General features: G+C 50.3%; 2 protein-coding genes across 2 annotated transcripts in view; one reads left to right on the forward strand and one right to left on the reverse strand.

Annotated features, from left to right (window-relative positions):
* Window positions 1-10,385, forward strand: part of LOC120375130 (insulin-like growth factor-binding protein 2) — an 18,270-nt gene extending 7,885 nt beyond the window's left edge. The window contains exon 4 of the mRNA XM_039495836.1: window positions 7,297-10,385. Within this exon, the coding sequence (XP_039351770.1) occupies window positions 7,297-7,464 (168 nt within the window). The 3' untranslated portion in view covers window positions 7,465-10,385. The remainder of the gene's footprint in view (window positions 1-7,296) is intronic.
* Window positions 10,386-17,510: 7,125 nt separating this feature from the next.
* Window positions 17,511-47,223, reverse strand: IGFBP5 (insulin like growth factor binding protein 5). The gene is made up of 4 exons (XM_039495421.1): window positions 46,291-47,223; window positions 22,878-23,101; window positions 22,471-22,590; window positions 17,511-21,448 (listed from the first exon to the last, which is right to left on the reverse strand). Exons 1-4 carry the CDS (start codon window positions 46,619-46,621, stop codon window positions 21,317-21,319), a joined length of 807 nt encoding a protein of 268 aa, XP_039351355.1. The 5' UTR covers window positions 46,622-47,223; the 3' UTR covers window positions 17,511-21,316.
* Between the last annotated feature and the right edge of the window lie 23,853 nt (window positions 47,224-71,076).

Here is a 71,076-nt window from a genome sequence, read left to right on the forward strand (position 1 = left end):
ATGCTTCCGCATAATCCTAGAGTCATAGAATATTAGGGTTGGAAGAGACCTCAGGAGGTCATCTAGTCCAACCCCCTGCTCAAAGCAGGACCAACACCAACTAAATTATCCAAGCCAGGGCTTTGTCAAGCCGGGCCTTAAATCTCTAAGGATGGAGATTCCACCACCTCCCGAGTCCCTAGGTAACCCATTCCAGTGCTTCACCATCCTCCTAGTGAAATAGTGTTTCCTAATATCCAACCTAGACCTCCTCCACTGCAACTTGAGACCCTTGCTCCTTGTTCTGTCATCTGCGGCCACTGAGAGCAATCTAGATCCATCCTCTTTGGAACCCCCCTTCAGGTAGTTGAAGGCTGCTATCAAATCCCTGCATATGCTTCTCTTCTGCAGACTAAATAACCCCAGTTCCCTCAGCCTCTCTTTGTAAATCATGTGCCCCAGCCCCCTGATCATTTTCGTTGCCCTCCGCTGGACTCTCTCCAATTTGTCCACATCCCTTCTGTAGTGGGGGGACCAAAACTGGATCATAGAAGCCAGGCCATAGGTCTAGATAGGAGCTAGGGACATTGACTATCATTTTACATAGCATCTATATGAGCCAGAAGAGCCCTAGCTGGTCACAGCTAATCTTTCCCCAGGGGCCAGTGCGGGATTATTCCCTAGTGCTCTGTGCAGGCTACTCTTAAAAGTCCAGAGCAATTGGGCTTCCAGCCCTTCCTTTAGGAGACTATCCCACAGCCTTCCAGATCTCACTGCCTGAAAGTTTCTCCAGATATTGAGCCTTAACTTTCTCTTTCTTCTCATCCCAGTCCTTTTGGTTTATAACCTCGGGTGTCCAATCATTACTTTCTCTTACAAGCCCTTCCCATGTTTGTGTAAAGGTTATCAGACACCACCCATTAACTCCTTGTGCTCTCCCTCATAAACCAATTCCTCCAGCTCCTTAATCGTAGCAGCATTGTTTGATAATTACTTAGATGCATGTTTATGCTGCTCTTTTACTGCAGAGTTCCACACTTACATACTTGTGACTTGGCACAGGAAAGAGGAACGGTTTTAGTCTCCCATTCTCCCCAAAACAGGGGAGAAAAATTAAATGTTCAGACCTTTGGTCTGATTGGGCCCCACTAAACTGTGAAAAAAGAGGGCAGCTCTGTGGTATGTTGTACAACCCTACAGATGCCATAGCCTGTGGAAACCCTGAAGGGATGACAGACATACCTATGCCATAGAACTGGAAAGGACCTTGAAAGGTCATTGAGTCCAGTCCCCTGCCTTCACTAGCAGGACCAAGTACTATCCTTGACAGTTCCTCTGATCCCTAAATGGCCCCCTCAAGGATTGAACTCAGAACTCTGGGTGTAGCAGGCCAAGGCTCAAACCATTGAGCTATCCCTCCCCCTCATACTGAAGGAATGACAGTAAATTTTGGGTATAAAGATTTATGCCAAACTTCAGTAGTTTTCTACCGCAAGAGTAATGCCAATTCAAAGTTACCAGGATTCTGTGAAGGATGTTGAATTGGAGTCCTGGGGTACATCCTTCCACAGAAGCTCAGGGCTGAGATCTGTCACGCTTCTGAAGAAACCTACTGGGCCCAGAGTCCACTAAGTCAGTAGATGGCTTTGACCCCTTGGCTAGTGAGTTGTAGTAAGAAAGGTGGTTGGGCCACAAAGGAAAAGGATGACTTTGGCTGGATATGCCCTCTGCTTTTAGCATTTATATAGCACCTTTCATCCCAAAGCCCTTCATAACCTACCTACATACAGCACCATTGTTGGGGGTCCCAGCACCCAGCGTTATCACACTGCTGCACAGGGAAAGGAAACGTTGGCCAAGGACACCAGGGAAAACCTCGACTTTTACCAGAAGTGCTCTGGGATCTTTAATGTGCATGCAGAACAGACAGCCCATTCTTGCACCCAGCACCAGACTCGGTGAATAAGCCTCAGAAAGAGGAAGGACTGAGCTTAGGGTGACCAGGTGTCTCGATAAAATCGGGACTGTCCTGATTTTGAGGAGTTTGTCCCGCGTCCTGACCAGAGTATGGTCGAGACGCCTTTTGTCCCGATATTTTGTTTCCTGGTCTTCGGCAGCAATTGGGCGGAGAGTCCTTCAGTCGCGGATGGTCTTCGGCAGTATTTCAGCGGCAGGTGCTTCTGTCTTTGGCAGCAAGGTTTATTACCCACCGCTGAAATACCGCCAAAGACCGTCCGTGACTGAAGGGCTCTCCGCTGAATTGCCGCCGAACTCCCAGACGGGTGAGTGTTTAAAAAAAACCAAACAACGCCCCCCCGGGCAGCGGTCCCGATATTTTCCCCTTAACATACGGTCACCCTAACTGAGCTGGCCCTTCCATGTCTTGAACCTGTGGCTTAATGGTGTCTGGGTGTTTTAGATACAGCGCTTTAACCACAAATGCAGCCTCTTTGGCAATAATAATAGAAGGCTCCTTTACAAGACTTCTAGGCAGGAGTAACATTGTGATATGCAGCAGTTAGCAAAGGTAGTGGCAGACACCGTGCAGTACTTTTCAACACCTGAAGGGGGAGTAGGACTTTGGACAAAATGGGTATCCGTTCCCTTTGGCATTGTGACTGTAGATCAGAGTCCAGCTGTGCAGTGTATGACTCACTCTGCATGCCCTCCCTCCATAGGGGAATGGCATGCCCATTCCCTCCCTCCATAGGGGAACGGCAGCAACTGTGAGGCCCATTATCGTTTTGCTCCTGGTTGCATGTACTGCATTGTGAATAAACACGCACTGGGGCCCCAGCTGAAGAGGTGGGGCCTAAACATGTGTTGTAATTCCATCAATGCCAGGACAGTGGGATACACAGAATCATTGCGCGTGTTTTGCAGCACAGTCTGCTTGGTGGTGCTTAAAAACAAAAGCTTAAGAAATTATGCTATCTGAGTTATGACGATTTCTATGAATCTTGACTTCTGCCGTCATTACATGGTTAAAACATAATTAGTATTGCAGGGGATTTTTAAATTCCTGCTAGTGCAAAAATGAGATTTCTGTGATCTTGTAAGATAGCCATAAGCTAGCAGGGTCAGGTGAAAGGCCTACACAGGAAAGAACAGGCGCTGCAGCCCACACGGTGTTAGGGGATTATGGCTAGCGTGATAGGCAGCAGTAGAAAACCCTAAGATAGGGAAAAGCAGTGTTGGTGACTCAGTAGTTGGTATTCTTGCTCTGAAGCAGGTTTGCAATTGGGAGTGGAACCAGCATGCAATCTAGTTTTAAAATTCCCAAAGAGGCTTCCATCACTTTCCTTAGACCTCTGTCATAGGAAACATATCCTGTCATTCAGTTTAAATTTTTCCTTTCATTATTTTGTTCCATTATGCATGTGTATCACCCCAAATAATTCCTCCTCTTCAGTGTCTCACCCTTCACAGGTAGTTGGGCAGAGATTCTTTTAATCTCTCTATAATACCCTAGCTCTTTTATAACACCTTTTATCAACCGTTCTCAAAGCACTTTACAAATGAGGGCAATATCGTTATCCCCATTTTACAGGCAGGGAAACTGAGGTACAGAGCAGTGAAGTGAGTTGCCAGAGGTCACTCAGCAGGCCAATGGCATAGCTAGGAATAGAACCCTAGTCTCTTAAATGCCAGTCTACTCTTCTAGCCACTAGGGAACACTGCCACTCATCAATCAATCCCTCCACCTCCTCATCATATCTGTTGTTTTCCTCTCTACTTCCTCCTATCTGTGCAGTATCTTCTTTGTAGCTAGAATAACATGATAATCTTCCCTCCAGTTCCTGCCAAAAACTGAAGTGAACAAATGAGCTTTACACCCTAGCCTGTAGGGTCAATAAACTGTCAGCACTGTCATGCCAACAGGCAAAGCAAATTCCATAGCCAGGCACCCTCTGTAGAGAATGCCTTGTCCCCAGAAGGTCAAATCTAGCCACTGTTTGGGAGAGCATCCAACATGCCAAACCCGCCATAAAAATGCTGAAATTGGGCTTGTTTTTGGCTTAATTGGCTTGTGAGTTGCTTGTTTGTTTGGCTTGTTGCTTCTCTTTTTTTTGATCGGCCCTCGGCAAGCAGGGGCAAGCCGGGGAGAGAGTCAGGGGTGCACAGCAGGCCCACCACAGTCCCAGACTGCACAGCGGGGGGATCTAGTCACAGAGAGTGTTGGGGTTCTTAGGGACTGGCTTGTTTTGAAATGGGACTAGCTTGATTTATGGCTTATTGTGAAAGTCGGGGGGCTTATTTACCGTGTGAAAGTTGGCAACTGTGAGAGCATCCCATCTAATCTCAACTGCTATGATGGCACAGTGGGAGAGAGGTGTGTCTCATGCAGCCGGGATCCAGATCATGTAGGACTGATCTGTAGGAGCACTTTGGATTGCACCTGGCCATTCCCTCGGTGGCCTCTGTATTATCAATACCTAGGAGACGCCTTAAGAAGACATGTCCCCGTGCTCGATCATTCACTTTCCCTTAGCCACTCCCTTGCTGAGCTGAGATCTGGACTGGCCACTGCGGATGTGAGATGACAGAAGGGTGTGGTGGCTCTGAGGTAATCTCAACTCCTTGCCCTTGGGGCTATGAAGTGGCACATGGCCCAGCTGGATTTCCAGGGCTGTAATTATCTTGGAATGACCACACCTCAGCGAGCTGGCTAATTCCCCTGAAACGGATGATCTGTCCTGTCTAAAGGAATCTAGGCTGTTGAATAAGCCCCATGCAGTACAGGTTTCACTTGCATTGCGAAGAAAAAGCCTCTCTAAAGTGGATTTCTGAGAGGAGGCCGTGCCCGAGAAATGGGTGGGGCTTTGCTAGATACTGGAAATAGCAGCCAATCCTTCCCCAGAACGCGCTAGTGAAGAGAGAACTGTGAGACAGGGCAGCTGCTCCATTCTGGCCTCCCCTGTGCTTGGCACTGCCAGGGGACCAGCCCATTGGGGACAGTTTCACTTCTGGTCCAATCTGGGCTGATCCTGCTGCCATTGATTTTAATGGGAGTTGAGAGCACTCAGCCCTTGCAGGAGACTCTCAGCTCCTTGCAGGACAGAGCCCTAATTCGGTCTGATCCTGCCTCAGTAAAGTCAGTGGGGGCTTTGCTGTTGGTTTCAGTGGGTGCAGGGGCAGCCTGTAGAAAGGTCCTGCAGCTGAACGGTGGGCCTCCGAGCCTGCTCCTGGAGGCAAAAGGGGATGATGCTCCAGGCTTATGGCCCCCCGGCCCTGCTTGGAACTTTCCCATAATGTGAACAAAATACCGGCCCAAGTAACCTGTTGTTCATATTTCCTGAGTGAGTGCATCTCCCATTAACAGCTGTGTGCACACACCCGAGGACTGGCTGGAGATGGGCAGGGTGGGGCAGTGTGAGAGCTGTACCTCCCCTAAAGGCAGGGCAGAATACAGACCTAGATAGAGGAGGCTAGTTAACGAAGCTGCTGTGTGTGCTCATCAGCCCAGTGCTGTCCATTAACGGGGGCATTTTAACAAGGCCTAAGGGTGTGATTTTTCATCTGCACTCAGCATTGGCCTAACATGGCTCCTAGCGCAGTTCCACTGACGTCAATGAAAGCAGAGTTAGGAGAACATGGAGTATGTTTGAAAATCGCACTCCAGCCAAACACCTGCCTGGGCAGCCCTTACTCATCTGAACGGTGCAGCCCTGTGGACCCTGTCGTGAGAGTAAGGGCTGCTGGATGGGGATGTTCATTGTAAATGCCCACAAGCCCTCTTGCTGCTGTGGGGTGAGGAGGGCATGCTCAATGCCACCCAAAGCATAGGCACAAAACCACAGCCCATGCCCTTTCAGTGGGGAAGGGTTAGTCTGGTAGTTAATGCATAGGCCTGGCCTCAGGTTCTATGCCTGGATCTGCCACAGACAAGTTGTAGGCCCTGGGTAAGTCCCTACTGCTCTCTGGGCCTCAGTTTCCCCATCAGACCTGATGAAAAGCTCACTTGTTTAAGTGATCTGGGATCTTTGGTGGGGAAGGGCGCCATGTTGTTATCGCTGTTTCAGAGCTTGTCCAGGAGACACTAGCTCTTTCTGGGAGCTTTCCATCCCCGAGCCTGGAGCGCTGCTCATGGCTGCCCTTGGGTCCCGTCTGGCCCAGCAGTCCAAAGTCACCTTGAAGCCCACTTTCCTTCCATCTGCGTTTCCAGAGCCAAGTGCCCTGGGGTCAGCTCCTTTCTGTTTGCTGCCCCGAGTTTGGAAGCCTCATTTCCAGTCCCTCCTGTGTCACAGCACTCAGGACTGGGGTGCCTGGAAGGGCCTTGCATGAGGGATGGCCTGTGTTTTGTCCCTCAGTCCCACTGAAGAAAGTGGCTCAGATTCAACTTTTAAGATGTACACAACCTCCAAGTCTTTCAGAATGAACCTCTGCCGTACGTATTGACAGCGCAGGTCACCATGGGCACCTGGTGCTGCCACACAGGGCAGGGCGTGGGCCTGCTGCCCAGGGCCCTCTCCAGGCAGGAGCAGGGAGCCAGAGAGTTGCAGGAGCAGAGAAATATTCCTTTCTCCTCTGCACAAAGACGCTAGGGCAATATGCTCCCCCTGAGGCCTTAGTGCAGCTGCTAAGGACATCGGGCCCCCTAGGGTGCTACTCCCTCCTGCAGCAGAATTGGCACTAAGCTGCTGCAGGCAGGAGAGGGAGTATTCCTTTGCAGGGTGTCACCCTACTTCTTGGCCCTGCAGAAGCCTCAGGGGGATGTGGGTGGCAGTGGCTCACTTTGAGAAAGGATCCGGACAGGGATGTTTTGCCCTATCTGCTTTGTGTAGACGCTAAAGGTCCCACGCTCCTTTTTGTAAGAGCAGGGTTTGCTTGGTGCCCTTGGCCAGTGCTTATTCACCAGTGTGCTGGCTGCCATTCTCCACCCCAGAGGTGGCTGCGTTGCAGTACGTATGTGTGTGTACAGGCCCAAAGCATCTTGGGCTCTCTCGGGAGGAAAGATATATTATAGTAAAGCCAGCAGATGTTCATTAGAGATGGGCCTGAACAAAACACTCCCGTCGCCAAGCATGCCTCTGGCCCGTAGTAGCTCTGTCAGGGGTCAATGTGACAGACTGGTTCCAAGATTCTCCTCACTTGGAGGAGTCAGGATCCGTCTGTGGGGATGGATCCAGGCTGCAAACGCCAGTGTTGTTTATTATTAGCGTAAGAAGCGAAGGAATCTGTATCCGTTTCTTACCAGGTTCTGATTTCATTCTTCAGTTGGAGGCCAGTTCTCCGACATGTGGGCTCTGAAGCAATTTGCTGTTCAGTGTCTTTTCCACCCAATAACCATTTCCATCCCGCCCTCTTTCCCCACAGTGCAAGATGTCTGTGAATGGTCAGCGAGGAGAGTGCTGGTGTGTGAACCCCATCACTGGGAAAGTGATCCAGGGAGCACCCACCATCCGCGGAGACCCCGAGTGCCACCTCTTCTACACGGCACATGAACAGGAGGAGCGGGGAGCACATGCCCTGCGCATGCAGTAGATGGACGCGTTCCTGCTCACTGGAGACAGCTCAGCCTGGCCAGAGTGCTGGATTTTACATGGGTTTCAGCATGTCTATTTATATTCTGAAAAAGACTGGCTTTGTGCATTGCCTGTGGCCCTCTTCTCTTGCCTTCAGCCTGCTGGGGAAGGACCGGGGTGCAGGGTGGGTTGCAAGGGGGGAAGGGGCAGAAATTGCTTTTCTTTGGTCTTTCGTGTAAAGTCAATGAAAGACAAAACTTTGTCTTCTGTCAGCTGTGCCCCCACTGCAGCGTACTAGGTATTCGCGTGCTTCCAGAGTCACCTGCGGCCCACTAGCCCCACCACCGCAAAGTGATAGCATAGTGCAAGGGAAACAGGGCATAGGCGGGAGGCCCAGGTGAAAACCACGCAGCCCTGTCGAATGTAAAGTCCTGAGCTCCCCGGATGTCTCCAAAGAGCCTAGGTGATAATGCTCAAAACAAGATGGATGAAAATCTTTGCCCCCCAAGACCAAAGAATGTAAATAATGCACATCACCTCCTGCTCGAGTCCTGTCAACGTGTCCCTATTGCAGAGCTGCTGTTTCTGTTTGTCATGAAGTGGGCTGTGGTGGTGGGGTAGGAAAGGAGGGGAATTCCTGAATTTCCCAGATGGATCACGCCAGTACACAGCTCCAATCACCCTCCTCTAGGAAGGCAATGGAGAGAGAAAGGAATTGAGATGGTACAGCCAGCCCCATGCATTGTGCCTGGGACCACATCCCCAGAGATGCGGAGCACTTTCAGCTCTCATAGACTTCACTGAGAGTGGATAGTTCCTAGTATCTCTCAGGACCGGGCCCTGAATTATAATCTAAATCTTAAAGATCCAGTCCTGGGATCTGCTGGGCAATCTCACTTCTTGGGGATAGGAGCCTTACTGGTAAGGTGGGAATTAAGGCCTGATCCTGAGAGATGCTGACCACCTGCAATTTAATTTAATTGCAAGTGCTCAGTATTTCACAGGATCAGGCCCTACATTTTTTAATTGAAGGAGCAAGAATTAAATTGCAGAGAGAGGAAGGCTCTTGCAGATTTAGGGTAACAATCCAGGGAGTCTCTCTCTCTCTCTCTCTTTTTCTAAATAGCAAAAACCCATCTAAAACCCGCACTTCCAAGCGGCTGCCAACGTCCCTCATATGTTGCAGGGAGCATCAGCCATTCAGCACACACCTTTTGTAAGTAAAGTGCAGTATATATATAGTGCTTTGAAAGCGCCCCTGTGCGCATGCGCGCGCGCACACACACACACAGACACACCCCCCCCCCCCGTAGATTTAATAAACACAATTCCAGGAACTGTCGGTGATGTTGCACTGGAAGATCAGTCCCCAAGAACCGATGATGTGTCTCTGTCATTACTTTACATGTTGATTTGTTTCTGTATGAAACACACACAAGCTGAGAATAAGCCATGAGACTTTCTTTTCATACCTATGACATTTGCAGGACAATTACTAGGTCCTTATGCTTAGAGTAATCCTTGGATTTTTTAAAAAATATATTCAACGAGGAAGATAAGGCATCTCCACCGCTCGCATGTGGAAGTTGGTTCATTTCTAAGGTGATGATTAGTTGAAAGGAAAGGAGTGGGATTTAAGACAGGGCAAAGCACGTGGACTGCCCATGGGGAGTTTGACTAGACTGTTGGAGCCCACAGTGGCTCTGCCAGACAGGCACGCTGAAGATGAACAAGTGCTTTGGAAGAGCTTTCAGGGGACAGAATGTCTGCTCATGGGGAAATGTGCAGCAGCTCAGTGACTCGCTGGGGAAGCAACCTAAGCAGTAAAACAGCCACCATCCACTGAAGCATCTGAGTCATTTTGAGGCGCTGCGGTGTTATGTCATATGCATCATGTGCTGCCCATAGAACTGGGAGAGGGGTTAAATCTGCACAAAATCGTTTCCAGCTGAAAGGAAAGGAGGGCGTGTGTGACCTGAACTTCACTCTGCCTAACAATGGGCTTAGACTTTCCGTTCACTTCCTTGCTGTATAGTAGTTGAACTGAAACCGTGGTTGGCAAATCCGAGAACACCACTTGGGGTAGGAAGTGAGACCAGGCTGAACAGTTCTTTTGCTCTGTGAATATTTGCTGCCCAACTTAATGTACTTTCTTGTGCTCTAGTTTGCAGTTAGTTACCGGTGCCTTCAATTGGTAAATGTCACCTGCACTTGAACACACACAAAGATGATCTTAGTTACCAATAACAACTGCAGACTCTTCTTAAATGCAGATGCAGCGCTGTAATGGACAAAAGCATCAAGGGGGCAGGGAGGTGGGGAATCACACCCAGGTTTAGCGTTGTTAATATGAACAGAAAAAAAAATTCTGGAAGGGATCAAAATTTCACATGGAAACTGCAAATGACACAAAAAGAACCTCCAGCATAGGAGCTGCTCTCTGAAATTAAACCCCCTACTCTTCCTGCCGTGAGATGAAATACAAAGGAGATTTTAAAAAGGAGGGAAAGGAGTCATCTCTTTTGTGTATTGTGTATGTGTGTGTGTGTGCACGCGCACAAAACCTAGTCGTATAAATTGGTGCTACCTGTTTTCTGTTAACATCAAAGGGGGTTTGTTCTGCTTTTCACATAAACCTAGTGAGCATCTGACCTTGTCTGCAGTTTGTACCTTTTGTTTTGTTTAGAAATCATGATGCTTTTTTCTTTCTCTTTTGGAAAAGCTGAACTGCATAAAGTTGGAATAAATTAAACGGGATGCCAAAAAAGTGTCATCTTTTCCCCCGCATCTGTTAATAGAACATACGTTTTTGCCTGGTGCATCACACACAAATACTGGCCCATTCCCTGCTTTGTCCTACAGGCATTGTAAACATGATGCAACAGGCAGCAAGGAGACGGTGGGCATTTATGATTATTATGGGTCTCAGCTGTATATGGCGAGAACAGAGGTATAAGTTAGCCAGCCTGCCCGGTGCATTTATTCAGTGCTCATGGCTTATAGCAGTTATGCTCTCATTTTGAATAAAGAGAAGGCTTTGGCCCTCCTCGTTGCAAAGAAGATCTTCCATGTACGAACCAAGTGTAACCCAAAGCAGTGAGCCTGTTGATAGCCTGAAACAACAGCTCTGAGCAGCGTGAACCTCCCTGCCACCATGGCTTTCATTGAGAGGTTAACTCCAAAGTGTACGGGTGGAATTTTAAATGGCAGCATTTATTACGTGATCATTGTAGCAGATGGCTGGGGAAGAAAGGAGGAGTGAAGGCTAGGAGGGATGGTAGTTGGGAGCTGCTGCAGGGAAGGAAATACAGACCCAAAGGAGGGGAGAAAGAAATGCAGGGAAAATAGAGGCGGCTGGGGAAGGAAGAGAAACGGGGCAGAAGCAGAGATTGTCTTGGTCACAGCTAAGGACAACCCCTCAGTGGCCCAGCAATAGGGTGACCAGACAGCAAGTGTGAAAAATCGGGACCAGGAGGGGGGGGGTAATAGGTGCCTAATATAAGAAAAAGCCCTGCATACTGGGACTGTCCCTACCCAGGAAGAACACCCACTTACGCGTCCAGTTCCCCAGCATTGTCTTTCTGCGCGGTTCCCTGCCTTCACTGTGTTATTCCCAGCAAAGACCAGCTGCCCAAGGCTGCCTGCTTGTTTTCTCTTCAGAGATGGTTAACAAGTGTGATTGCTACAGTTGTTAGTTCCCACACAGCACTTCCTATGCAAGCCTACATTATTCTTATGGGAAAAGCATTAGAGAGGAAACATCTTAATAAAAGAACCTACACGCATGCTAATAAGCTAACCAGCGCTAACCCCAACCCTGGCATGGATTCTGGCAGGAGCCGTCCTTCAGAGCCCTACCCCGGGGGGATTCCTTCTTGTTATATGTTCAGCAGGGGGCTGGACTAGAAGATCTCTTGAGGTCCCTTCCAGTCCTACACTTCTATGATTCTATTACCGCTTCAGCTCACAACAAGCCCCGATCTTATGGGGGCTCCGTAGGTCCAGTCCTTCCAACCCTACCCTAATAGTTGGAGGAGCCATCCATGGATCACGGTTCCTGTCCAATTGTTGGATTGGGAAGAAGACTCTCTTGCCCCAGGAACTCGCTCTTTGGTTATTAATTGTCTTTGATGTCAAAGGGAGTTTTGGGTGTGCAGCACCTCAGGATCAGGGCCAGTACATATTATTTGCAGAGCACCCCAGTTCTGCTTACATAAGACACCATGACCATCCAGGCCCACACCAGAGTCGTCAGCAGGGATCAAACTTTAAACCAAGCCTCTATCTTATGAGTACAGTAGCAGTAGCTCAGTGCAGCTAAGTAAGGAGCGGGTTGGTAGCCTCATTGTAGCTGGCCAATTGCAGGGTCTGTGATGCAGACCCTAAACCAGTGGTTCTCAACCTATTTACCACTGTGGGCCACATCTAATTCTATGTGCATGACCCTGAGGCTGTCACATGGGCCGCAGCTGTGTGCTGATTGGTCTGCAAGTGTTGAGAACCACTGCCCTAAACCAATGCATTGTACTGGAGAGTTTATAGAACAAAGCAGACACCGACACGCTGAAATAACAAACAGTCCCGGTTTAACAGGGATTTGCCAGATAGCACCAGGCCATGTCAGGAACCATCTAGTTCAGGGGTAGGCAACCTATGGCACGTGTGCCAATGCCAGCACGCAAGCTGATTTTCAGTGGCACTCACACTGCCCAGGTCCTGGCCACCGGTCCAGGGGGCTCTGCATTTTAATTTAATTTTAAATGAAGCTTCTTAAACATTTTATAAACCTTATTTACTTTACATACAACATAGTTCAGTTATATATTATAGAGTTATAGAAAGAGACCGTCTAAAAACATTAATGTATTACCGGCACGCGAAACCTTAAATTAGAGTGAATAAATGAAGACTTGGCACAGCACTTCTGAAAGGTTGCTGACCCCCGATCTAGTTATTATAGTATTTAGTCCTGCCTTGCGTGGGGGACTGGACTACGTTACCTTGTGAGAGCCTTTCCAGTCCTATGATTCTGTGTGCGGCCTGAGTTTTCACAGTGTGTGCCAGGCGAGGCGGGGCTATGCGCTAGATGAGGGTCAGAGACAGTTTATTCCCACTCCCAAATCTCTGCTGATTGGCAAAGCAGGTGAGTGTAGGTGCCCCACTCATTTCCAGCTCAGGCAGCGTTTGTGTGAGAGAGAGAGAGAGAGAGAGCATGCGCACGAGCGAGAGAGAGTGTGTGTGCGCGCAGGCGTGCACGTACAGCTGCTGTGTTCCACATCAGAGCTGGGTGCAGCTCAGTGATGGGTGACGGTTTTGTGTGTGTGTGTGTTAATACAAATACATTATCTCCTTGTATTCTTGTGAAACTGGCAAATAAACAGCCAGGACCCCCAACCTGCAGAGCGTGTAGAGTCAGAGCCAGAGAAGAGACATCTTCGCAACGGACATGGTTTCTTTTTAATTAATTTGCGCTTATTAGCAGCACAGCCTTTTGCCCGAGGATCTCACAGTATATGGGACTAGCACGAATGGTGCTTTGCACACTTTTGAGAGGAAGGTGAGGAACGAAGAGGGGGTCAACCCTGCTCAGGTGGAAGGAGGCTGTGAGCAGTGGACCGCAGGGCCGGTGCAAGGATGTTTCACGCCCTAGGCGAAACTTCCACCTTGCGCCCCACCCCCCCCCGTCCCTGAGCCCCTGCCCTGAGGCGCCCCCCCCCCATGGCAGCTTCCCCCCCCCACCCTGTGGCCCCAGTCAGCTTAGGCGCCACAAGCCTGGGAGGCGGGAGAAGTGAAGCAGCTACGGTGTGCTCGGGGAGGAGGCGGGGCAGGGGTGAGCTGGAGTGGGGAGTTCCCCGCATGCCGCCACTCCCCTGCCTTACTTGCTGCAGGCAGCCCTCCCCGCGCTCCCCTGCCCCACCTCCCTCTGCCTAAATGCCGGCGGCGACAGGGGCAGCCAAAGATCTGGCCGCTGCGGTCGCTGCCGAAGAAAATGCCGCCCCCCCACCCCCTCCAAATCCTAGTGCCCTAGGTGACCGCCTAGGTTGCCTAAATGGTTGCACCGGCCCTCACCGGCACACATGTGCACACATACACGTGCGTGTACACACACCCGTGCATGCATGTATCAGCGCTCTGGAGTGCATTTACAAATGAAAATACAGCCTGGCCCAGTAACCGGGGGCGGCGGGCCTGGGAAACGCTCACCCACCCAGACCTGAGGAAAAAGGATCTAAGCTGGCGCTGAGCAGCAACCTCAGCCTTTCTCTGACCTCTGCAGCTGCATCAAGCCCTGACCCCTAATGTGCTAATAGCTCAGCTGGCTCTGGTTGCCAGGGGCCGCGGTGGGGAGATGCTGGGCACAGCCGCCCCTGCTCCCTCTATGGGCCATTGCACATTGGCTCCTCTGGGCTGCCTGCATGATGGAGTTTCCTAAACAAAGGAGGGATACGTGTGTGAGTGAGCGAGTGAGAGGCACTGCTGGAGGTCTGATGAGGCCTGGGCCGGAGCAAGCCAAAGGTGCAGGGCAATGTGTGTGACGGTCAACCCCGAGCGATGGCCTCATCCCTGAAGCCCAAGGGAGAGGGAGGGACAAAGTCAAGTGCAGCTCCCCTCCATCCTGCTGCACCAAGGGGCACCACCCTGCCCGGGGAAGGGGGGCATGCATCCTGCTGGGTGCTGCGGGGTGGGGAGTTCTGTGTGGACTGCAGGGGAGCCAGCGGGGTCTGGTCACTGCTCAATGCCACCTTGGGACCAGTGTCCATGCGCCTGGACCTGCAGCTGAGTGACAGTGACACACCACCACCACCCGGTGGCAGAGAGTCAGTACTGCAGCCTCCCAGCCGCATCCTGGGGAAACTGAAAACTCGGGCCTGCTGTCTGGTCTTTGTGTCTGGCCACGTCTTGGTCTTGTCTGTTCAGGTGTGGCTGCTGGAAGGGCGGCGTCCTGCAGCCCAAGCAAGGTGACACCCATACAGCGATCACACAGCATGAACAGGTGGTGCCATGTGACGCCCACGGGCGGTACAGCTGGAGGGCCATAAATATGGTTGGCAGCCCACCCCCCCCCCTCCCAAAAGCTGTGTAAAGACCAGACCTTCTTCACAGCAACTGGGTCCTTGGAAAGGCGAGATTATTCCCTGGATGTGTGCCGTGTGACTTAGTCTGTTTTTAATGGCACTTTCAATGAGGCTTCACCCTTTTGGATCTAGAATATGCTCTTGCTTGGGCATCCTCCCTGAGCCAGACTGCAGCTGCAAACCATGGCAGGATGTGCTGCGCCTGTAGCCCAGGAGGCAGTGTTCCCATGGCTGCATGTGTGCAGTTAGTGGCTTGCCTCAGGGTGTTGGGCTGGGGCTGCGGGGGGGCATGTGACCCCCCACAAAACTCTGCCTAACTCACTTAGCTAAGGCACAGTCTTGCCTCACGCTCTGTAGGCCGTGCTGCTCTAACGGACACAGTGGGGTGCAGCTGCTTCTTTAGCATGTGCGACACCCCAGGCGCTCACTGTGTTTTTGGCACAGGAGTCCGTGAGTTCTATTCCCCGTGCTGCGCGGACTGCCAGCGCACCTCTGTGCACCCGGCTTGGGCTTGATTGTTAGCGCCTGGCAGCGTTTCCTGTGTGGGAAACACAAGGCCTTGTGTGGCCAGACCCATTGACCTCTGGTGACACTGGCCTGATACGCTGCCACGGTTTTCATCCCGTTAGGATAAGGCGTCTCTCCTCTCAGCCTCCTCACTGAAGTAATTTAAAACTAGCCTGGCCCAAGCACTGGAGAACAATCCTGCACTCCCATCAGTTCCCTTGGCCTCAGCCACAGGCACAGAACCCCTGGGTTCTGATCTAGGCCCTGACACTGACTTTGGCTAGCTCTGTTGGCCGCTCTGTGCCTGAGTTTCTCCTTTGGGAAACTGGGGCGCCTGATTTGGTCATTGCCATCTATGAAGGGCTGTGGAGATATAACAGCTCAGGGGGCCTTATCAGGATGTGCGGAGATTGTTATGAAGCGCTGCCTAAGGGCCCAACGTGGCATAGCCATGAATGAAAAGCCCCTCCCCACCTGCCCCCCATGGTGGGAGGTCAATATTTCCTGCCTACTTTACAAATGGGGAAGGTAGGGCACAGAGCCACCAAAGGTCAAACTTGACTGCTTAAAGTTAGGCACCTAACGCAGCAGCAGGCTTTCCACTTGGATGCCTAACGTGAGGACCCTAAGTTGGAACATTTTGGCCTGTGGGAGGCGCCCAGCAAGAGGCGGGAGAGTCAGGAATCGTGCCCTGGTCACATGTGGGGTATGAGGGAGCGGTGCTGCCCTCTAGTGAAAAGCTTTTGCATCTGCTAAAACACTGCCACAGACTGCAAGGGCTATCGTCCAGGGAGAGAGGCACGTGGGTTTTGGATGTGCGCTCGCTCTAGTAAGCAGCCAGTCCATTCTCCACAGCAGGACGGCCTTCCGCTCATCGGGAAATGGACCGGTTTCCAAACTAACCAGGAATCAGCCTTGTGAGAGCTTTTAGCAACGTCCAGCGGTGTCACAGGAATTGCTAGCATGGAGCCCCGCGTCCTGTCTTTGACAGCAGCCACTAACAAAAGCTTCAGAGGAAGACGCAGGAACCCCTGCAACTATGGGAGGAACGGCCTGGCCTAACCCCTTAAATAGTTAGAATGGCTAAAGCCTGAAGCGTGGAGCATTATAAGCTCCTCTCATCCTTTACCATAATGACGCTGCTTCCAAGACATTGTAGCATGTGCTGTTGATGCTCATCCCTCCCTCCCAGATGCAGATATCCACCAGGGCGTAGACCCGCGCTAACTGAATGCATAACTTTATTAAATAAATGCTTTGCCATGAGAAAAGACAAAGATCAAAGAGTAACATAAATTATACGTTGAATAAATAGTATACAGCAATCTTCACTTTTTAATAAAACGTGAGATTTGTTTTTAAAAAGTACAAAACAGAGCATTAAGCTCCTCATCCGTTGTCAGTTTTTCACAAACTGCTTTTTTTTTTTTTCCCCACCAGTACGATTATCTATATGTCTTTTTTACTGGAAAAACAATAACAAAAACAAAAACAAAACAGAGCTACTGTATGTATGTAAAGCTATAAAAAGCTACCGTAAAATGTGTAGTGAATATTGCTTAAAGATTAAAAACCAGGCAGGAATCTCGGAATCTGGTGTGTTAACAACTGTACTATAATGGTAGATAACTGCATTGTGGATGGGCTGTACCAAGGCCGGCATGGCGAGGGGGGCAAGAGGCAGTGCAGTGCACTGGACGATGAGCCAAGGTGCTGGTACGGGGAGGGCTGGAGTCAAGGGGAATTGTCGCTTGTTTAAATAGACACACTCCATTAGGGAAAAAACAACCGAAAGAGAGAATGGAAAATAGTGCAAAATGCTCTTGTACTAGTGGTTTTAAAGTAAGACTGCCTGCCTGCTGCAGCCCAGGTGTGGAATAACCCCGCTCACCACCATGCCCTTGCCTTGCTTTCAATCTGAACCCTATTAGATCCCCTTCCTCCCCCACCCCCGCTTGTTTCATTGGCACAGACTCAGGCTAGAAGAAACCCGAAAGGTGAAATGTGCCTCAGAGGCCCCTGGGGATTAAGCCGTTACTGGCAGGAGTCTTCCCGTCTGGGTTTGCGCGATCCACCATTAAAAAACCCCCAAACCACTCCCCCAAAGCAAACTCCTTTCCTGGGGCAGGGTGGGAGGGTCACCATTTCCCGGGACATGGCGCTTAACAAATCTTAGTGCAGTTTTCAAACAGTCCCGGCCCTGGGGAGCATTGACAGCCCTTCTGTGCAGCCGGGCGTCCTCCTCTCTCTGGGCTCAGCCCCGGGCTCCTCCAAAGGGGCCCATGCGGCTGTGAGCAATGATGGCGGAGACCCACAGTTCCGTGGGGGCGAAGCACCTGAGGGGCTGTGTCTCCACTGGGTTCCCGGTCCCTGGGCTGGCCCACTCAGGCTCTCGTTGTGGGGGAAGGGATCCCTGCGCTGATCCCTGGGGGAGGGGGGGGATTGCACCCCCCACCCCAGTCACTGTGTGCTTGCTGGGGTCCCAGGTGGCCTTGGGAAAGCCTCAATCTGTACCAGCCTCAATCCACTTTCCAGGCCCTCACTGAGTGACGGCAGGTCGCAGAATGAAGGCCGATGGGCAGCTTTAATGCTTTGGGGGTGGGGGGGAGAGCACTGGGATCCCACTGGCAGCCGTAACACGGGGCAATGGCTGGCTGTGCCTCCCCCCAGGGCTGAGCTCACAGACACACAGGATCACTTCAGCGGGGGAGGGGGGGAGGAACTGAGGCAGAAGAGTATTAGCTTTCGGCCAGCTGTAGCACCCCCAGTTAGCGCCAACCCCCAGAGCCACTCAGGCTGGGGGAACACGCAAACGGTGGCCTGGGGTTGTTCCTCCCACCAGAACTGCTGTGGTCGCCCAGTACAAAGGGGGGGGGGTCCAATCAGGGTTGGGGCAGCAGCCAATGGGACAGGGGGCAACGCTCAGCTGAGAGTCGTCTTGCTGCCACCCGGCCTTTAGCTTGGAGAGCCAGGGCTTTTCCTAGGCTGCTGACCCAGGCCCAGCATTTCTCTCCTTCCCCCTCCTTCCCCCGGGGTGTGTACAGTGGGGGGACCCCACTGGAGCCACAGAGACGGTCCTTTTCTCGCCCCCCACTGTAAACGCCACTGAGAGCACAGAAGTGAGGACCAAGTTCTCCCCCCAGTAAAAGCAAGGGGATCCGTGCTACTGACTGCAATGGCCTGGGGCTCGACCCTGGGGTAGCCGAGAGCCACATTTAGACTCTCCTTTGCCCCATTAATAAAAGGTCTCAGGGTGCGAGCTATAAGGAACAGTTGGGAGGTGACACCCCCCCCCACAGCCAGTAGCTGCCATCCCTAGCCGAGTGCAGACACGGCGAGACCCCAGCCCGGCCCTGCCCGAACAGGCTTTCGTAGCTTTCAAGTTTTGGGGACTGAACCCGCAGCAAGACAAACGAACAAGCAAGGGCGAGAGCGCGCGAGAAGGGAGGAAGGTGGGTACTGGTCTAAGAGTCAGGACTTGGGGGTCACTTGGGGAGGGCGCGTGGCAGAGGGACTGGCCAAGCCAGGGTGATGGGGGCGCTACCTCCCCATGCGAGAGCTTTGCTGGTGCAGTCCGTCCCTCTTTGGGGTGCACATGGCCCCTGTGCTCTTCTCTGCCAGCTACCCCCATTCTCCAAGGCTGTGGCTCGCCTGTAATGCACACAGTGACCTCCGGAGCAAGGTGGGATCACCCCGGGTCTGCTCCTGGGGGCGGGGAGCAGAGCTGGACCAGGATATAAGTGGGACTTTGGCAAACCTCCCCTCTTCTTTCCATTTCCAATGGACTGACCCAGCCCTGCCTCCTGTAACTCCACTGAGTACCCTGGGGGTGGCCCTGTGTCCCCCGCACGCGTCTGGCTGGCAGCCTGGTAGACGCGAGCAGGGTGAGGGAAAAGTGTCGTGAGCTTTCTGCACCTCCCTGCACTACAGCTAGAGCTGGTGCGTGTGTGTGGGGTGGGGTGGGGTGAGGGGAGTCCATGGACCATCCTGAGAACCAGGTGTGGGTGGGCGAGAGGGGACACATCTGATCCGGCGAGTTCCCACAGGACGGAGACCCACGGACCTGCACAGCCAACCTTGCCCTGGGAAATGGCGCCACCTGGTGACAGGAGAAAGGCATTCGAGGTGGTTTCCGCTCTCCAATCACTGCCAGTTTCTCAGCCTAAGTCTCCGCTTCCCTCACCTGGGCCTGGTTCCCAGTTACACTACGGCCCCTCTGCACAATGCTAGGCGCCGCGTCTCCAGCTGGCCACGGGAGGAAGGGTGGCCAGAGCACACTGCACTGGGGCCAGGGCGTAAGCCAGAGCAGCCCTGAGGCTGCCCTACCTGACCCTGGGGGCTGCCCAGCCCCAGAATACAAGGCGCCCTCTGCCCCGAGCATGTGCCTGGGGAACTGAGAATCAGGCTCCGTGAGCATGGCATGTTCTGGTGTTAGGAGCACGGCGTCACAGCACGGACAGGGGGCGCTGGCACACACAGACTCCCTGCCAGTCTCCCCCGGGGCAAAACCCTCTGCTCCACTCAGCAAAACCGGCAGGGCAACCACTCCCCCCACCACTGCCCAAAGCCTGGCGTGGGAGGGAGGCACTGCCCAGCCCCCGCAATGCCAGGCTCATGCTCCTCTGGGAAGGTCGAGGAAGAAACCCCACAAGTTCTGGTCACGCAGTAGCCAGTCTAGCTCGGGGAGATTCCTTGGTTCCCTTTGATCTGCGCTACTGTGTTGTGGGTGTCACGCTGGCTTTCCTGAGGATCAGCCCGCAGCAGGGCCCGTCCCGGCTGGCACAGGGAAGAAACCATCTTGCTCTTCGTATCTCTAATCAGCACGCCGCCTGAGCCAGTCGTAGCCTCTGCCAGGATGGGGTGGGGTCTAGCTCTTTCAGTGGGCGCGTCCGCACACTCAGCAACATAGCAATGGATAGCGACAGCTTGAGCACCGGTAGTTCGCCAAAGCAGGGAGTCAGCCAAACGCCCCGTCCTCTTTGCTGCGGAGTCTCGTTGGGAGCGACCTTAACAAAGACCCTTGTCGTGGTGAAAGTAGCGGGGGGAAAAACGGTCCCAAGAGTTAAAAAATACACAAGTCCAAAAGGCTGCAGGGATCTGGCCACGCCTGAAGATGCCGCTTGAGTTGGTCAGATCAGTGGCTTCCGTGGTGTGAGTCACGACAGCTGACGAGCTGGCCAAACAGTCCTGGCCAAGTTACGGCACTGATCCCACAATAAGCTCTGCCGGGGCCTAGGCGTCTATGGAGCTCCTTGCAGGGGGAGAGACTTGACGTTTGTATCTTACCATTGCAATAGAAGAAGAGGGAGGTTTGCATTTGGGCAAACGATTCTTCTGATGGGCAAGGACAATAGCATTCGTTTTCCCCATCCTGGCAGAGGGTGGTAAAGATTTTTGAGCCCAATCCCACAGCCATTTAAGCACAGCTGCCTGTGGGACTGCACCCGTGAGTAAAGTTATACACATGCTAAATTGTTTGCAGGATTGTGTGGGTGGGTGGGGGGGCCCTTCTGCCTGAATTTGGGCGCTGATTTTCCAAACACTTGACCTTGTGCAGGATTTTAAGCCCGGGGAAAGGCCCATTCACGTCTACAGGACATAAGAACGGCCAGACTGGGTCAGACCAAAGGTGATTGGTTATCTTTTGGCTGCTTTTTTTAAAGGAGCCACCACTATTTTTTGCCGGCAGGAGCTGTTATCCCCTGACTAAAGAAACGCAAACCCATTTCCAACAATGTTCTAGACCCCGACCGCCCAGAAAGCTGTGCATCTCTCTCTCTCGAGATATCAATCAAAGGACTTTTAGCGCCAGTGGAGGGTCAATATTCGCTCTGGCAGTGCCAAACAAGCCACTCAAACGCCAGGGCTGAGCGGTGGACGTGCGCCTCATCGTGGGGCTTTGTCTGGTTTCGCTGGAGACCGTTTAGAAAGTTGCTGGCTAGTCTAAAAACCAAAACAAACAAAAAAAGACACCCCCCCCCCCAATATCAACAAACCAAACCAAACCCACAATAGAAAAGCCCCCAAGTCGATGCCTACGTTGGCGCTGGCTGCGTCCCTGCATGGGGAGTCGAGAGCAGTTTTGGGGGGGTCTGTACTGGGAAGGCGGCGCCGGTTTGACTTCTGCTTTCCTCTTCTCCGTTAGCCGCCGCCGCCGAGCTGGCGAGGACGAGCTGCAGATTCCGAGGTCCTCAATTTCTTCCGTTTTTCGAAATGAGATGAAAGGGTTCGGAGTCCCGGGGCGTGGGGAGGCGTGGGGGCAGGGGGCGGGGGGACGGCGCAGGCCCTTCACTCGGTGACGCCGCTGTCGAAGCTGTGACACTGCAGGTCGCCCGCCACGTAATTGGTCCCCGGCAGCTTCAGTCCGTACTTGTCCACGCACCAGCACAGCCCGCGCTTCCGCCCCCGGGACGGCTTGCACTGGGGAGGCGAGGAGAGACGCAAAGGGAGGTCAGTGGCAGGCGCGTCACGGGGAAGTAATGGCGCAGGGAGCCGAGCCCAGGTCTCAGTGCCGCGTGGCTGCAAGCCGGGAACGAGACGCAGCCGTCACGTCTAACCTGGCACCAGTCCGCGGCCTCGCCACAGGCTAGCCCCATGGCTCAGGCGCTGTGCAGGACTCAGGAGAGAGCAGGGTTCGGTTCCTGGCTCTGTGCGACCATGGGCAAGTCAGCTCAACTCTCTGGGCCTCAGTTCCCACTCTGTGAAATGGGATCAAGAATCCTTCCTTTCTCCCACCCTTTGCCTCGCTTCTCCAGGTGGAGCATGTGCTCTGTCTCTTGCTCTCAGTGCGCAGCATGCCTAGCACAATGGACCCGCAACCCACCAGGGCCTCCAGGTGCTACTGCTAACAAATGATTCAGGGAAGATGCAGCTTCCTGCTAGCTGCTGCATGGGGTGCCTGATGACACTTGACTTGATAGACCTCCCAGGAGGGTGGGCAGTAAGACAGCCCACCACTAACACGACCAGAGGAACCCCGCAGGGCGCGTCTAGGGCACAGCACTGTGGGAGAGAACCGACGAACGGACGGCCCGGTTTGTGCACGACTGGTGAGCCCTGGAACCCACGCCCAGGCTCGTGGAAATCCTGGTCCCGGTTTTACATCTGAGCTGAAAGAGGGCAGCCCGAGTGGCCTGACAGCAGTGTCGCCTAGTGGCTAGCTGCTGGGCTGGGACTCTAGGTGGGTTCTGTTCCTGGCTCTGTCAGTGACCTTGGGCAGGTCACATCACTGCTCTATCCTCATTTTACAGATGGGGAAACCGAGGCACGATGCTCCCGCTCTGCTTGGTGAAGTGCTTTGGGAGCTAAGGACGGGAAGTGCTGTGTAAGAGCTGGGGGCCATCATTAATGTCGACATGGAGCTACCGGGGAGAGCGGCCCTGACAGAATCAGACCCTTGTCGTGGGGGGGGGGGCGTGTCGGTTTCCCCTGGGGGAGCTCACCTGTTTCCTCTTGTAGAATCCCTTCCGGTCGCAGTTGGGAAGGTGAACGGCTCGTGGGATCATTCGTTCACTGGTTTTGATTTCCTGCAGCGAGGCTTCCATCTGCCTGCGGCAAGGGCCCTGCCAGAGGAGGGAGAGGATCAGCGAGAGCCCAGCAAGCCCTGGCCCGCTCACCAACCAAGAGCCGGGAATCCCGCACGCCCCACAAGTCAGTGACCCGCTGGGCTCCTGGAAGGGATGGATTTCCCCAGCGCGGGGGTAGGAGAGAGCAGGGCAAAGCCTCATCTCCTGCATGGCAATACGGCCCCCCACTGGGGAACCGTGCCCTTCTCTCTCAGCACCTGCTGCTGGGGGCTCTAGGTGGCGGGCGGGAGGAAAGGGGCAGGCGCGGGGAACCCAGCACTCACCAACTCGAACTCTTGCCTCAGCTCAGGGACGGCGACCCGGGGATGCGCCGTGTTCTCCGCCCCGCCGACGAACTTGGACGAGGTCAGCTTCTTCCTGCGATCCTTCTTCAGGGCCTCGGCCTTGAGCTCGGAGAGGCGCCCGTGCTTGCGGTACACCTTGGGCGAGAAGGTCTCCTCCGCCATCTCCGAGGTGGTCGGCTCCTCGTGCTCGCGGGATTCCCGCTCTGGAGGGGGAAGGGACAAAGCACAGCGACTTCTCCGTGAGCTGCCCCTGGAACCTGCAGGCGCCAGCCCTACCTATGCCTCTCGCTGAGTGCCCGGTGCCTTCCCAGCAGGCAGGGGGGGAGGGCGGACTAACCCAGTGAGAGCCATGCCACTGCAGCGCATTGGGCACCATCTCCCCATAAAGGAGAGACCCTTCCTTCCGGCACGATTCCCCATGGGGGCACTCCCCTGTGACTCTCACAAGACTCAGTCGCATTGGGTCAGGGAGTGGTCCCTATAGTCACAGACCACCAGGCCGCTGTGTATTGTTACATCGACCCAAGAGAGTCACAGGCACGTTACCGAATGCGCACGCTCTGCCTGTCACATACATGCACAGACAGACGCTGGGACGCGCAGGACAAAGCCACGCCACGAACGGTTTCCACACAGTGCCTGAACTGGCTCAGCTTTGCTGGGGAGAAGCCTTCAGGCTGGGCGGAAAAGCCATCGTCTCTTTGGGGCGTGGGGCTCAGAGGGCCAATCCCACTGCGGGGGAGATGGCGGTAGGGATGGCCTGCTTCTCTCCTGCTGCCTTTCATTTGCCCACCACCGGGTTTGGCAGGCTTAGCTCGAGACAGCCGGTCAGGTCTGGGGGCAGCTGCCAGGGAGATGTAGGGCTCAGGAGGGGAATAGCAGGAGATGCTTTGCATCAGGATTGGGGAGCTTTGGCAGAGCTGGGAGGTTCCTTTTAGGTAGCTGAACGCAGGGTCCACCCTAAAACCTCGTGTGTAGCATTGCTGGTGCAGAATGGGTGTCATGGTCCAACCAGAGGGGAGGCATGTTTGCGGTGGCTAAGTCATCCCCGAACAGTGTATATCTAGTCTCTGCAGTGCGGGGGGATCCTTCCGGATGACTTCTTATTGGGATGATCAGCCTCGAGCTCTGTGTGTGTGTCTGTGCCTAAGTCATCTGCTGTTTCATCCATTGTAGTTACCCCCATATAGGCTGGGAGACCTTCTGAACACTTTGCTCCCAGGCAATATGATTTTAACAGCTGGGATGTCAGCAGGGCTCCCAAGTGCTTATATATAGGAGTGAGCCGGTGACAGCCTATACTTAGCTGACTTGTGACCTTTAATACAGCCGCTGGAGTGAAAGAGGGTTATTTCTGGTTCTAGATGTGAATATAGTGCTCCCCTCCAGAGACAGTGGAACCCTGGGCCATATTCCCACCGGGCCTGTTCTATTGTAGAGGCAATGGAAAGAGATGGCAAATGCACCACACTGGGGCAGGGAACAGGGGGAAGAATGGAACAGAATCATTCTGCCTCACACAGTCAGGAATACAAATATCAACCTACTCAGATGTTCTCATGATGGTGGTGGTGGGGAGGGGGGGAGAATATGACTCGAATTTGGTCACAATGAACCCAACATGTGCAAAGGATGATCCTCATGCAAGGAATAAGCCTGCAGATGATCTAGGGGCAGACAGGACGCCAGCCCCACAGAAGACGACTCTGTGACAAGCAGAGACACCCATCGACATAAAGAAAATTATTTTCTGACCTAGCCCAGGTGCAGGCTAGGAAAAGGCCAACAAGGGATTTTCACCAGGACCTAATGCAGCCACCTCTGGGGTGGAACATTGTATTTAACAGCATACGGCAACACTGCAACACCATGTAGGATAGGAGGGGAAGTTTTAAGGGAGGTAGAATGTAATGGGAATTATATTTCAGAGTGTCATTCACAGGCCCTCAGGAGTCTGTCAAGCCAGACAGCAATAAATAATGGTCCAGCCAGCAATCACTGACCTGGGTACTTGCACTTACAGAAAGGAAGCATTTCACCTGCTGATCAGCAGGTGGCAGCACATGCCTTTAGTTCGCACTTATCGCAAGGCAAAACCCTGCAAAATCATCACGGGGGTTTCACAAGGGCGGGAGGGTCTCAGAATTGGTGTGCTGGAGGGTGGCAGCTCAGACCCTGTGGTCCCTACAGCTGTCAGTCCAGGCCCCCCACACCCACACCCACTTCACAATTTCAATCAACGCCAAGTCAAACTTTTCCTCTCCCAGCTCTGAGAAAACCCAAATATGCTACTTGGCAAAGTCGAGTGTCCCAGCCTAGCAGCTACTCACATGCGTTATCCAAAGCCATGCAATGAACCTGATCACTGCTGGGCAAATCCTATTACAGCCTCTCAGGATCGGACTCAAACCTGCTGGATTCAACAGAGCCTGATGTACCTTCTTCAGTCCTGACAGGGTTCCCATCATCCCTGCATCTAACGCCTCACAACACCTGCGAGGCAGGGCACTGTTGTTATGCCCATTGTACAGATGGGGGAACCGAGGCACAGAAATCTGCCCACGCTCACACAGTAAATCTCTGGCAGAAGAGGGAATTGACGCAAAGTCTTCCAAGTCCCAGATTTGCACCCTAACCACCAAGCCATCCTCCCTCTCTCTCATTTTGTGAGGCCCAAGGCTTATCTGTGCACTCAGGTTTTCTCAAGTGCAGATGATGTGTGTTTGCTTGTTGGAGGAAACAAATGTATTGGTTAAATAAAACATGAAAAGATCACGCCTGGAAGAATGAACCAGTTGGGAATCAGGAGCCGGTCAGTTGCCTGGTCTGTGTCTCGTCAGTTACAATGACCAGCCAGCAGCCACTAGGTGTTGGTGTTTAGGTTTCCACCAGGAAATGGAGCGGTTTTACACTGAAGTCTTCTCATTCCCCAGATCACGGAAATGAAAACCCTACTCTACAAGCTGTATTAACCATACCTACACTCTGGGCATAAATCAGTGATGCCCAGTGGTGAGCTGGAGCCGGTTCCCACAGGTTCCCAAGAACCGGTTGCTAAAATTAGACCTCCATGGAGAACCGGTTGTTAAAGGGCCGGGGGGGGGGGGGGAAAGAACTCTGGTCCACGGGCCGGACCATCCTGTTGCTCCCAGGATTCCCAGCTGGGGAGGCTGAGGCTCCCCTGGCCCTTCCCCCGCTTCCCTCCAGCTGCAGCATGGCCAGCCGCCGGCATCAGCTGGGCAGCTCAGCTGAGCTCCGGAGTCATCCTACTGCCGCTTTCTGAGAGGCCCGGCAAGGTGGGGAAGGGGGCCTGCTGCAAGCTCCAGGGCTGGCCAGAGGGGAGGGGGCAAGTGGGGCCCCTGGCCCCACGAGGATGTCTCCCTCCAGCCCCACCCCCCCCCACACACAGAGCTGCAGCATGGCCAGCAGCTGGGCAGCTCAACTGAGCTCCTGAGTCATCCTGCTGCTTTGAGCTGCTGGCAAGGTAAGGGGGGAGAGGGCTGAAAGCTCTAGGGCTGCCGGGGGGGCAAGTGGGGCAATTTTCCCCAGGCCCTGCAGGGGCCCCCGGCCCCACGGGTATGTCTCCCCCTGCCCCAGCCCCTCCCCCACACCCCCCCTTAAATCAGAACTTTTTATAGGGAACCGGTTGTTAAGATTTTGGCAGCTCATCACTGGTGATGCCCCTTTATATAAAGTGACCCCCCGCACCAGGCCAACGGAAAAGCCGGGCAGAAAAGCAGCATGTACCACAGCATAACACTCCCGTCTTCAACCTCAAGCCACCCCCACTGACTGCACCAGGCACTGGATTGGGCCCACAGAGCACAGACCATCAGCCTGGGAAGGCAGGTAAGAAGCGAGGCGGTGCAACATCAGATCTGCTTGGTGCGGCATCCTACCTCTGGCAGCGCCCAAGCCCTGATACGCCAGAAGAAGGAAGAAACTCTCCACAATGCCCCTGGCCAATTGTGCTGTAGTGCTCCACGGAAGGAAACATTCTTTCCGAAAACCCAGCCGCTGTTTGGATGACGCCCTGAAGAATGGGGGATTGACGGCCCTGGTCGTTTTTAGCCCAGCTCGCGTCAGAGCAGAAGCTAGTCTCATTCACCTGGGTCAGGCCACCGGACGAGGCAGAGACGGGCAGCGGAACACAGGGGGGAGACTGGAAGGCAGGGCAGCGGCTGGGAGACGGGCGTGAGCACCGCCGCTCTCATTACATCTCCCAGGAATGCTTCTGAAGAGCATTACCGCCCTCACCGTTCTCGGTCTTCCAGTCACCAGCTGCATCAGCATCGTCGGCTTTAAAAACTTGTTTTGGACATTGGGCCCAGGCACTGGTGCTCAGCTCCTGCTGGAATCATGTGTGAGCACCAAGATCCCACGCCCACTGAATACTCAGCTATAATAGTAAGGTGGCCAGGGGGGAAGAGCCAGCTGAAAGCTAACATCTCTCTCCTGGTATGCAGCTGTTTTTAGAATGAATGGTTCAGATTGAATTTTTCCTTTAAAAACATATAACTCTAATAAATAACCCTACAATAACAAAGTAGGGTGTACAGCCTGGCATTCCGTGCAACCCTACAATAACAAACCAGGGTATGCAGCCCACTGCTCTTGTGCAACCCTACAATAACAAACCAGGGTATGCAGCCTGGCATTCCTGTGCAACCCTACAATAACAAACCAGGGTATGCAGCCCAGCACTCAGGCCGGCCTCCCCTACTGTCTGTACAGTATCGGTTACAGAGATAATCATGAACTGGAAGCCTGGGTCCTGGATCTTCCCAAACTCTGCCACGTGGATTTTGGTTTTGGGGGGGATTTGGTGGCCACTCAAGAAAATGACCTAGTCCAGCTCAAATGCAGCATTCCTCTCTTTTCTGAAGGGGCTGCCAGTGGCACAGGTATGACCAGGGAGAAGCCACATAATAAGGACGCCAACAGAGCACTTTGTTTCTGCTTGCTGTAATTTGTAATTTTGCAAACCTGGAATTTATCTGCAAGCCAGAATCATGAGTAGTAAGTGGATGGCCCAGTTCTGATCCCTTTTGGGAGGTAGGAGAGAGATGGAAGATGTGTGAGCAGACACCCTTTAAAGGGAATGGATTTGAGGGGTGCGTGGCTGGCGGGCTGGCATTTCCCAAACTGATTTACACCTGTCTAGCTCCCGATACTCCTAGAGTTGTTCTTCCGTATTCGCCAGAGCATTATCTTGCTCTGATCAACACCCTGGCGTCCTCTGATCTCCACTGCACCCGAAGCTGGATCTCAGTCACTGTGATGATAAGCCTACTCCTCGGTCAGCCTCGTCTTCCTATCCCACCCCGGCCATGGTTCGGTTTGTGCAAAACCACTGCCCAGCTGACGAAGCTTTTACAAAAGACACAGGTCTTACTTTAGCGGAGTCCTTGCCTGCCAGAGAGAGAGGGTGGGAGCCTGTAAATCCGGGAGAGCTGGTTGTGTTTTCAATCCACCGATCCACCTCTTGGAGCCTACGGCAGGGGGCTCCCCGGCTCCAGAAATCCGAGGACGGTTCCCTTGCTCCTGCTCTGCTAGAGTTACTCATGAGGCTGGCGTCCCAGTTGGGAAGGGCGGGCCAAGCAGTGCCCAGGGTTGGGGGAGGGTGGCGAGGAGAGCTGCCAGACCCCCCTCGCCGCTCCTCCCCAAACAGGAGCTCGGTGGGATCCTGCCAGGGATCATGTATTCCTTGGCTGGGACATTAGGGAGCGACTTGTATCCGGCGGCGTGCACACTCCCGGCCCAGGCTGCGTTACCGATCGCTGTCACCCAATCCCCCTCCTCGCTCCGGCCGAGAGAACCCGAGCCGGGCTCTGCAATCGGGATAAGACGCCCACGTCAGCGACACATTAACGCCTGCCGAAAGCCTCCGCCCCCCGAAACCTGCTCCGTTAACCCCCAGACAGGCCAGGCTGGGGCTGAACAAGACCCAGGGGTTCCGCAGTTCTGCTCCCAAAAGACGGAGGGGAAAACCCCTCCGGGGCCAGCGTCCCCGGATGGGCTTGCAGGAGCCTAGCGGCTCAGGAAGGAGACTCACGTTTGCCTCCGACTGCAGCAGGATCTGCCCCATCCCCAGCGCAGCAGCCCAGGCCAACCTCTAAGCAGCTTGCCAGCCCCGACGATTCAGTTCCAGTCTGATTGCCTTTTGCAGAGGCAGGAACTGCTAACCTTTCCCACCGTTTTACCCTTGGAGAGAGCCGGCGGGACCCAGGGGAGGAAGACGCTGCCGGGGACAAGGACTGGCCTATTCGTTCCTGGCGAGGTTGCCCAGTGCAGGGTGGCAGCTTAATTAAACACAAACATTGTGGCCGACTGCGGAGACAGCCAACTCTTCGGAAATGTGGGCGGAGCTTGGGACGGTGGGTGGAGTTTGAGTACGGCATCACCTACTATGCCCCATCTCCACTGGGACCCCTATGCACTCAGCGGACCCCATTCTTAGTTATCCTTTGGGGCAGGAAAGGTAGGGGGGAAAAGTTGCTTTAAGCAACCTTTGTGCTCCTTGAATTCTTGGACTGCCTGGTGACTGACACACGTTAGAACAGCCTCAGGGCTGCTCTAAACTGTGCTCTGCTCCCCTTAACCTCCCATGGGCCCTGGTAAGCAGAGAACAGCCACAGTGCCATGCACTCCTGCCCCCTGTGCAGCGGGCCAAGAGCAGGACCAGTTTAACAACGGCAATCATTAACAACAGCTACACGTCACAGCTGACAAACTTCTGTCGCTTCTAACCCAGCCTGGATTTGAACCCGTGCTCATGATGCGGGGAAGGCTGGGGAGCCCATCGCCACGTCCCTGAGCCATTTGGTCTAACCCAGCATCAAGGTCTGACCCTGTGTTTGAGGTACACGGGCAGGAGGCCCTATCTCAGTGTAACACTGACCGACTCCGGTCATCGGCGGGAGGGATCGAACCTGGGACCTCTGGAGCTAAATGCACGAACCTCTACTCCATGAGCTAAAAGCCATGTGGCCAGCAGAGGCTGTAACAGACTCATTAATCAATAAGTGGTCTCGGTGCCACACATCACCACGCCCAGGAGGTGTGCAGGTTTCAAATCGATCCAATCACCTGGCAGGGTTTTTCCTTTTGCTGTGAAAGCGAAGGGCATGAGGGTCTGCACAGAGCCGGCTGGAGGCTGCTGGGATCAGCTGGGAGAGAGGGAACTTGTCCAACCAGATGATAACGCCTTGACGATAATGGGCTGCTTAGGAAAACCCTGGCAGGCGGGACGGGCCCCATAATGACAGCGGTTGTGTGAACAAATGACCCTGTTCCTCAGGGAGCTGGAGGGGAGAGGACGGTAGGTGGCAGACCGGGAGGCTGGTCAGCATGAGGCCTTGTGCGTTAGGGTTCCCACTCAGGTCCAACGCCCCAACGAGGTCACCTGGTGATCTCAGTTCCTCGGCACCCCCCCCCACCGATCGGGGGGCCCAGCCTCCAGCTGGGCACACTGAGCTCGGCTTCAGCATCCTCTGGCACAAGCAGGAGCGAGAGCGGCCAGGGCCTGAGCCTGAGCCAGCTCTCAGGGACCTCATCCTTCTAAGCAGGAGGGACGGCCCGAGTCGGACGTGATCAGCTGCCACGGGCTTTGGGCTTGGTAAGAGTGAGTGGCAGAGTGCTGGGCTGTAGGGGGCTCTCAGAGGGACTGCCAAGGGTCAGTGCCGGGATCTACCGCACTGCGTGTAGAGCACATCAGTGATGTTTGTTCGCAGATAAGACTAAACTGGGAGGAGTCGCACGCAGCAATGTGGACAGAAACCCCCCCCCAAAGGGGGAGGGAGCGGATTAGAAACATGGGCAGATTCAGCTGGAACGACTGACGCAAAGCCACCTAGGGAATACAATCTGAAACGTAAGTCCCCGCTGGGAGGGAGCAAGCTGAGAAATAGTGACGCTGAATGTGTCCCAGGGAGCGAGTGGAGCACACATACGATGCAAGTTTGCAACGTGATATATGGTTGCAGAAAAGAGCAATTTTAGAATCACAGAATATCAGGGTTGGAAGGGCCCCCAGGAGGTATCTAGTCCAACCCCCTGCTCCAAGCAGGACCAACAGCAACTATAACATCCCAGCCAGGGCTTTGTGAAGCCGGGCCTTAAAAATCTCTAAGGAAGGAGATTCCACCACCTCCCTAGGTAACCCATTCCAGTGCTTCAGCACCCTCCTAATGAAAAAGTTTTTCCTAATATCCAACCTAGACCTCCCCCTCTGCAACTTGAGACCATTGCTCCTTGTTCTGTCATCTGCCACCACTGAGAACTGCTGATCTCCATCCTCTTTGGAACCCCACAACAACATCACAACAGCATCACATCCTGGAGCAGGAAGATGACCGTCCCTTCCTCCGGCAATGTTTTGCTTTGTTTGGCGCCCCCCCTTAAGAGATGGGTATCGCTCAACAGGAGGCCGCTCAGAGAAGAGCGGCAAACGTGGTCAGGGGACTGGAAGGACTGAACTATGGGCCAACGTTTGGCCTACTTTAGCCAAGTGGTGAATCAACAGGACGCATCATAGCAGCCTACAAATATCCACTGCGTAAACAGTCAGAGGATGATTTCAGGTGGCTCTTGGGGGTCTAACTAGGTGTGATGGAAGAGGTAATATTTAGGCTAGATATCACAGATACTTCACAGATACAATGTGATGGGTGACCTTGTCTCCCGAGTCATCATTTCGGACTATTAGAACTAGACTAGAATAATGCACTGGAGCAGGTACTGTAAGGAACGACCCTGCGATGGTTTGGAGAATGGCTGGAGGATCTCCTAGCTCTTCTCCATCTCTCGGTTCGATGAGCCCACAAGCTGAGAATCCGGCACCAGCATTCGAGCACACTGGACCCAGCTGGGGATAACCAGGCTGAGCCATCTGTCAATCCCAGCTGCATGAAGCTGTGACACAAAAGGCTTGTCCTTCCCCTTCCAGAGGAGCTACTTGGGCCAGTGGCACACTGGGGCCTTCTCAACCAATCAGCGTCTCCCCTCTGCACCAACACGCTGGAGAAGACTCTGCTGAGTCAGCTGCTGCTTGCCTGTAGGGAGTGACTCTGTGCGACGAGGGACAGGAAGGTGTTTTACACCAGTGCTGCTACCTGGGCTGTTCTAAAACAAATGGGATTGATTTGAAATGCAGGCCTGGGAGCGCATTAACCCAATGACCTTGATGCACCTGGGCTGAGCCAGAGATGAAAGCAGCTTAGTTTAGTGCCTGGGAAAGGTGCTCCCAGGGGAACGACTTCATTTAGACCTGCATTTTTCAGTCTGCATTACAAGTGCAGGCCCGATCGGTGTAGACAGAGGGTCAAATCACGAGCTTAGCATGATCTGTCTGTGATGCTCATGTGTTTCTGTCACTGGGAGAGGTAAAATAGTCCCTGCAATATACGTTTGTTATTGGCGGCGTAGGGATGCAGTGGTAGAGAGTGCTGTAACTCCCTTTATTCCATCTCACAAGTATTTTAACTGCCTGTAATAACTTAGGAGTCCCACAAAGGCTTATGCAGGTGAAAAATCCATGCACTCACTCAAATGGTCCCACTGACTTCATGAGTAAGTGTTTGCAGTATTGGCCACCGAATGCTCCTAAGGCCATCACAGGTGCTAGTCCTCAGGGAGGCCAACAAAATACAACCCATGTGGCGTTCCTAGTGCAAGCCATTTTTGAGCTAGGATGAGCCACAAATAAAACAATTAGGAAACTTTCCAAAGAATGAAAACACTGAGGGCAAGAATTCCCTCAACTGTAATTTGATGAAGGTCCACTGACTTCAGCCGTGCAGTGTGGATTTAAACCAGCTGAGGATCTGGCCTCTAGTGTAAATACTCCTCTATTTGAATTGCCTTGGTTCATTGGCCTTGTGCTTTCTAAAAGCAATTTGACTCAGGCACCAGACCACACAAGGGAACGGCAGGTGGATTGGATTGGATTTGGTGAGGCTACAGTGGGTTGTGGGGGAGGAGCTGTTTCAAAATCAGGCTTACAATGGGAAGCTGCAGTAGCTTCAGTCTTGATGATGGAGAGATTAGCATTTCTCCAGATGGTGGGGATTTCTCCATGACCTCTGGAACTATAGAAGATGCAGAGGGATGAACAGAGGGAGAGCAGAGAGGCAGCTAAATTCAATATTGTCAGGACGGGTATTTTTGTTTCCATGATCAGAGGTTAAAATGGTTAACTCTCTCTGCACCCCCTTCCACCAGACACAGACCACAAGTGGAGAAATTAACAAGTCCTTCCCTTACCCATCCCCCAAGGGATTCCAAGCAGCAAGGAGGGAGATGCGGAAAAGAGAGAGCAACACCCTTCTAGAAAATGATTTGTAAACAGCCCCATGAATTGCTTGGTGGTAATGGGGCGCCAGACGGTCGGAATCAGAGGTGCTGACATCTCGTCATGGCCGTGTTTATTGGTAACAAAAAAGTTGCAAAACTTTATGCAAAAAATGGGAACGTGAGACTCTTCCCTGAGGACATCCTAGCACTCCAGGCCCTGAGCTGCCAGGGGTCTGGCCCCAGGAGACAACCCCAAAGCGGGAATGAGCTCCCCTAAAAAAATCTCAGCTGTATTGCTATGAAGGGGTTACGGCAGGTTGCAATAAACAGCACACAGCAAGGGTCAGAAATCATTCCTTAGGCCCTGGTGCCAGATGATGACTCAACGGGAGAGGCATGGGGAGGAGCTGTGAGTTTGGGACTGTTAGTAACTCTGCTCTCTCTGGCTAGCTGGAGCCTTCCCTAAGGCTCAGTTGGAGCCCGGCTCACTTTGCTGCAGCCTGCACGGAACGTGCATGTACGTTCTGCTGAAATGACAGTACTGTTAGAACATAAATCAGAGTTAACGAAACAAAACCGAGCCAGGCCCGACGAAGCATAACAAGGACAGGCCTAGAAGCTAAGGGGAAGAAGAGACCTTTACCAGAAAATACAATAGTATTCAGGAGTGAGGATCCCAGACACTAGAGATTCCAGGGGTAGGATTGCAGAAGTTTTGGCTATTGCTGTAGAATAGAGGAGTGGTTTTGCCCAAGGCCAATGTTCAGATAAAGGGGAGATCTTTGTTATTTTCCGAGTGGGTAAAGTAGGGGACTCTGGAGTTGGAGATCTGCCCCATTACAGACACTGAGCTCCGTTTTAAAGACAGCTGCATGAGAGGTAGCCACAAAACTCTAGAACAATGGTTCTCAAACTGTCTTAATGGAGTCATCAGGGCTGGCGTTAGACCTGCTGGGGCCCAGGGCCGAAGCCCGAGCCTTGGGCGGCAAGACTCAGGCTTCGGCTTCAGTCCTGGGCGGTGGGGCTCAGATTACAGCCCCCCCCCCGGGGCTGAAGCCCTTGGGCTTCGGCTTTGGTCCCCCCACCCAGGGTGGCAGGGCTCAGACGGGCTCAGGCTTCAGTCCCCCCCGCTCCTGAGGTCGCGTAGTAATTTTTGTTGTCGGAAGGGGGTTGCGGAGCAATGAAGTTTGAGAATCTCTGGTCTAGAAAAAGCTCTGGGGATTGGTAACGGGATAGGGGGCCTTTCACCTCCCGGACCCTGGTTTGATTCCAAGGCAGACAAGTAGTGAGTGAAAGCTGTTATCATCTGACAGCTGTTCCGTGGCCTAGTAGAAATGAGCAGGAGAGGTAGAGGAGGGGGTGGGTGGGGAATCACAGGCCTGTTCCTGGTGGACAGGTCTCCACATTACAAAATCCAGCATTTCTAATACATGGGGCCCTTGTTGCCAGCCCGAGCAGAGAAGCCAAGCACTCAGTGGGCCATGGAGACTGAACTTTTGCGTCATCCCTAAAGGGGTGAGGTGCATTGGAAGGGGACTGCATGGGGGAATCTTGTGCTGGTTTGGGGACAAACAGAGGGAGGATTTCAGTCTTTCGCGCTGTCACCTTTCACCAGCACTATCAAGGAGGAGGGCAGAGAAGAGCGAGCACAATCCTTATCAACCTGCAGAAGAAACGGGCGGGTGCATGCGCTGGAAGAGACGAAGTAAAACCCAACGAGAAACTTAACCTAGAGACTTGTGCCTTCAGCATCTGAACCACACAGGACTCCACTCTGGGACTCCAGCCTGACTCTCAAGGACGTCCCTGGAGTCGGGTGGAAAAGATCGGTTGGATGATCCGCTCCCACCTCTGCACTAGCGTGAGATTGTGCCGCTCGGTATTAAACGCTGCAAGCAACCAGCTTTCTGCCTCTTCCTTTGGGAAACGATTCTACTCTCTAATAGATCTCATCAGCAGGAAATCGCTCAGCCAATTTAATCCTTTTACTACTCACTCTGCTCCTGGCTGCCACCCTAGGCAATTTCTCTCCCAGGTTGATGCTTACTCCCTTCCTTTATGGCAGACTGAAACCTCTGCTTCCCAAGCCAGATTTGAACCTGCACCCCCAATCCTTCCTAGCACTTTCCCTGTCTGTGCTACAATCCCCCAAAACATAAGAGACATGGATTCAATCCTTTCCTCTGACACAGACTCCCTGTGTGACCTTGGCATGTCACTTACCCTCTCCATCCTTCCGTTGCCCCGTGAATGGGGGATGAATACAGAAGATGAATACAGAGACAGAGTCTAAAGCTGGATGGGACCACTGTGAGGATCTAGTCTGACCTCCTGCATAGCACAGGCCACAGGACTTCCCTGAAATACCTCCTGTTTGAACTAGAGCAGGTCTTCTAGAAAAACATCCAAACTTGATTAAAAAACTGCCAGGGATGGAGACTTCCCCGTGAGATCAAAGATTGTGAGTGGCTCCCATGCTGTGGTGATAGGGGCCATGTACATACCTGTGCTAGATAACGCCAGTACCCAGGCCACGTTCCAGGGCCGACATCCCAGCTCTTCTAAAAAATGCCTTTGGATGTTTAACGGCCGCAGCTGGATGGAACCGTGGGAGAGAGAGCACTGCATGCAGCACAGTGTCCAGAACACGGTATCGACTCTGGCCCGCATCACCAGCGCCATTTCTCGCAGCACAGCACCCCCTAGCACCGTGCTGGGGAACTGGCGCAGTACTAACTCCCTGCTACTTCCAACCTGGCACTGGATTCAGTACTGGCTCTCAAGGAGGGGGTGTCACACACTGCGTTCCACCACCACTTCTTCTAGCACCACGAGGGGGTCTCTCATCCCCACACTGACCCAATCCAGCTCATGAGGGCTGGCGGGAATGACACAACCCACTGTCTGGCTGTATGACTGCAGAGGTCACGTGGATACAGGCAGGTGGCCAGTTCGCTGGAGACCCACAGGAGTAGAAAGGGAAGGGAAAAAATATCCATTGTGTTGATTCATCCTTTACCGACCACAGGATATTTTTAATCACCATTTGGCAAAATGCATTCCCCTTACTATGCTGGGCGCTGGCCAATCCATAAAGTACCGCCTTGGGCTCCTGGCTAGGGAAGCCACACAAGGGGGCCCCATAATTTGTCCTTAAGCACACGTAGTCGTCTGTTACACCAGGTAGGAAGATGTCTCACTAGGCTACCGCTGTATAACACGACACATGGTTTGGCCAATTAGTACAAAGGAGAAGTAAATCTAGCTGAGATATTTGGTCCATCAGGTCCGCTACCTGCCTGCGGTAATAACTCATATCTGATACTTCACAGCAAGGCAACTCCTATTCCCCCAAAACTTCAGCACCCCAACAATCCATAATGCACTTAGCTGTCTGTACCAAGCTGTATAGTGAGGAACAGAACTCTCTTGGTATCCGGAGAACATCTTATACCCTGAAGCCTGAGAACAGAACACCCATATATTACTACCAGGCCCTCATTGGTCATAAAATTATCCAATAGAATGATTGGAAAGGACACTTTTTTTTTCTATACTGCTCCTCCAGAAAAATCTGCATATCTTCTTGGAATTAGCAAAGTGTTTTATGTTCAAACTGTGCCTCTTTCTATGACCTCAGAGGCCATGAAACAGTTTGTATGACTGCATTATGTGCTACACAATTGTGTACAAACAGTCTATCCACGTGCATTGTTTCCAAATGAGATAAAAAATCATACGACAAGAACAGATTTTACCAGCAACACCTACATTTGTTACAACCATTTTTAGAAATTTTAAAACAAAACTAATTTTTCACTAAGATTCTTGTTTACTTTTTGCATTTCTTGGGGCTTAAAAAATGAAAACCAGCTGGTCAGTTTCACTTTTGCCTCTAGACATTTTCAGTTTCACTGCCTGGTTCTCATGTCCTAAGGCAAGGCGGTGGTGTTTGGGTTATTAAGAGGGAGCAGAAGGATTGTTTAAAAAAACAGATTCCACTTGAATTAAACAAACAAATGATCAAAGCCAAAACAAATCAAATAGAAACATTTGTGCTGTTTTTATAAAATCAATTTTTTGGACCAAATTTGACCAAAAAGTGCCTCTTTAAGCTCAATCTATGATGCTAGCTCAGTAATTACTGCATTCCATACCTAGCAGACTGACCTTCTCCACCTTAAACAACACCCAGACTGGTTATCCCCATCAGCAAAGCTAAAACAATCACACCAGGCAGTTCTCTTGGGATAGAACTTTCACTCCTCACCAGGTGTTGTGAGCCTTAATTAATGTTTGAACAGTCAGTTGAAATCCTTGGAAGAACAAAAGTGTTAGGGAAAAGCTTAATTAAGTATCGTTATTAGAGTATTGTTTGCAAGTAGGCTTGATCCTTTAAACCCTCTGCATGTGGAATTCCCATTGACTTCCCCAGGAGTCACCTATAGGGGGAATTAAGTTTTGAGCGTTATCTACTCCAAGAGGGCTCCTACCTTTAAAAACATTATGGCTGTGCCTGCTTGCACATAGATTCATAGATTCCAAGCATAGCTGCTGGAACTAGGGGTGCCGCCGCACTCTTTGGTTTGAAGTAGTTTCCATTATATAAAGGGTTTACAGTTTGGTTCAATGGCTCTCACCACCCCCACTATACAAATAGTTCCACCTCCCCTGATTCCAAGACCAGAACTGACCTGCTGTATAACACAGACCAGAGCACTTTCTCAGACCTATTCCTAGAGCAGATCTTTCAGGAAAACACCCAGTCTCAATTTAATAAATTGCAGACCTTTGTGTCTGTGTGCACGGACCAGGGCTTTGCATGAACAAACAGGTAGCCCTGCAAATTCTACTCATGCAAATTTTGGAGGCCTAGCGTGAAGTTAACCCGTCACTAGCATCTGTCACCGGATGGCCAGATTCTTGCCTCATGTGCAGCTGAGGTTCAAACCTCCCTATTTGCTTCAGCTTGAGTCTGTAGAGCTGTATCAGCAGGAAGCTGGTGACTGTGTAACAGGCAGAACTAGTCTGTAGCAGGCCCTGATGAAAACATAAAGGGACAAGGAACTCAGAGCCATTTTCTGAAAGATCAGTCTCCCTGCGGGTGAATTTGACCAAACAGACCTCTAGAGGGCCGTGGATTTCAGTGAGCATATTATCCTGCCACCTGCAGGAACAAATTACAAGCAGATGAACTGAAATAAACACCAGCGCCCCCTTAGGTCATCAGCCTCAAAGAGCTACTTAAAAAGTAACACCTGACTGAGATTTGCCCTGGCCAGTGACACCTGCTGAAGGACTACGGCCCTGGATGGTTCCAGGCATGGGTGCGTTTCACCTCCATGTTGCTGGAGGGAAGGAAGGGCATGATGACAGAGACTGAAAATCCTTTCCATCTCATGGCCGACGTTCAATGAGCTTGGTGGTCTCAAAGGACAGGTATTGACATCAGCTGCCCCTCGAGCACCGAGGCCTGGGATTAGACCCTCCCCATCTCCTGGCTAGACGTGGTCTCTGTAGCTGAGGGGGCAGCGGATGCCTGCTTTGCTGCTGCCCATACAGGACCTGACCTGAGGCTAAAGAGACAATTTCAGTCTCTACCTGCATTATGTACCCCTGCAGATTATTACTGCATATCCAGCCATATATTATTCTGGTTGGCAAATGTATAATTGATTCCCCCAGGGCATCTTTGCTTCTTCCTCCTCAGCATCTCCATGCTCTCTGTTCTCACCGGCCCTCTCCTCTCCTCTCCCCAGCACCCACATCACTGCCCTCGGGCCCGTAGAAAAACGCATCTGCCGCAGTCATGAAATCCCTCTGCTGGCTTTCCCATGCTAAGTTCAAGCTCCATGGCTTCACTTCCTAGGCTCTTGACAGCTTCCCTTCCTTCCCCACACTTGTCTCTTGCTGCAGCACCCGGCCTCTTCAGCTCCACCACTGAGTTCAAGATTCCCTCACCACAGCCATGTCCGTGTTTTCTGTCTGCCACCCCTTTGGGTGGAACAACTTCCCCGGACAGACACCTGCTCCCATTCCCACTAATCCCTCTCCTTAACCCCCCCCACTTTACTGTCAGACCTCCAAACTCTCAGCGGCTAGAGAGAGAGGCCAGCAGGGGATCCGTGCTATTTATTTAGTTTAGAAAAAACCTTATATGATTTCAGCTCCATCCAGTTGTGCACACGGCTGGATGGCATAACCACAAGGTCTTGCTGCTGCTGCTGCTGCTGCCGCCTTTAGCCGCTCTCCCCCTTCCCTTCTGTTGTTTGTTGAGCTCCCTTGTGTCTTGTCTTGAACTAGACTGGGAGCACTTTGGGCTGGGGGCTCTTCTTCCTATGCATTTGGACAGCACCGGGCACCTAGCACCATGGGGCCCCAATCCAACAGGGGCTTCCGGGGGCTACCCTAAATACCGATGTTTAATATTAATAGTAATGCACACAGTGCTTCTCTATTTATGTCTTATTGCATAGATGAGTGAGTGTATATGTGCGTATTTCTATAGAATACTATACAGTCCCATACATATCTGAGTAGCTATACATAGGTGTGGGCAAGTAAAGACACATTTCATATATGTAATAAGATATAGGTATACCCAGATGTAACGTGTGCGTTCGGGGTGAATTCTGGCTTCCTTTACACCGCTGGAGTTGCCTGTTGACTTCAACAGGGTTGGAAGGTGTTTGGTAAGTGAGGGCCGAATAGGGGATTGTTATTGGCTGTGCTGTACAGGTCGGTGTGACTCTTTCCTCTTTACTGCCTAACAGAACAGGGAGCCCTGGAAATCCTACTCAAGACCCTAGGAACTGCCGCCCTGGAATGGGCCTCTTCCCCGGCTCTCCTGCCTCTGATAGAGACTCTCGAGGAAAATGGGAAGCCTCATAAATCCACCCCGTCGCTGCCGTCAGGTAAAACTTTCAGTGGACATAAGGAGAAACCAGAATGCTGGGTATTGTCAGCCAGGTGCCTGGCTTCCGTGGAGCAGATTAGGCCATCTTGGGGCTTCTCTTCTCTTTATCAATGCAGATAGGCTATAAATATACACTCCCTAACTACAGCTACAATATACTTAGGAACGGTTCAGAGGTGAGCTTAACCTAAGTCAGCAAAGAACCTACAACAGTGTCTATCTCCCCTTCTTCCGGTCCCCATGTGTGTGTTCCTATGCCGTGATCCTACAAACACTTAAAGCATATGACTGACTTTATTCAGTGATTGACATGACAGTAAGACTACTCGTGTGGTTAAAGTATGCCTGTGCTTAAGTCTTTGCATGGCCAGAGCCCTTGACTTTCCTCTTGATTCCCTCAAACTTGCTTAGGCTCACATATAGGGTCAGATTCTGCTCTCAGTTCCAGTCATATAAAATGGGAGTAACTCCATTGCTGTCAGTGGAGTTACACCAGATTAACAGCAGTGCAAGACAGATCAGAATTTGGTCTATATAATGCTCAAACAGCCATGCATCTTTTCTCTGGTGGGATTAGGCAGAATTTTTTTTTTTGGATCAACTACTCAATAAACTAGTTCCTGCTCTAAAAACTAGGCTACTGCAGAATCTGTCCGTCAAGAGGCCCTCATCCCTTCCCGTTTGATCCACCCCCCGCACCACAAAAACCAACTGTCTTCTTGCTTGCAGCTGATGGATTTCACAATTTTTTTAAACTTTAGATCAAAAAGAAAAATGGAGTTTTTCCTGTTTCTGCTCTGAGAGCTCCAGGCCTGTTGCTACTAGCTTTAGCTTTCAGATCTCAAGGGTTTTAATGGTCTCAGCTTCACACAAAGAACTCACCACTCAGCACAGATCACTATGGACAGCACATGTTCATAACTGTAGTGTGTACATAGTTCCCTGCTCCCATGACCCTTGCCCTGACCCTGACCCTTAGATCTAACCCCAGTTCACCCCAGCTCTCCTGTCTATAGTGGCACACCTGCCCCTCTTATATCCCAGCCACTCATTTACAGCTGCTGTGTGTCTGTTAAACCCAGCCGCGTGTTAAAGCACATTTAAACTGAGAGCATGAAAGAGGGAGAGGAAAATCTGTCAAGGGAATGATAAAGAATTAAACCTGGTACTAGCTGCAGAGAATGTAGCTACACCCACTGCTTCTCCTGTCTTGTTTAAGCTGACACAGCAAAATGCATTTTCTTAAAGCGAGCTCTGGATTTCTCCCTCGCAGCTACAGTTATCATTGGCTCAGAGTTTCATAAGGAAACTTGACAGAGATTATTTTTTCTTTCTTGAAAGAAAGAAGAAATGAGAGAGAGAAATGTTTGGCCACGTTTGTTTTTCCATGAACTTTTTCAAGTCAGTAGACTTGTATTTGGCCAGTAAACTCCACTCTGGTTCTTGTCTCTGACCTCTCTGTCTCTGAGGTCAACAGGCGGTGGTGGTGGGATGTGGCAAACCGTGAAACAAAAACGGAAAGAGCAGGCACATTTTAAAAACCGAGCTACATAAATGATGCTGCTTGTGTTTTTACAGTCCTGTAAATGTCACTGGGGTAAGTTACAGTTCTGAAGGTAAGGACGCTATCCCTTTGATGATAGAGTATTTTTACAGGGACTCATCACATTGGCACTTAAGCACCAGTAATATTAACAACGGACAACATGATATTCCTTTGCAATTCTGTTGCGGCTTTCATTCAAGACACTTAGAATTCTCTATAAACATTAATGAATGTAGCCTGTACATAGGTAGATTCATTTCCCAGGTATCATTATTCCAAATTTACAGTTGGAGAAACTGAGGCACGGTGAGAGCCAGTCAACTCGCCCCCTGGTAAAACAGCTAGTCTATAGCAGAGCTACCACTAGACTGCCAAGTCCCCTGCCTTCCAGTCCTATGCTATAATCTCCACCACATTAGCTGTCTATCCACATAACGATGAGGAGGAGGAAAAAAATATTTCTGAGAAGTGGATTTAAACAGACCTGCTGCAAGAGCATGAATAAATAAATATGCAGCTGAATCCATCCCTCTCGACTGTCACTTAGTTAGACACGGTTGATTCTTTTGCAGCAGTTCTCAGTTCAGGGCCAAGTTTGGACATCCATAGACATCCAGGCCAGCTTCCCTGACACATTGTCCCCGGATTTCTGCCCAAACTGGCAGAGGCCAGCAAGTTCAAGTCAAACTTCATTTTCTTTCCTCCCTGGTTGCCTAGTAACATGCCTATGAAAATATACTTCTCTGTTCTCACCCTCTACCACTCAAAAGCCACGAGGAGTTTTTTGTTTTGTTTCATTTCTCCTTGTCCTCAAAAATTCCTGATTTTTACAACCTCGCAAGTCAGCAACCTCTGCTGCTCCCTTCGAATACAATCCAGGCATTTCTTGGCTCAAGGCGGTTGTTTTATTCTAAATTTCAGTTCAGACTTTCAGAATTATTCACTTAATCTGAGAAACCAACAGAGCTCCCGATGGGACCACCTGCAAGATTTGGGTGGAAGGCAACTAGGAGACCAGAAAAACAACTCCTCAATCCAATCTCTCTCTCTCTCACCCCGTTCATCCGCTGGATTCCTGCCTGAGCCAGAGCCCGAAAGTGCCTTACAGGACGAAAAAGGAAGCCGATTAAAGGAAGCCCGGCCAAGTGGTTCATATCTATGCACCTGCTATAGGACTGGATTCCTTGGGAAGGGTGGCGAGAGAGAGAATAATCAGCCTTGCTGAGAAATAAGTGGAAAGTCAAAGTGTTACTGGTGCCATCTGTCTGCAAGGGTCACTGTTGTTACACTGAACTGCAGGTAGGGAGCCCAGCTGAGCCCAGCTCAGCCTCTTGCACTGGGCGTACACACATGTACACACAAAAAGAGGAAATAATGCTATGCGTGACACACGTGGCGCATGGGGATATTTCACCTCGTTTCAGCATTACCGGATTATTACTCAGTTTATTGGGTTCCAAGACAGGAAATCAGCTCCTTTTTTATCATCTTCCTCTTAACAGACCCAATCCACATTTCGGCATGATGCAGGCAAGTGGCCTGCCTGTGCCTTTAAACTGCTCCAAAGACAGCCTGACTGGCTTTTTTGTCTGTGTGTGAAATACATACATTTGGCTTTGCTATGAAGGAAGACAAATAAAAAGCAGCGAACGCCTGCAGCAGCAGAAGGGGGGAAAAATAATAAAAGTGGAAAGATTTATTGGGTGTTAGAAGGGATAAGCTGCAAATCGCCGATGCACGGATGCAACGAGCGGCTTGGCAAAAGGAAAAAAAAATGATTTTTTTCCTTTTGCATAAGCAGTTTGGGGGTTTTTAGAAGTGTTTCCTCCCTCCGCTCCGCTTTGGTGGGCGAAGGTGCCCAAATAGGATATAGAAAGACAGGATCCTACTGGATCTTAGACAGGGCTCATGGAAATAAGGGAAAACCCTATGAACGATCAGGGATAATGCTTTATTTAAAGGGAGATTTTAGGGAAATAGTGTTTCCCTTCGCAGATCATGTATTTTTTCTCTCAGGTGTCCATGGCGACTGCCCTCAGGTATACAGTGCAATTATCATAAGCTCCAGTTTCACGTTTAAAATGCTTCTTATGATCAGTTTTAATACATTTCAATACATCTGAAAACGAGGGATGGGTTGTCACCCTAAGGGAGAAATCAAGGAACTCACGGCCAGGTGGTCACCCTAAAGAGGATCCCAAAGTTGGAGATAATCAAAGGAAATGCTGCTTCCTTTTTTGCCTTATGCACTCTGCACCCTACAAAGGCGAAACCACCTTGGCTTTCTTTAAAATTTTTTATTTTGCATTCATTTTGCATCTGGGTTTTCCTTTCCCTGATGCACCTGCTCCCGCTCCTTGCCCAGCGAAGACCTCCAGCAGCCAAGCTGGAAAAGCTGGTCTGGAAGGGGTGGGGGTGGAGGGGTACGTGCTGCGGGCGTTGGGGGCTGAACTGAAGGGTTGGATGGGTGGGGATTTGGCATGGAAGGCTCGGGCTTGTATTGCTTCACTTCCAAAGCACAAGTTAGCCGCCAAGCCAAGGGAGAGGGGGTGGGGAGGCAGATACGAAAAGGGAAGAAGGACGCAGGAGCCACGGGCTCGGGGAGGATGGACGGAGGGGCCAGGGAACCAGCAGCTTTCAGGGGATGGGTTGAGGTGGAAGACCAGGGGAGAGGGGCCGGTGGCAGAGGATGCCCTGGGGGAGAAGCCAACCTGGGTAGGTGAAGGGGGTACCGTCGGAGGGGAAGAGGGTGCAGCAAGATGAGCAGGAGGAGAGGAACAGAGAGGGGGTAGGAGAGGATCCCCAGAGGGGGGGAAGGGGAGACGTTGCAGGGGGCTGGGCAGCAGACACTCTGCAGCAGGGGAGCATGGGGGTGGTGGCGCTGAGTGTGGCTGGAGCCGGGGTGGGAGGCCAGGGGAGCACAGGAGAGTGTGAGCATGGTTGGAGTGTGTGTGTGTGGGGGGGGGAAGCAAAGAGGGAAAGATGCAAAGCCATAAGGGGGCACAGCAGGGGAGCACGGGGAAGGTGCAATGCCATGGGGGGCACATCTGGGGAGCACGGGGTGTGTGGGTGTGAGCACAGCCTGGGGGGGCAGTTGCCAATCTCCAGAGCAGGGGCTGCCGCCGGAGGGGAGGACAGGGGGAAGGTGCAATGCCATGGGGGTGGGGGTGAGCGCAGCCGGAGCCCAGGGGGGCAGGTGCAATCCCCACAGCAGGAGCTGCTGCCGGAGGGGTGGGAGGACAGGGGGAAGGTGCAATGCCATGGGGCGGGGTGAGCGCAGCTGGAGCGGGGAAAAGGTGCAATGCCCACAGCAGGGGCTGGAGCCAGAGGGGTGGGGTGGGGAGGAGGCTGGGGGGAAGATGCAATGCCATGGGGGGCCCCAGCTCGGGAGCACGGGGGTGTGTGAGCGCGGCTAGGGCAGGGGAAAGGTGCAATGCTTTGGGGGGGGACACAGCTGGGGAGCACGGGGGGAGGCAGGTGCAATCCCCACAGCAGGAGCTGCCGCTGGAGGGGTGGGAGGACAGTGGGAAGGTGCAATGCCATGGGAGGGGGCACAGCTGGGGAGCACGGGGCTGAGCGCAGTCGGGGGCAAGTGCAATCACCACAGCAGGGGCTGCAGCGGGGGGAGGCCAGGGGGAAGGTGTAATGCCACGGGGGAAGGGGGTGAGCGCAGCCGGAGCCCAGGGGGGCAGGTACAATACTCACAGCAGGGGCTGCAGCCAGTGGGGTGGACGGGGGAAGGTGCAATGCCATGGGGGCACAGCTGGGGAGCACGGGGGGCAGGTGCAATCCCCACAGGAGGAGCTGCCACCGGAGAGGTGGAAGGACAGGGGGAAGGTGCAATACCGTGGGAGGGAGGCACAGCTGGGGAGCACGGGGGTGAGTGCAGCCAGAGCCGGGGGCAGGTGCAATCCCCACAGCAGGGGCTGCAGCGGGGAGGCCAGGGGAAGGTGCACTGCCATGGGGGGGTGAGCGCAGCTGGAGCGGGGGAAAGGTGCAATGCCCACAGCTGGGGCTGGAGCCAGAGGGGTTGGGTGGGGAGGAGGCTGGGGAAGATGCAATGCCATCGGGGGCACAGCTGGGGAGCACGGGGGTGTGTGAGCGCGGCTGGGGCAGGGGAAAGGTGCAATGCCTTGGGGGGGCACAGCTGGGGAGCACCGGGGCTGTGTGAGCGCGGCTGGAGCCAGGGAGAGGCCGGGGAAAGGTGCAATGCTTTGGGGGGGGGACACAGCTGGGGAGCACGGGGGGGGCAGGTGCAATCCCCACAGCAGGAGCTGACGCCGGAGGGGTGGGAGGGCAGGGGGAAGGTGCAATGCCATGGGAGGGGGCACAGTTGGGGAGAACGGGGGTGAGTGCAGCCAGAGCCGGGGGCGGCAGGTGCAATCCCCACAGCAGGGGCTGCAGCGGAGAGGCCAGGGGAAGGTGCAATGCCATGGGGGCACAGCTGGGGAGCACGGGGGGCAGTTGCAATCCCCACAGCAGGGGCTGCAGCCGGAGGGGTGGGAGGACCGGGGGCAGGTGCAATGCCATGGGGGGGCAGGTGCAAACCCCGCAGCAGGGGCTGCCGCCGGAGGGGTGGGAGGACAGGGGGACAGTGCAAACCCCACGGCCGGGCGGGCCCCGGCGCGGCCACTCACCCAGCTTGGCTTGCTCCCGGTAGCTCTTCTCGTTGAGGCAGAGCCCCCGGCCGTGCAGCAGCGCGTGCAGCGGCTTCTCCTCGCCCTGGCGGGGCAGGCAGCGCAGCCCCTGGGCGCAGCGCTCCGTGTAGACGCCGCACGACTGCCCCTCGGCCAGGGCGCAGCTCATGCAGCAGCCGCAGCCCGGCTCCTTCACCAGCTCGCAGCCCGCCGGGCTGGGCGGGCACATGGACAGGGCTTTCTCGTCGCACGGCTCGCAGTGCACGAAGGAGCCCAGGCCCTGGGAGCAGCCCAGGCACATGCCCAGCAGCAGGCAGACGGTCAGGAGCATCTTCCAGGAGCGAGGATGCGACGTTGGTTTTTTTTAAGGGAGGGGTGGGAAAAAAATCCCCCTCTAAACTCCAAAAAAACAAAGCACCAAAAAAGTCCCGGGAATGATGATTTTTTTGGCCTCAGATTGCACAAGCCTGGTTGCAAGGCTGAGAGCTGCTGCAACAGGTTGTGGGGGGGAAAAAAATCATAAGCCAGCAAGGAGCTGGGGGTGACTGCTACCCAAACCCTCCCTCCCCCGCCGGGCCCCCAACAGTTTTCCAAAGCTTGGCGAGGAGGGCAACTGGGGAGCAAAGTTATGTTGCGGCAGGGGCGCCTGGCAGGAGTGCAGCAAATAATATTGAAATACTGCAGAGCAGGTAGCACTAGGCGGCTGGAGAGGTTGGTTGAAAGCACATTTTTGTGTTTTGATTGGGTCTCTTTGCCTCCCCCTCCTCTTCCAGGTCTGTCAAGAAAAGTTTTCTGCCAAAGTTTGGATTTTTTTTTTTTGCAAAGGCTGCAGAAGAAGAGGGTTTTTAAAAAAAAAAGAAAAAGAAAATGAAGAAAAAAAAAAGGAGGAAAAAAATTCCACTTTGTAGATCTCTCAACACTTTCCCCCCGGAGAAGTTTCTAAAGAGACTGAATACTGCCGAGCAGGGCTGTCTTTTAAATAGACTGCCCTGGCTGCCTGCCAGCCCTCAGCTGCAATTTGAGATCCCAATGACACCTCAGCTTGGATGGGTGCCAGAACTCGGGCAATGGCAGTGCACACGCAGAGTGGCTGGGGGTGGGGGCTGCAGATTTTGACTTCTAGGTTTCAAACCCCCGGGGCAACGATCAACGATAATATAATTGGGGGTGGGGGCGAAGGAAGGGTCACGAAAAGAACTTGTTCCGATTTCCCCAAGGACACTGGACGGGTAGGAGTGCAGCTTGAGAGAGACACCGAGAGAGGATTTGTCTGGGAGCCTCTGTGAGCACAGTTGCCAACTTTCACACGGTAAATAAGCCCCCCGACTTTCGCAATAAGCCAAAAATCAAGCTAGTCCCATTTCAAAACAAGAACCCCAACACTCTATGTGACTAGATCCCTCCGGCGTGCAGTCTGGGACTGGGTGGGCCTGGTGTGCACCCCTGAGTCTCTCCCTCTCTTACCCCTGATTGCCCCCCCCTTACCCCTGATTTTCCCCCATCCCTTGCCCCCGCTTGCTGGGAGCCGATCACAAAAAAGAAGCAACAAGCTACACCAAACAACAAGCCAGAAGCTAGCCAACAAGCAACTCACAAGCCAATTAAGCCAAAACCAAGCCCAATTTCTGCGTTTTTTTCCACGGGATTGGCATGTCTGTCTGTGAGATATTGCAGAGTGCTCTGTTGTTCTGATTTCCCACTGAAGTGCTAATGACTTTTTAAATCACGCAGGGCCCAATCCTGCAAACATTGGCTATCAGGCATAGTACTTATCATCACCAAGACATCATGAACCCCTCCAGATTGGGCCCTAAATAAGGGAGACAATGTGCATAGGAGTCCATCAGTTGTAAGTATGACATGTATGTACCACGTGTTAACACAGTCACTTATTCAAGACTGTAGCTACAGAATGAGCAGAGAACATTCCTAACTGTGCACTGGTGCGATTACACAGCTGTACACCTGATAAAAAGATATTCTCCTTTGCATGCACACCTGTGCTGCTGACACAAGTTCCTTGCATGGAAAACACACAGAGTTAATAAAACTGAAGGATGAACATGACATAAGGCAGGGATAGGCCGACTGCAAGAACTGTGTTAGATTCCTCTCTGGAAAAGTGAGCTGTGCCTTGCAGGATGCCAGAAAGCAAGGGGAATTTTGCCACGCGAAGCACAATTTGTACATTTTATCTCAATCCTGTTCTGCCCCATAAATTCCCCTGCCCACCCCCTCATGTGAAAAGAGCCAGACTTCTGGTAGGGACACAGCATTCCTAAACACAAATGGTCAGGCCACATCCCTTCACACTAGCACACAACAAAGTCCTTCAGCACTTATTAATTATTTGTAAAGATTAACTGTTGTAGCACTAAATCTCCACTAATAAATACATCACCCGATCCCCTGACACTCCAGAACTGCTGTTAACAGACACAATACACCTTGAGCAACAATGGCAACAAAAAACAGGTTTTGGGGGCTTGGTTCTGTGTTCTTTAAGTCAACTAAGTGATGCTGCCTTCAGACAGAGGGAGAAATTGAAAGGGATCAACCGTTTCTTCATGAGATTTAAATGAAATATCAGCGTCCCCTTTGCCCCCCCCGCCCAGTTCCATATTCCTTAGGTTGCGTCTCAGCTCCCGCATGAATGTGACTGCCTGCATTGCATGGATTTTGCCACTAGAATGCACCCTTATCTATGATAAGACATTGGGTCTGCTGCTTAAAAAGGTTAACTCTTTTTCTGCCAACATTATCTAGCCTTAAGTCTGCCTTAGTCATCTCTGGGGTTCATTGTTTTAATGCATCGCTCATGTTTTCCCCATATAGATGGATTTTGTATTAAATGTGAGATTCCCTTTTTTGTCTGAATTGTTTTTCTACAAGGAAGGTTTTCATAGGTTTTCTTGTAAACTATCCGTTTTGATCACACTTAGTTATTTCCAAGTGGCTGCCCCTTTGGTAGCTGATTAGATAGATAGAGAGATTAGATGGGGTGTATAGGGATAGATAGATGATAGATAGGGTTAAGAAGACATATTTAAATATAAATTCTACACTGGACCCAAAACTGATCATTTTTATGGCATATTAGTCATATCCTGCTTTTGGAGGGGCAAGGTGCGGGAGGTAATTTCTTTTATGGGAGCAACTTCTGTTGGTGAGAGAGACAAGCTTTGGAGCTCCACAGAGCTCTCCTTCAGGTTAGCTCACCCACCTTGTCTCTGTAATGTCCCAGGACCAACACAGCTACACCAACACTGCAAATACTCTGCCTTTGATTTTCGTGAGGCTTTCCCATTGATTTTAAGGGGAGTTTTGCATGTCACAACAGCAATGCTGGGTACTTATATAGCACTTGTCACCTGAAGACCCTCAAGTACTTTGCAGGAGTGATTAAGGTTAAATCCCTCCCCCCTCATGGTTAAAGCTAGGGAAACCGAGGCATAGAGAAATTAAATGGCCCTCAGACAGCAAGACATGGGCAGAGACAGCAATACAATACAGGGGAGAGATTTCACCCCTCTCCGGCCCCTGCACAATGTATAAAAGTGGCCAGAGTGAGGCATAAAGCCCAAATTCCCCTCATGGGAGGACTCCCTTGGCGCGAGCATTGTGGAAGACAGGTGTAAGGCCTGCCTTCCGAGGATGACTCTGCAAGCCCGGCCACAGGGCTCCACTGGGAGGTGTGTATGAGGGTGGAGGTTCCCAATGGTACTGAGGAGAGTCTGGGGAGGCTGCCCTCACGTAGGCAGGTCCCTAGAGCTAAGTTACCATGCAAGAGCAAAGCTGTCTTAAAGATACCCAAATTCCTTCCTACTGGGCTGCAAGATCTATGCTGGGCCCCCCTCGCCGAGGCTTAGCACCCTCTCCTTAGTCTCAGCCGTGTCCTCTAATCACGAGACCATGGCCAGAGGCAGACTGAAGTCTTAAGCCAGTAGGCCTTAAACCTTTAGCCACAAGCTGATTCTGTCTGTAGCCTCTTGACTGAGGACTCTTCAAAGTGGTAAGAGCAGCCTCTGTACTGGATGCTGCAGTGCAACAGCGGGTATTAAACAGCCTCCTTGTCTGTAGTCTGGACAGAGTTGCCAGTAAATGGCTGGGGCAGGGTGAGCTCCTCTCCAAGGCTGTCAATCTGGCATCTTTCACCAGCCAGAAAGAAACCATTTCGTTTTAAAAGAATAGAAAAAAAGAAACCAGCCAGTCAGCAGCATATGGCTGGTCTTCAGCTGCAAGAGAACCTGTGACCAGCAAAGATCATATTTCTCCATTCCTGTACATTGCAAGGGGGTAAGTAGGATAATATTTGAAATTTATATAAAACTCTTTCTTATCTGGGGAATGAACAGAAAGCATTCGGAAATCCATGTTTCTGTTAGCCTCTTCTAATATACTTTAAGTCTATATACTGCACATTTTATACATGGATTTTTGTTACAAAAGATCTCTTTGGAAAATGGTCACTGTTCTTTACTTCTCAGCTATGTTACACTTCATTATAATCCTCTCTGTAATGTGTAAAAGCCCTGGCTTTCAAGGATGTGATAAAAGAGATGGAGCGTATGCTTTAGTCTGGCCTCATCAGTGTATTTTGGTGCCACTTGGAATATCCAACAAGTTCAGAGGTGACTCACAAATATGGGTTTTGGTTTTTTTTCCCCTCTCACGGAACACTGTCAAATTAGTTTCAGCCCCAAATGTAGGCTTTGTGAAGGAAAATGAAGTTTTATAAACATGAAAAGAAGTGTTCTCATGCAATTAAAGAAAAGCCAGTGACAACAGCTATTTTGAAATCTGAACATCCCTTCGCAGGGTTTCGAGAGCTCAACATTGCTAGGGCATAAGAACCAGAGACAGAAAACTGACTCATAACAAGTGAAATCAGAGAGATGTGCAAAAAATTAATCAGGCAACAAAATGGGATTTTGATTTCCAAGTTATTTTCCTATTTATTATAAGGTATTTTTTTGTATCTTGTGTAAAACATTTTTTTTCTTTCCAAATACGTTATTTTTCTCTTGGCAGTGTCCCTTTAAACAGCATTCTGCTTTGTAATCATAACAATAATTTAAGAAACCATTGCAGTTTTCTGTATGGAGCAACCCTAAGAACAGCCATATACCAATACACAAAAGGCAATGGCAGAGCATTCTTGGAGTGATGAGTGTAATAGCGGTTGTGAGGCCTAGGTGGCATAGTGGATACATTGGATGTTTACCTCCAGGGACATCCTTTCACACATGCTCTGGGCAATGATGAACGAAATTATCTCCTTGCAAGCAGTTTTCTGTATCACTAAAAAAACCTGAACACTTCAGTGCTTTAAGTGAAGACTGCATCGGTGTTTTGGTTCCTAACATGATTCTTGAGAGTATTAATTTTAAACTACCCCAACTCAAGGCATTGGTCGCCGGAGTTGCTACCCTGCCGGAGTAGAAGCATTATGTAAGATCTTTGGCCCAGATTTTCAAGTGACTAGCGGTTATGGGGGCCTTGGTTTTAGTAAAGAGGAATGGTTTTCAGAAAATGCCAAGTACCCAGCCTCTGAAAATCAGGCGGTCTCTAATGGGGCACCCCGAAAACAGAGGCATCCAAAATCACTAGTTACTTGAAGATCTTGCCCAAATGTAAGTCTAACAAGGGTGCTTAAATTCCATTGGCAGGAACCGCTAAGGGGCAACATTCCACAATCTAAGTTGATCGGTGACCAGAGAACTTGGCCCAAGTTTCTTGGACTGACAGTTATTTCATAATTAAAGGGCTATCGAAAGTTTTCTTTCCTTTGCTTAGCGCGTGGGACTGGGAAGCAGGAGCCAATTCTCCCTTGGTAGGACATGAGGCAACACCCTATCAGACCTGAGTGGGAGTTGCATGGTGGAGAACAAGAGCCCTGGGTTACCTGCTCTTCCCTGAACTCGCTGTATGACTTTGGCCGTGTCACCTCACTGCTCTGCACATCAGTTTCCTTATCGGTAAAACAGGGGTAATGAAACTGACCGACATCAGAGGGAGTCGTGAGGCTTAACTAATGAACATCTTCGAAAGCGCTCTGAGCGCCTCAAGCAGCGTGCTCGGTGAGGTTAAAATATATAGATATATTTATTCTCTCTCTTCTCCCTCCCTTCCTGCAGCCCAGCTTTTCACTGCAATTCTCTTTAGATTCAGACAATGCCTCTTTGGCCCCAGCCAGAGGCACTGACTGAATCTCTCCAGCAGTTTAATGGTGACAAGGTGGGGCTGCAAGCATCTGCTGAGGCAGCAAAAAAATAAAATAAAATAAAAAAAAAATCAGTTGCTTTCTCAGTGTCACATTCAAAAGGTGACCAAGACACAAACTTAAGACTGGAGTTGGCTGCAAAGTGAAAGTGCTCCCAGCTGAAGTGTAGAAAACACCTGTGTCTAATAAAAACAAAGAGAAACATCATCAATATCCAGCAAAGAGTATAAATAAAAAGAAGAGTATAAATTCAAGCTGTCTCTGGGAAACTTGAACAGATGCCCCAGCCTGCTGCATTCTATAGGTGTTATGCAATTATTTACCTTGTGGTGCAATAAAATACGGGTGGGGTGGTGTGGAGGGGTTGTCGTGCCAACTGTTGCAAAGCATAGTGCTTTTGAAGCTTAGCTACATAGCTTGATACCATGGTGATGGGTGCAACAGAAATACGCGGGATAGTTACAGTAGATGGAATCAGAGAGCAGCTTCTGGAGAAGCAAGCTTCCTTAAACGATCTTGGCAACTTCTGGGTTTTCATTACCATTCCTATACATTTTTATGGATACTGAGATGTGTCGTAGTAATGTAAGCAAGAGAGGGCACATTAGGAGTCAAGAGAGAAGAAGAATGCTGATTTCCTGAACCCAGGGAATACACCTGCACCGTTCTGTGGCTCTTTTGTCTCACTTAAAAGCATCCAGCTTCTTCTAAGTGATGGCTGCCTTTTATGTCCATTGCTGATTTTGGCCATGAATGTCATATACCATCCCATATGCCGGACTTGTTGTGCAATGTCATTTCATAACCCCTGAGAAGTTTGAAAATAACTTCTCTTCCCTTACTGATTTGGTCTTTTACCATTTAACAAACATGGATCCTTCCTCTCCCACCTTGGGTTATCATGGCGCATCAGCTGACATGGCTTTGCCTGCTTTACTTCCTTGTTGTAGCATGATTGGGGTGGATTGGTTTTGTGCGGGTGGAGTGCTGAGAGCATTCCAACCGGCCATGTCAAAGACCTGGCTGGGCACAACTTTGAAATATCAACTCCACCACCAGCCTCCAATCTCCAGACCAGAGAAGAGCAGCACTTCAGGTCACTGAGAGTAGAGATCACCCTACAGAAGAAAGATGAGGGTGTTTCTGTGTGCACTGAGGAGAAGTGTGAGTAAGTAGGTTGGAGAACAACCTGCATTGAGGATGAGACATGTCCATGGAAGTACGTGATGGCAGAAAAGCAACCTTGCTTGAAATCCAGCCAGTCAAATCTTTAGCATGGCTGCTGAAGTTCTCAGAGATGTCCACATAGTTCTGGGGCCAGGTTTTGCTAGTTAATTTGTGCTTCTTTTGATAGCCACCTGCCTGGCTGTGTAGCACCAGTGCCTAAATACTGTGGCTCCATGGTAATCAGTGGTCAATCTGCTTTGAAACATTCTGCAACAGTGTGACGGTGGATTTGACTTTTTAAAATAAAAATGTCCATTACGGGAAACATTAAGTTAGGTTATAATTTTGTCCTGCAAGCAAACATGCTTATTTCCTTTCTTTCTTATCTATTGCTCGATTTAATCACTTTCTCTTAGAGTTTTCTATAGGATATAAGTGCTGCTTCACAGCATCTCTTAATCCTGCCTTTATTAAGTGTAAAAGAGGAGGAGTGCTGTCTAGTGGTTAAAGCACATGAGTGGAAATCAGAAAACCAGTGTTCTGTTCCAGCCTGTGTCATGGACCCACTTCGCGACCCTCAGTTTCCCTGTCTCTAAAGTGGGAATAATATTTCCCCATCTCAAAAGGCAACTGTGAGGCTTAATTATTTGCAGAGCACTTTGCGATTTGAAATGAATGTTGCCATGGTGAATGACCTGGCTTGAAAGCCCCAAAGGGAAACGTCCTTTGTACAAGTACAAAATGCCTTCACTGTGTTGGTCTCAGGATATTAGCGAGACAACGTGGTTGTGGTAATATCTTTTATTGGACCAACGTCTGTTGGTGAGAGAGACAAGGGTTTTGAACAACACAGAGCTTCACGTCCTGAAGAACAGCTCTGTGTAATTTCAAAAGCTTGTTCCTTTCACCAACTGAAGTTTTTACCTCACTCATCTTGTCTCTCAAGTACAGCATTGGCAGTGGGCATGGGATCTCCCCCTATGTTTACCAACAGGAAGAAAGAATGGGGTTTAGTCCTCATGGTCCATTCAGATCCTGGCCAGTCTGCTGAGACTGTCACCATGGGTCCAGTTAGCACCAGCCTTAAGGCTGGCTTCTGTGATGTGGACACATGCCCACTTGGAACTAGACTGAGACCTACCAACTCATTCCAAATGGGACATGGAGCAACTGTCAGATAACAACTCATTTCAGTTCCTAGTAACACTGGCTGGGTGTGGGCCCTTTAACTAATTCCCAGAAACCTCCACACCCCACATCTCTAACATTCATCACAATTATTTTCTAACGACAATCCTGCCACTTATTTTCTTTCTTGTTTCCTTCCTCCCCCGAGTAATGAAAATATGACTATGGTATTTTTCCAAGAGCAGTTGTTAAGCAATTGTTGTTAACCCCACACCCCTTCTTTACCCCCTCCTCATTTGAAGCATTTCAAGCTCTGTTGGATTTCTGGCCAGCGTTTTCACTGAGTTACCTTTTTTGATTGCCAAAAAAGCTAAACCAAAAAAAAAAAGTTATAATTTTCCAAGATTACTATGAATTACATTTATAATAGTCACAGTTTGCCAGCCAGCTGGGACGCTGACAATTTGGAGGGTTCACCCATGCCTAGAAATCTGCCCTTGTAGCTCTGCTTTCCTTTGTTTCAAAGATTAAAATCTCAGAACACACAGTTGACACTAAACTTGGGAGGGGTCGCTACCCATTTCTCCATCTGCTTCTGCGGCCTTGCTGGAATCAATAACGCAGATGTCCTGGGGCGGGAGAAAGTTATCACCTAATATGCATCATGACTAGGCAGCACAAATAGGCCCTAGACATATACTCTAACCTATACTTTTTCTTTTCCCTGTCCGCTACACGTGCTGCCACATTTCATTAACCAGTTCATGGCACCCTCACCTGACCGCAAACGTTATGTAGATGTATCCATGCAGCAGCTTTTTCCCCCGACATGACCACTTGCGTGTGTCTGCATCTTCCACGCTGCTTGACTGTATTTGTAACACTGCATGCTGGGCTGCTTTCCTACAGTGCCTCAGCAAGGGAATACAGTGCCTGGAGAATATGCACAAAGAGCACCAGCAATGTATTCTGGGATGCCCAGGGAGTTGGATGGAAGGAGGACAGGCCAAAAGTGTTCCACAGGCATGGGTAGAAGGATTTCCCACACTACAAAAAAACAAAAACAAAACCAGAGTGCTGAATGGGTGACAGGAAAACATTCTGTCATAGTTACTGGGCTAGCTTTCCCTTTGACCCTCTCAGATCTCTCTCAAGTGCATCGTTTCAGGTGACAGGTCCCATCCCCTCACTTCTATCCTGGTGGAATCCCACAATTCATCTACTGTTAGACTGGGCCTGCAGCACCCCTTTGTGATTGCTCCTCATGCGTGATGGCGTTTGGCCATCTGCACAGATTCTGTGTGGAAGCAGTGACCAGCACGTGATACAATGACTCTGAATGGCTTCCTCAAAACAAGGTAGTGTTTATTTATCCATAGGAACATGTCATTCAGAGAAAAGGCGTAAAACAACAAATGGCCTACATGCAAACATCCTACCGAACATTTAGCATTTCCCTCAAAGCCTAAGCAGGGACAGCTATTTAAGACCCAGTGTTCAGAGTCTGTCCCTGTGTGTTAGTCTTCTTTCCTCCTTGAGCAGCTCCCTGACAACCCACTCTCTCTGTGCAGGCCCAGGGCCCAGGTTTTTATTTCCTTTAGGGTTCTTTGTTTCATGTTTCCCTCCTGAAGGCCTCCTCCCCTGGCCCAGCATGGTCAGAGGCAACATTTCGAAGGCGTTGACATGTGCGTTGTCAGTTTTGTACTGGTCACTGGGATATCTAAAGCCATTGTCTGCCTTCCTGTGGTTGTGAGGTGAGCTCCTGCTGGAGTTAACCCTTTGCAACCAGGTCGCTACATATGTCCGAGGTCTTATACTTCTCAAGGAGTCTGTGGATTTGACATTCAGGTGGGCAAAGGGACAGGATTGAAAGGACGGGAATGATGTCTGGAAGGGTGGGCAGGGTTCAGGGGAAACCATCATTTCCAGGCTAGGTAAGCTCAGGGGACTCAACCATTGGGATGAGATGAGGTAGGTGTGGGAGTGGGAGGGTGTGAGTAGGGTCAGAGGAGTGACCTGCATCACACCCCTATTTTACGCCCGCTACAATCCCACTGACTTCAATAGGTGTTAAGTCAGGACAGAATTTGGCCCTTTCTCCAGGTGCAGTAAGTGTGCATAAGGGGTGGGGAGCAGGAGACAGGACTCATTCATGAAGCTGGATGAGTCATTGTTACATAGAATTCTCCGTGTCCTCCCCAGGCACTTGCCTGCGCTCACGGTGAAGTTTTCCTTCTCTCCTTAGCTTGCAGCCAGGTCCCTCTGTGAAGCCATGTACGGTAGCATGTACGAAGAGCGCTATAACAGCACACTGTAGCGGGTTGTATTGTTCATCTGTGCACTAGCTAATGCCTTGCATCCTCAGCAGCACGGAAAATATAGACACCCTGACCCAAGCAACCCCCGGAGTGCACCAGTCTGGAAAAAAATTGAGATTGGCCCCTAAAATATCTCATTGCTTCATTCGACAAAATAAAATAAAATAAAACCAAATTACCCCCCTCCTCCCCACCGGAGATGTAATGAACTGAAAGGCAATCCAAGAGGCAGGGAGGGAAGAAGGAGCCTGTGCCAAGCACAGAAACAGTGGGGCATTAAACATACAATTGTCTCTAAGCTTCCAAGACTCAGAGCACACATCAAAGGCCTGAACTGGGTCCAAGCCATGTTTCCCCCTCCCGCCCAGGCCCATGAGAAAAGAGTTTCACAACCTGGGGGTTGCTATCTCTCAGCTTTTCTCCTTTGCTTTCAGAGCCATGATGGGCCCTGAGAGAGAAACTCATGGTGGGGGAGGGGGACAAGTCGATGCCTGGTGTTAACAGTACTGACTTTGCTGAAGCCGCAGGTCGGGTGAAGAGAGCACATGATGCTTTCCATCAAGGCTGTCAGCTTTGTGCATTTGTATCAAGAGACCGCTGCAATTCTTGCGATGTTGAGTCCCTGAGCTGGGTCAGTGCAGGGCAGCTTTGCATCCTCATGGCACTATGCATGTAGGGATGCAATATACCAACAGCTGAAATTAATTCAGGGTTCTTTACCTTCCCACAGGATGCCAGACAGACTGAGAACACTTCAGTACAGGCAGTGATGGTATTTTCAGGGGACGGTTCACAAAGAGTGCATTTCCCAAAGAGGCAGTGTTGCCTAGAGGCTAGCACACTGGACTGGAACTCAGGAGCCCTAAGTTCTTTATCAGGCTACCCCACACGCCTGCTGGGTGACCTTGGGCAAGTCACGTCCCTGCTCTGTGCCTCAGTTTCCCCATCTGTAAAACAGGGATAATGATAATGACTTCCTTTGTAAAGCACTTTAACATCTACTCAAGAAAACTGCTATGCAAGAGGTATTATTATACTGTTATTACTACGGGACCCCAAAAGGTCGGACAAAAATGGAGTTCTCACTTCTGCTGACAAAAAACATTTATGAAGCCTGCTACTGTGGCAATTTCTCCCGCAGCACATAACAAAAGTGATGCCACAACAAAAAAACGTTGCATGAGCATCACAGTACGATGCAACACTACAATGCTGGGAAGAAAGCAGAGGTGTTTTCCTCCTTAGACGAACTAAATTCAAGATGTATTTGGTTTTATGCCCAGCAAAATAGCCTTGCAGAATTCACAATCTACCCATGAAAAGTGAGTTCCGTCCCAAGAAAATCAGGGCAGGTGGCCATCCCAGATTTATGATTCACAGCATTTTCAGAAAAATTAACTGTTAGTTTGCTCAACTGGTAAGGGAGGTCTATGTCTCTGGAGGTCTCTCTTTGACTGATTTGGTTGGATAAGAGGAGGAATGACTAGGGTTTATAACATCGAACCCTTCTCCAGGAAAGGGATTTTAAGAGGGCTTCTCTGGAGCAATGGTTCGCATACACTGACCCATGGGTCACCAGGAATCCTTAGAATGAAATACACTGAAATCCAGGCAGTGCAAGATTTCAGTATGGGGAGGGGAAGCATTGTCATGAGATGATCTTTTTCCTTCAGAATGGTCTGGGGAAGAAGAAAGCTGGAGACTGAGCAAGTACCCCAGGAGATCTTCAGGATTATGCTACTTTTCCTGTAATTTATATAATTAAGAGTAAAGCTTTCTTGCTGATCATAAGGCCATAGACAATTTTAAGCAAAAGAGCATGTTCATGCACCCCAATCTGTCTTCATTTCTATGGTTCATTTTAATTCCCCCTTCCTGATTTTTCACCCGCCTCCCTTCACTCCTCCTTCTACAGAAGTCCCTCAAGCCATCCTGATCTATTTTATATTCTGTTTCAAGTGGCGTCCAAGGTAACTGGTTCCTGTCAATACTCTCTATGCTATAGGTCTGCCCACAGTTTCCATTCACTGCTAGGGTCTCAGTTTCTAAATGATGCCTCTTAGTTTGTGACCCCTTCAGTGATAACATCTCTGTCCACTTACTCCATTTCTTGTCTTAATCTGAAAAGTCTCGACAAGTCTCATCTTTTCGAATGATAAGCAAAGCCTTCTGCACATCACAGAACGTAGATTCTTCAGACTTGGTATTGTGTATTTTGCTCTCCAGGGAACTTTTTACAAATCAGTAACTTCCTTCTTGTGGGACAGTGCCCTCCACTGCACACAGAAGTCCAGACAGGGCCCAACAAGTGCCTTGTACTGTAAGGTCACAACATCTCATCTTTTGTTCTGAATTCAGCCCCTCTTTCAACACAACCTGGTACCTTGTTTATCTTATGTTACTGAAGGTGTGCACTGAGCTATGGTTTCAGTGATTTCTTCACTATCACATCCATTTTCTTTCCTTGGGCAGTATCGCTGGATGGTGATCATTTCTTTCATCACATGCTCCCAAGCTAGGATCCTTCCTCTCAGATTAATTAACTCACATACCAATATGTCTATATTGATCTACATTTTTCATCTGCTTGTCCAGTCATCTAGAGCAGTGGTTCTCAAACTAGGGCCGCTGCTTATTCAGGGAAAGCCCCTAGTGGGCCGGGCTGGTTTATTTACCTGCTGCGTCCGCAGGTTTGGCCGATCGCGGCTCCTAGTGGCCACGGTTCGCCGCTCCAGGCCAATGGGTGCTGCAGGAAGGGCAGCCAGCACGTCCCTCGGCACGTGGCGGCCCTAGTTTGAGAACCACTGATCTAGATGATCCCTGAGTTGCTCCAGTGCTTCAGGGGAATGTGTGCCTCTACTGAATGAAATGTTTTAGACTTGCTCATGTATATACTAATTCCCTCTAGTAGGAGACTCAGAAACAAAGCAGGCAGGGGAATGCTTTTTCTGTCTTGGGAAAATTTTCAAGAATTCAAATTTTTTTCCAGTCCTGAAGAATTGGAACAAAAAGTCAAAAATCTCAAAATATTTTGCAAATCAAAAATCCTAAAAAAAAAAAAGCAGCTGGGGGTCAATCAAAACATTTTGTTTAGATAATTTTGAAATGTTTTGTTTGTGACCTCTTAAAATTAAAAAAAATACTATAATTAAATTTTGAAACGTAAAGTCACTTTGAACGGAGAAATTGAACTTTTTGTTTCAACAGTTTTGACTTTTCCAAATTTTCCAAAACTTTTTCAAAATGGGAAAGTCGCCCAAACGACCCTTTCCTGTAAAAAGATTCAGTTTTGAAAAATTAGCATTTTTGATGGAATAATGTTCAGTTGAAAAATCCCCGACCGGCTGGACTAAGAAAGATTTCTTCGTTAGCTCCGGGGATAACTGGGCTGTGGTTTTGGCAACTCATGACTCATGAACTCTATTCCCAAGGCTGCCTGCATGTGGTTTAGAGACACAAGGTGGGTGAGGTAATATCTTTTATTGGACCAACTTCTGCTGGTGACAGAGACAAAACTTTCTGTGGTTTAAGATGATCACCGCACACGCGTCTGCAGAGTTAAAATTCAGGGCTTCTTTCTCCTCCAGCGCGAGCAGTTTCCATGAGCACATTGAGGCCAACTGAGAACCTCATTTAAGGAAATAGATGAGTTAAGAAAATACATTTCCTTTTGCATCAAACAGCTCACACATACTGATTCCCCACAGGCCTGACCCCCTTCTAAAGAAACTCTGCATAAAGGGACAAACTGTTAAAAGAATAAAATTCCATGTGCACCACAAAGTGAAATACAATAGAAGTGGGACCAGATGTAAGAGGGTCACACGCTACTCTTGGTTCTGTGAGTGCAGTTCCACTGAAGTCAATGGGATTGTATCAGTGGAACTGAGAGTGGGCTGTAGGTCTGTTTAATTAAGACATTTCCAGATTACTGGTGTAACACCGGCAGATCCCAGTCGTCGTCGGGCGGGATTGAACCTGGGACCTCAGCACATGAGCCTCTACCACATAAGCTAAAAGCCAACTGGCTCTTAGCTAAGACTGTAGAGCTCTCTCTCTTGCTCTCTCTCTCTCTCATATATATCTGCTAGATGGGACAGAACACCACACCCAGGAGGTGTGTGGGTTGCATACGTCCCCTTGCTGAGGAAGAACGTAAGAATGGCCCTACTGGGTCAGACCAGGGGTCCATCTAGCCCCGTATCCTGTCTTTTGACAATGGCCAATTGCAGGTTCCCCAGAGGGAATGAACAGAACAGGTAATCATGAAGTGATCCATCCCCTGTCACTCATTCCCAGTTTCTGGCAAACAGAGGCTAAACTTCGCAGTTGAAATCCTGGACGAGCCCCTACTTGTAACACCGACAGACCCTGGTTGTTGGCCTCTCAGACTCTCCCCACACACACACTCAGGAAGTGTGTGGGTTACAGCGGGTCATACGGCAGAGTTCTCCAAAACAACTCCCATGAAAGGATACGAGGTCAGGACACTCAGATTATTTCTTTAACAGGCTTCTGCTGTATTACAGAACGTGGCTCCTTGGACACTGGCGAGAGCAGCCCTGTGGATCATTTTGCTTCCTTTGGTTTATTATTTAAAAGGTAGGTGAGAACCAAAATGGGACCTTCTTCTCATTTGCTCTGACAGAAGCATTTGCATGGTTGGTCTCTTTCTTTTGTGTGTGATATTTTGCCCCGCAAACCAAATGCTTCAATCTCTTTTTTTCTAAATAAACTAAATCCACCCACACAAACACAGACATAAATATCAGCAGCCCAGCAAACTCAAGCCCAACAACAAACCATTATGTATGTAGCCCAGTGCCCATGAATATCCTGTACGAGCCAGCACACAAAACCCACCATTTACAAACAATGCTACAGTGTCTAACTAGTAAGAGCTACTTAGTGCTAACAAGCAACCCTACAATAATAATTCATTCTGTTCAGACCTGCATTCATGAGCAACCTTATAATAAATGATGGCAAAGACCACACCATCCATGAGCAACTCTGCAACAACCAACCAGTGCATGCAGCCCGGTGCTCATGAGTGACCCTACCAAAATAAAATGGGTAGTGTGGATGTTTTTCTGAAAGATATGGTTTAGGACAAGCATAGCTATTGGACCTGAAGCAGGAATTAATATAGAGAAATCCTATGGTCTGTGTTATGCAGGAGGTTAGACTAGGTGATCACAGTGGTACCTTGCATCCCTGTAATAACAACAAACCAGCTGTGTACACACAATGGAGATGACAACTTTGGTAATTAAATATATTTCAGTTTCGTGAGTCCCAGGTGGGTGTTATAAACAACAGTGAGAAGAAATTAAAAAAAAAATCCAATAAGAACTATTTTAAGTGGCATTTTGACCACGTCCATCTTAAAGCTCCACCAAAGTTTTAGCCTGGAAACTTTTCTGTTCCACCTGGGTCTTGAGTCGTGGGTTGAAATGTATTTTAAAACCAGAGGACACTGTGCAGTTTAGCTGGGGTGAGTACAAAGGATGAGCAACAAGCAGATCCTGGTTCTAATCTCTCCAGAGCTACTGACTCATTCTAGGATCTTGGACAAGTCACTTGACTTGCCTGACCTCTGCACAGCTGGAAATTTGGGGAAATAAATAGGATCCTTACCAAAAATGCAGAAGCTGCGTTTTCCTGGGTAAACAAATTACCAAAAAGAGGGAACGCCCCTCCCCGCTCCCAAACCTCTCTCTCTCTCCTTTGCGTCTCATAGTTGAAGTGAAGGCTAGTTTAAACAGTGAAAATGTTCAAAGTAAAAAGCTTAACCTGGCAGCTGTCTCAGAATGACCTTGCTTTGGCTGTGAAATCTGCCTGAGCTTTGCAGGAGCAGGTTTTTATGGCCTTTTCTGGTCGGAGAACAAAGATATATTGTGACGTTACGCTCCATATACTTTATGAAAACATACTTATGAATGTGAATATGATGTAACTGGAATATGCTCTATGCAAACGGTCTCTTGTAAGGTATCATTACAAAGCTTATAATCTACTGAGTGTGTTCATCTGATTTGTTTGCATGTATTATTTTCTGTCTGGAGTTAGGAGAATAAGATATAAACTTGTATTACTGATGTAAACAGGTTAAGTGGAAGCCATTAAGGGTGCTTAGAATCAATGAACTGTAAATGGCTCTGTTTACTTGCAAACCTTCCTGTGTACAGGTGGACCAGCCCAGGAAGAATGGAGGCTGGGGTCTCACAGGACATGTGATCATGTCACCTGATACTGGAATCCATCTTAAATCTGGTACTTTTCCATTTAGAAGGAGGGGTGGGGACCCAGAGAAACAAAAGATTCCCGCCTTGTGCCAAAGCTATAAAAGGGGGTGGAGCAGGACAAAGGGGTCCAAGTCATGAGAAAACCCCTGCTTACCCCCTAAGATGTCTGCTGGAACTAACGAGGACTGTACCGGGGGAAAGGGTTGGGTCCAGCCTAGGAAGGAGTCTAATCTGTGAAAGAGGCTTATTGGAACATCTCTGAGGGTGAGCTATTACCTGTAATAAGTCTCTTAATGTATTAGGCTTAGACTTGCGTGTTTTGTTTTATTTTTCTTGGTGACTTACTTTGTTTTGTCTGTTATTACTTGGAACCACTTAAACCCTACCTTTTATACTTAATAAAATCACTTTTGTTTATTAATAAACACAGAGTGAGTGATTACAGCTGGGGAGAGCAAACAGCTGTGTATATCTCTCTATCAGTGTTATAGAGGGTGGACAATTTATGAATTTACCCTGTATAAGCTTTAAACAGAGTAAAATGGACTTATTTTAGGTTTGGATCCCATTGGGGGCTGGGTGTTTGGGTGCTGGAGGCAGCTAACCTGCTGAGCTGTTTTCACTTAAAGCCTGTGGCTTTGGGGGGCATGGTCCAGAACCTGGGTCTGTGTTGCAGCAGGCTAGTGTGTCTGGCTCAACAAGGCAGGGTTCTGGAAGTCTGGCAGGGAAAATGGGCCCAGAGGTAATTTGAGCACATCAGGTGACAGTCCCAAGGGGGTCTCTGTGACCGAATCCGTCACATATATATTTATTTTAAAAGGAAATTTTATATAGACTTTGCATTACACTTTCTTCTAAGGCCAGATATCAAGCCAGCAGCCCTTTCCTCTCCCTCCACCACTCACTTTATATCACACCAAAAAATAACATCCCAACCTCTCTTCCTCTCTCTGAGCAGCGATGGAAAGTTGAGTGTTTGCAAGCCCTGTTTTCTGTGCAGTTTAGTGCTGAAGCTACAGCTGCACAGAGAGACAATGCAACAAATCTGTGGCTACAGATGGACACAAGCAGTGGAGTCCTACCCTCCACAGGAAGAATTAGTTAGGATTAGCAAAACATATGAGCTAAAGTAGCATTATCGCTCACTGCCACAAGTGCTGAGGCTTTTATCATTTTGTCTTTGGCTAGAGGGCCACACAATCACAAACAGTTGTGCTATGCTGGTAAAACACATGGCAAATACACCCATTAGCTGGTACATTACACCACACAGGGTGCAGGCCTCTAGCTTTTCACTGAAAAACAGTGGGAATGGCAGAACATCAGGTCTGACAGGAGACATCTGCCAAACTTTGTGCCAGTGCAGTTTTTAAGCTTTGACAGCTTCCCCCAGGGTCACAAGCCCCCTGTTGTATATGCTTGGGGAGGGGGCTGGTATGAGGGCACTAAGACTCATTTGTAAGGTAAAGAACCAGCCGCTTGGATTGAACACGTTGAACTCAGTGAACTGACTCCTCCCAAAGTGTGCTATCGCGGGAGGGTTTTGTGATGAATCGGTCTGCGATGGGTGCTCCAAAGGGCCAGAGAGGATATTCGGTGGGTCTACCTGCAGAAAAGGGCACTGGAAATCTCATTGGGAGTCTTCGCTCTAGATTAGGGTGACCACCTGTCAAGGAAATAAATATCAACTGTCTCAAAAATCTACGGCAAAGCTTGCTTTTAAGGGATACCAACCCACTGTGTTTTCTTCATGATATAAAATCAGTGTCTGGTCATTTGCATGTTTATTGCTTGAACACAGCCTCTTTATCCCATCAGCAGGGAATTAGAGAACATTAGGCACCAAAGAAGGGACACTCCTTACCTGCAGCACAGTTGCCTGTCCCCTGGAACAGAAGTAAGAAAGAGGGGTGTGGTTTAGGCCCAGGCCTGGGAAATGCCAGAGTTCTAATCTCTGTTCTTGGGCAAGTCACTTGATCCTCTTGACCTTGGTGACCCCATCTGTAAAATGGGGATAATTAACTCTCCCCTTACTGCACTGGGGAGTTGTGAGGATTAATGAGCTAACAAGTATAAAGCTAAGGACCAGCTTCCCAGCTGCGGCAAACAGGCATAACTCCACTGTAGTCAACAGGTGCTACTTCAGTTACAGCAGCTAAGGGTCTTGCCCTCAGTGTTATTTACTATTCTCCTTTTTCACTTTTCCCCCCAAGAAAACCTTTGCGGACCTCTTAGAGACAACAATAGACACCCCGAGCTGTTAACGCACATAGCGGGAAAGAGGCAAGAGGCCAGGAGAAGCAATTTAGAAGCTTGAGTCTGATCAGCTGGGTTGCTCTGTGTTTGAATAAGAGAACTCATCAGACCTCAATCTACACTGGGTTACCCTCATTTTTTTCCCATTATGTTGCTCCTTGATAATGACCAAAAAAAAAAAAAATCTATGGAGAAAATGTGCAGGATGTTCTCCAGCTGAGATATTTACAGAATCAGCAGAAGAGATGAAATGTACTCGCTCCTGATTGGCATGAGTTTTCTCACTGCCGAGGTCAGAAATGCTAGCGCAGTCTATTGCAATTAGACAATTCATTTCCCTCACCACTGGGCCCCATGCACCGAATCCACGGCACCAGAGGTCTTTGTTCCGACGCGTAGCCGTAAGGGGATGTGCCAGTGAGAACTGCTGGCAGTGTTTGTAAAGCAGTGACTTCTACATGGTTACGGGGTGGTGGCTGCCTCAGGTGGGGGTTCGGTTTCTCTGCGAGTGGCCCGGGAGGATGAGGAAAGCAGCACCACAGTATCTTAGACTTCCCAGGAGCCAGACTCTTAATCAAGCCACGGAGATTACTTTCAGTGTGATGATCCGGACTCTGTTAAAGGATATTCCCAGCAACTTCTTTCCCGCTGTGCTGAGGACTTTTTGAGATGTAGTTATTTGATTAAGTGGAGGTGCTACGTACATGGTGAAACATGGCAAAACCTGAGCTCGTCATTTCTCCTCTGAGGTCCTCCTCCCTTTCTCTCTTCTCTATTGTGTTAGACAGTAGCCCACTCATCCCACTCAGCCAGGCTTGTAGCCTCAGTGGCATTTTGGACTCTTCTTTCCCTCTCTCTCTTCACCCCAAATATACAGGCCCATCACTAAACTCTGCCAATTCTTCCTCCATAACATCTCAGGAATCCATCCTGTCTTTCGTTGGGTACTGCCACAACTACCTTCCATTCCCATCTCGCTCTGCTCCAGTCTATCCTGACCACTGCTTAATTTGTAATGAAAGAGGTGCTGGGGCGCAAGCCATCTTTTTACTTTCATAACTGATGCAGCAAACCTAGAGGTGCCGGGGCTACAAAATGCCAAGGCCAGAGGTGCCGGGGCTCTGACCTGCCAGGCCCAGAGGTGCCGGGGCTCTGAATTGCCAGGCCTAAAGTTTCCAGGGCTCTGACCTGCCAGGCCCAGAAGTGCCGGGGCTCTGACCTACCAGGCCCAGAGATGCTGGGGCCAGGGGCGGCTCCAGACCCCAGCACGCCAAGCGCGTGCTTGGGGCAGCATGCCGCGGGGGGCGCTCGGCCGGTCGCTGGGAGGGTGGCAGGCAGGGCTCTGGTGGACCTCCCGCAGGCGTGCCTGCAGAGGGTCTGCTGGTCCCGTGGCTTCGGTGGAGCCGTGGGCCCAGTGGACCCTCCACAGGCACGCCTGCGGGAGGTCCACCGGATCCGCGGGACCAGTGACTGGCAGAGTGCCCCCTGTGGCATGCCGCCGTGCTTGGGGCGGCAAAATGTCTAGAGCTGCCCCTGGCAGGGGCTACGAACTGCCAAGCCCAGAGGTGCCGGGGCTACGAACTGCCAAGCCCAGAGGCGCCAGGGCTACGAACTGCCTACGAACTGCTACGAACTGCCAAGCCCTGTGTCAGGGCTGAGACCTGGCATAAATTAAGCACCGACCTTGACTGAAGTGGCTAAAATCCTCCTCATCTGCTCCTTGGGCCATGTCATTCTCCATTTGACTAGCTCCACTGGTTTCTTCTCACCATTTCTCATTCACTTCTCCTTTACCTATTACCTTTATATATTACCTCCAGGGCCCTACACAGCTCCATTCCTGCCTATATCTCTGCTCTGTCATCCCTCCTAACCCATATCTCTCCAGCAACCTGATTTGCTTCACTGCTTCCTTCATAGCTTTCTTTTCCCACCCTCATCTCCGTTCCTTCTTCCACGCTGTCCTCTGTGGCCTGGATTAACTTCTCAATATCAGTGTCCCCACCCTCTCCTCATTTAAATCCCTCCTATCAATCTGCTTCTTCTGCAGAGCTCACAGACCTTACCCCCTGCCAGCAATGCAGATTGTCACTAACAGCACGTATGCGTTGGATCTTCTTCTCCGTGTAACTCCAATAAGTTCAGTGGAGTGACTCCCGATTTACACTTCATCCTGAGCTTAACTTGTTTAGGGATTTCAGATAGAGCCCTGCTCTGTTTGTCCCCAGTTCTCTGAGGCTAGAAATGATTGTTATTATGTATTACAGTAGTGTGCCGAGGCTCCATCCAGCACTGAGGCCCCAGTGCCAGCCGCTCTACAGGCTTCGAGCAAGAGACAAGTGCCTGCCCCAACAAGCTTATTGTTTAAACAGACAACATGGACCAAGGGAGGGGTAAATGAAAACAATCTACATTGCAAATGTCCTGTTAGCGCCATGATTTTTGCCTGCGGTTGCCTTTTCCATTTATTATCATTTTGTAGGTGCTTTTGGTTATTTTTTACTTCATATAATACATTACATACAAAAACTACATTAAGAGAAATTGATGAAGGTTGAAAAGTCAATTCATGACAAAAAAATAATAAAAATGAGCTATTAGTGAAATTAAAACCATTACAAGACCCAGTTCGCTCTCCCAGAATTCATTGCACTGGACATACTAAAAACAAACTTTTTAAACATTCAGGGAAGGGTCTTGCTTAGTAGGTTATAAATCCTTATATTTATTCATTTCTAGTAAGCAAGTGCCAAAATATGCAACAACAACAAAAAAAATCAGTGCTCCATTGTGCTAGGTATTCTATGAAGCCCTTGTCAGTTGCTGCACGCATTGATCTCAGGGACTGTCTACACTTGACTGCTGCAGTGGCACGGCTGCACTATGCACTAATGACAATTACTGTTGCCTGCTCTCCCAAATTTACTGGACAAGGGGTTTGTGGCCTCTGCTTCAGGAGCTCTTTCCCCCACATCTGTCCATCCCCCGGGCTGCAATTCATTCTACCCCAACCCAGCCCATCAGTTCTGACCTCCCATCAGTTCAACCCCCCGGGCAGGTGTGGGGAAGCGCAGAGGCACTGTCCTGTCCCCATTGCTCATAGGAGGCGATGGGGAAGCAGGGAGAGGAGCCGGCCTGAGCTGCTGGGCATTTTTGCTCCCTCTTTCAGGTTGCTATGGGGAGGGGAGAGAGGGGCACCCGCGCCTGTTCTGATTGGTTATTCTGCCCTAGGAGGAGGGCAAATAGGGTGGGCAGCCAACCAGAGAGCTCAAATGTTCTACAGGGCTGGGGCTTCTTGGTCATGGCCCAACTGGCTCCAGCCCCAGGAAAGATGCGGGGAAAAAATCATGAGAGTTGGCAACGCTGAGAGTGTCAAATGCTCCCAGTCGCATGTGCTGGTGATTCACACCCACTTGGCACCGGAGAGTTGACTACACAAGGTGCAAGGCAGCAATGAAGAATCAGACCCATAATATTCAGTACAAACTTTCCATTCAAACCCTGATCCTTTCCCCTTTACTCAATGAATGTGCTCTTCCCAAGGAGCTGTTGGTTGAAGGGCATCAGGATTTTCTAGGCCTCTAAGCAGGGTCGGCTCTAGGCATTTTGCTGCCCCAAGCATGGCAGGCAGCCTGCCTGCCGCCCTCGTGGCGACCGGCAGAGTGCCCCCAGTGGCTTGCCGCCCCAAGCACGCGCTTGGCATGCTGGTGCCTGGAGCCGCCCCTGCCTCTAAGCCAGTCGTGGGCTGAAGGCAAGGGCAGTGGCCTTTCATTGCAGAGTGGTTGGCTCTGGGCAGGGCAATATGGCTACGTTTCCATTTCTCTTTGATGGCGTCCTGAGTGTGTATCCCCAGTCATATGGAGTAAGCAGAGTTTTGGGTCATTCAGTTTTGCTATCAAGGACATGTATTGAATGATTGATTGTCAGTCAGGGGCCAGAAGGGGACCCTACCTTAGCGTGTGATGTGCCTTTCTCAAGCCGGGCAATGGGAAGAAGTATCAGATGAATACAGAACAATTGTACTATAGTTTGTTTACAATCATTCAATCAGTTATCAGTCCTCGTCATTACATCTGCAAACTGAATTGAATCAATCTGGTAAACTGGGACCAAGCACACAATATGCATTACAGCTAAATGTAAATGTATGTATCTAAGAACAAAGGCTGCAGGCCATACTTCCACAATGGGGGACTCTATCCTGGCAAGCAGTGACTCTGAAAAAGATTTGGGAGTTGTGGTGGATAATCAGCTGAACATGAGCTCCCAATGTGACTGTGCAGCCAAAAAAGCAAATGTGATGCTGGGATGCATATACAGGGGAATCTCGAATAGGAGCAGAGAGGTTATTTTACCTCTGTATTTGGCACTGGTGTAACCATTGCTGGAATACGGTATCCAGTTCTGGTACCTACAATTCAAGCAGGATGTTGATAAACTGAAGAGGATTCAGAGAAAAGCCATGAGAACGATTAAAAGATTGGAAAACCCACCATATAGTAATAGACTCCAGGAGCTCAATCTATTTAGTTTAACCAAGAGAAGGTTAAGGGGTAACTTAATTATAATCTATAAGTATCTGTACATGGGGAAAATATTCAATAATGGTCTCTTCAATGTGGCAGAGAAAGGTATGACATGATCCAGTGGCTGGAAATTGAAGCTAGATGAATCCAGACTGGGTATAAGGCATAATTTTTAACAGGTAGGGTAATTAATAATTGGAACAATTTACCAAGGGTGGTGGTGGATTCTCCATCACTGACAATTTTTAAATCAAGATTGGATGTTTTTCTAAAAGATCCGCTCTAGGAATTATTTGAGGGTAGTTCTCTGGCCTGTGTTATAAAGAACTAAATCAGGAGTCAGCAACCTTCTGCACGCGGTCCATCAAGGTAATCCGTTGGCGGGCCATGAGACATTTTGTTTATGTTGACTGTCTGCAGGCATGGCCCCTCTCATTGGCTGCGGTTCGCCATTCCCGGCCAATGGGAGCTGCAGGAAGAGGCGGACAGCATATCCTTGTGGCCCATGCCGCTTCCCGCAGCTCCCATTGGCCGGGAATGGTGAACTGTGGCCACTCGGAGCTGCAAGGGGACGTGCCTGCAGATGGTCAATGTAAACAAAATGTTTCGCGGCCCGCCAGTGAATTACCCTGTGGGCTGTGTGCCAAAGGCTGCTGACCATGAACTAAATGATCACAGTGCTACCTTCTGGCCTTGGACTCTATGAATCTTCATATGAGACACAGCATCATATGCTTTATTATAATCAGAACCTGCTACAACTACTTTCCCTTCATCCACTCATTTTGATACAATGTCATAATTAATAATAACATCTCCATCCGTCTGAGGGGCTCAGTGCAGTTTACAGGCATTAATCAATGGTATCATAACAATGCAACACAGGAGAATTTGGCTTTATGGGACGCTAGTCAAATAAC

This window comes from Mauremys reevesii, linkage group 11 (genome assembly GCF_016161935.1).
Source record: "Mauremys reevesii isolate NIE-2019 linkage group 11, ASM1616193v1, whole genome shotgun sequence".
Classification (NCBI taxonomy): domain Eukaryota; kingdom Metazoa; phylum Chordata; order Testudines; family Geoemydidae; genus Mauremys; species Mauremys reevesii.

Bases quoted from the DNA above. Each gene is read 5' to 3' on its own strand.
- IGFBP5 (XM_039495421.1), bottom strand. From the start codon at position 46,621: ATGCTCCTGACCGTCTGCCTGCTGCTGGGCATGTGCCTGGGCTGCTCC. The intron at 23,102-46,290 runs GTGAGTGGCCGC...TTCCCCCTCCAG, and splicing joins CCGGGAGCAAGCCAAGCTGG to AGCGGGAATCCCGCGAGCAC. The intron at 22,591-22,877 runs GTGAGTGCTGGG...CTCCTCTGGCAG, and splicing joins TGAGGCAAGAGTTCGAGTTG to GGCCCTTGCCGCAGGCAGAT.